Source organism: Thunnus maccoyii, chromosome 14, assembly GCF_910596095.1.
Source record: "Thunnus maccoyii chromosome 14, fThuMac1.1, whole genome shotgun sequence".
Taxonomy (NCBI): Eukaryota; Metazoa; Chordata; class Actinopteri; order Scombriformes; family Scombridae; genus Thunnus; species Thunnus maccoyii.
In genome coordinates this window covers 8,650,176-8,722,264 of record NC_056546.1, presented here as the reverse complement: position 1 = coordinate 8,722,264, position 72,089 = coordinate 8,650,176, and the positions used below count along the sequence as shown (strand labels likewise).

The 72,089-nt window shown below is 39.1% G+C and overlaps 1 long non-coding RNA gene across 1 annotated transcript; it reads right to left on the bottom strand.

Moving 5' to 3' along the window:
- Nucleotides 1-34,794: 34,794 nt before the first annotated feature.
- Nucleotides 34,795-47,627, bottom strand: LOC121911927. The gene is made up of 4 exons (XR_006099976.1): nt 47,545-47,627; nt 46,807-46,934; nt 37,526-37,669; nt 34,795-35,348 (listed from the first exon to the last, which is right to left on the bottom strand). It is a non-coding gene; the product is annotated as an uncharacterized LOC121911927 (long non-coding RNA).
- Between the last annotated feature and the right edge of the window lie 24,462 nt (nt 47,628-72,089).

The following is a 72,089-nucleotide window of genomic DNA, read 5'->3' as shown; positions in this document are numbered from 1 at the left end:
CACACACACACAAAGAAGACTCTCCACTCCATCCATAGAGTAATAAACCCACTCTGTGGTGGTATAGAGCTAATTATAGCAGGTTGATATGGCTTTCCGGCTTTAAAATTGAATTCTCTGGCAATCTCTCTCTGTTTCTGGCCATTCCTTCATGGCGACATCACTAAGCCAAAAGTTGGTTGTGTGTGTGTTTACTGATTGGGTGGTCTACACATGTAGAAAAGACGAGGGTGAGTGTGTATCAGGATGAGCTGAGGGGGTGAAGAGTCGATGTCTATGCGTGTGTGACAGAAAGGATGTGTGTGAGCCCTAATTATGTGTGTGTGTAATGAGCAGAAGCATGGTGATATGGTGATTCAGGGTTTTAATTTCAGCTTTAAGATTAACAGCCACAAGTCATGTACTTTTGTTTGTTCCACCTCATTCCATCTTTTCCTTCCTTACTTGTTCATCTTGATACCTGATTCTCATTTTCTTCACCCTATTTGCTTTAACCTCCCTCTCTGTCTCCTGCTACAACCTTTATTTTTCTTCTGCATGGTTGCCCCCCCCAAAAAAATAGATAGATAAGTAGATAGATACTTTATTATTCCCCTTAGGGAAATTCAAGTGTGCAGTAGCTCACACAATCCTTATTAGCATATATAAATATAGATTACAGATAATACACAATAGAAAAAGCACAGGGTTAAAAACCACAATTTCCACCACAGTCCCCAGTGAGTCTAACCTCCTGCCAAGCGCTGAGCCAACCTTATTCACCAGCTTGTCCAGATGTCTAGTATCCTTGTTTGCCATGCTGCCTGCCCAACAGACCGCAGTGTAAAAGGGGACACTTGTCACCGACTGATAAAACATGCCGCATTTTACTGCAGTTGCAAAGGACCTCCTTAGGAAAAAGAGCTGGATCTGACCCATCTGTGTTCAAGGACCAGTCCAGCCAGTTATGCAGATGCACACCTAAGTCTTTGTAAGTCTGCACCACCCCAATGTCCACCCCTTGTATGTTGACTGGCTGAACAGAGGGCTTTGACCTGCCAAAACCCACCACCATCTCCCTGGTCTTAGATGTGTTCAGTAGGAGGCAGTTCTTATCACCCCAGTCACTGAAGGTCTTCATCAGGCCCCTGTACTCCCCTTCCTGCCTATTCCTGGTACATGCCACAATAGCAGTATTGTCAGAGTATTTCTGGATGTGGCAGGACTCAGAGTTGTATATAAAGTCTACTGTTTACAATGTGAACAGGAAGGGAGCCAAAACAGTCCCCTGTGGAGCCCCAGTGCTGCTCACCGCTGTCCTGGAGACACGGTTCTCCAGTCTGATGAACTGTGGTCATCATGTCAGGTAATCTGTGATCCAGGAAACAAAGGAGGGATCCACCCCCATCTCATCAAGCTTGTCTCTAAGTGTGGTGGGTTGGATGGTGTTAAATGTGCTTGATAAATCAAAAAACATAATCGTCATATAACCACCTGGCTCATCCAAATGAAAGTAGGCCCAGTGGAGCACGTAGAGTCTACTCCGATGTGTTCCTGGTACACGAATTGCAGGGGGTCTAGTGCATGTTTGACATGGGGTCTCAGTAGGAGGAGAAGCAGCTCCTCCAGCATCTTCATGATGTGCAATTTGAGGGCCACCGGTCTGTCGTCATTTCGCTTGCCTGGGCGCCCTACTTTAGGTACTGGTACAAGACATGATGTTTTCCACAGAACCAGAACCCTGCCTGTTTGTAGTCTCAGGTTAAAGATCCTCTGGAGAGGCTCACCCAGTTGGGCCGTGCAACCCTTAAGCGGTCTCAGACACACACCATCTGGGCCAGCTGCCTTTCCAGGGCAGGCCTCCCAAGCTTCACCTTCACCTCATCTGCTGTGAAGGACAGGGGGAGGGGGCCCAGGTGTGTAGGGAGTTGAAGCTACAGTGATGGGGGTGCAAACATGTGAGGGAGATGGAGGAGGGGAAGCTGCAGCTGGAGTGCTGGAAAAGTGAACGGGTGAGGCTGTGCAGGCTTGAGCAGGGCAGACATTTTCCTCAATGTCAAACCTGAACTGGATGAGCTAATTGGCCTTGTCCACATCATCCACTGTTGCCTGGCTATTCTTTTTTTTGTAGCCATTGATGGTCTCTGCTGTTGTTGTGCTGCAGCTTTCTCTCTATTTACCTTCTGTAGTCCTCCTTCACCCTGAACTTCACCCTGTCTCCATCAGGCCTCCTTTTTCTGGTTGAGGAGTGTCTTGATGTCACTGGTGATCCAGGGTTTATTATTAGGGAAACAGCGTACAGTCCTTGCTGGTATAACAGTGTCCCTACTGACTGAAGTTAATGTAGTCAGTGGTGCAGTCAACCATTCTGTCAATGTCAGTGTCCATGCTGTTCCCCTGTGACTCCAGCAGTACATTCCAATCCAAGCACTCAAAACAGTCCCTTAGAGACTCGCTGGCCTCTGGTGACCACTTCCTGAATGAGCAGGTGGTTGCAGGCTGCCTCAGTACACAGAGTTTGTAACAAGGCTGGAGAAAGACCAGATTGTGATCTGATCTGCCAAGTGGTGGTGGAGCTGAAGCACTGTACGCCTCCTTGGCGTTGGCATACAACAGATCAAGTGTCTTATTTTCCCTCATAGGACAGTCAACAAACTGTGTAAAGCCAGTCAGGTGGGAGGTGAGGGTGACGTGATTAAAATCCCCAGATATTGCAATGAATGCATCAGGCTGTTGGGTCTGTACTCTCGCTACAGCCTCGTGGTTGACGTCATATGTCAGTGCAGCCCCTGCGGGTGATGGAATGTAAACAATAATGGCGACGATGTGAGAGAACTCCCTCGGTACATAATGAGGTCTAAGACCTACTGCCAAAACTTCAATATCCTGACAGCAGATCTTCTTCTTCACTGTAATATGACTAGGGTTACACCATCTGTTTTTTTACAAACAAAACAAGTCCCCTGCCTTTGTTCTTTCCACTCACTCTCACATCACTGTCCACCTGTACCATAGAGAAGCCGGGTAGCTCCACACAGGAGTCAGGGATGTTGTCATTTAACCAGGTCTCAGTAAAACACATCAGACTACACTCACGGTATGCTCTCTGGTTCTTTACAAGTACCTCAAGAGTTGACATTCCCCATGAGGACTGATGGTAGAAAAGACATATATCTCCATCTCCTTTAGCTTAGCACCGGTCTTACATCCACTGACTTCTTCAGCTCAGCCAGGATGAGGTGTTTAACTCCAAATATGTTCCATTTCAACATGCGGATGTCCTCCCTTGTATATACTCTTTTCCCTGCAATTGTACTCATCGATGAATACTGCTAATCACACTTAATACACAACAAACAAAGTGTATACAGAGCTACAAAGACATGCTGCCATTCTGTATGGTGCTCGTGTACAGGACGAGATCTACCTTGGATCAACCTTTCCTTTCTTTTAGCTGCTGATATACTGTATATATTTGTTCTCTTTTCTCTTCCCATCTCCCTCCTCATCTGTTTCTCTGTCTCTTGTCTTTTCTGGGGACAGCAGGATGAAACAGCAACATATGGGCTTCTGGTAAACAGATGTGAGTTCTTGAATCAAAGGGAGGAAAGCAGAGAGAAGATAAAGGATATGGCAACACCAAATCTTTCTTATGTAGCCATCATTTTTTATATAGACACTGAAATCTATTACATAATTTGATTTTCCACAATGTTGCATTTGTGAATTGGGTTTTAGGTGCCATATGTTGTTTTTTGATAGCATGCAACTCAAAATGGGATTGTGAGAATTGTGGGTTCAGAAATGATCACACAAGTGTGTGATCAAATCAAAATTTGAAGGCTATAACACATGATTCAAGATATATCAGGCTTTGGATACACACACAATACTTGCAAGTAGATCAATTCATTTTTTGGCTCTGCACATGAGATTTGTTGACAATAAAAAAAATATGGAAAACTGCCAGCCATACCCTTTAACTCAGGATCTACTTACTTATTTGTTCTGGAGCTTTTGTTCATAACAGCAGACTGTTTTTTCCGAGTTGTCATGAAGATACTGTAGTTGTGTTTCCACCACGAGGATGGACAAATATTCCTTTGCTCCTTCACACTGTACTATTTCCAACAAACATGTCCATAAAAATGTCTCATTTTATTGTTTATGTTGAACAGGCCCAGCACGGATCAAAGCTCCTCTCTCTACTAAATGGGGTAGATTCCCAGATAAATTAAAGTACTGTTGTTGGATCGATTGCCTCACACAATGGAAACCAACTGAATTTGCCCCAAAAATGCAAACCCTACCAATCTATCTCCCAGACTACACTGAAGTAAACTAACGGTAAAGGATTTTAATTAGAAAGCTCTTAGACTGCAATGGACAGGATCGGGATCAAATTGAGATTAATTTGTTTTTTTGTAAGGTTTTAAAAAATCGCCCTGTTATCAAGAAAATGGTTCTGTGCCTTTTATTTCTCTGCATTGGCAGTTTGTGGGCCAAAACCCTTACATTGAGATTCACCATAAGTTGGCCCCTGTGATGTTGTAATATTAAACAGCCAAGCTGTCAGAAAAAAAAGAGTGCTGTTCTGTCATTGCTCTACATTTTTGGCAGCATGTTTGCCTCCCTCCAGAACACAGAGATCTAAACCAATATGTACTCATCGTAGCAGTATGTGGTGATTCAGCAAACTGAATATTTATGATAAATCATTTTTAAACATATTTTTTTTTACTGTACAGTGTTTTAAAAATAAATCTGCCCACTTAAGTGGCTCTCGTGGGATCATTAACCCCAAATTCAAATTAAGACTGTATGATTTTTGTTATTCTGGTACTAAGAAAAAAACATACAAAATACTGGTTTTGTATACACTGACACTGCATACCATACAAGTGAATAATAGATAATATGCATGACGTTCACTGTCACTCTGTCAAATTAATTAGGATACATTGAATAAAGTGCTTAAAACTGCAACTGTAGGTACTGTGACAGATCCCTTGTCTCTGTTAAAGTGGCTCTGTTTACATTGCTCTCTCTATGTGCTGTAAGGCAATCCAACAGATTTCCAATTAAGAAGCAATGACCAATAATACAGTAGAGAGGTCTAAATGTTGATTTAAATTAGATTTTTTTTAGCATATTTTTTAAAAGTTGTATAAAAACTAAAACACTCCTGAACCCTCCAAGATGCATATGCATATAGTGTGTTTGACCCCAGAAAACAGCATTTTAAGGAGATCAAGGGAAAGTGTGTGTGTATGTTTGTGTGTGTGTGTGTGTGTGTGTTTGTGATCCTCAAGTAAATGGCTGACACTGCAGGATGGAACGCTGTTTGATGAGCAAGAGGGAGGCAGAGAGAGAACACGAACAAGAGAGTGAGAAGGACAGGGAGAGCAAAACAGAGGGAATGATGAACTGATGGGAAGTTGGGCAACATACAGAAGAAAGGATTGAGACTCAAAAGAAGACAGTGACAGAAGCACAGATGGAGGGACACACACAGATTTGAGTTAGTGTTCAAATGCGCTGAACAAAAGGTAAAATCTAATTTTGACAATAATTACACAGCTGATGTGACAAACTTCAACAGACTTGTGGCATTTTAAAATGTCATTGAAGATGTCAGCCGGATTGACAGTTGCCCTGACTTGGCATTTCACTTTACTACATTATTCAATATGAAAGTCACAAGCGCAGACCCTTTTTCATGTAACTCTAGAACAGAAGGAATTCATTATTGAACAGGAACTTCTGACTCTGCATTTTCACTGTGCAAGAGACTTTTCTAGTGTTACAGCACTGAATGAGTCACTACTTTTGTACAACAATTAAATTTGTTTCAACTAAAGAGGCTTTGCCAAATATATCCAAATATTGGAAAAATGTGTAATGTCATCCTGCAGGTGAAAGATCAGTAGCCCGATATGGTACAGTTATTTTTTGGAGCTTGTTTTTCCACTGCAGTTTAGACAAAATGATGAAAACATGCTGCTTTTCTCTGTCCACTTGTTAGAAAGACATTACACAGCAGATACCGCACAATCACTTCACTTAATGACCATCAAATGGAGTCTTAAACGATCCATGCTACAGTAGTGACAAAATAAGCTTAAACCTGCTGTCATGCTGTCATGATTTTATTTCCCTCATCCTTCCCTACCTGACTCCACTTCCTCTAAATAGTCTCTGTAATTTCTATTCTAACTAGCAATTAGTAGCCATAGAGGAACTTCTCATACTCAATTACCCGTTCCCAAACCAGTCCCAACTCACTACCCCTTCACTGCTTCATATGGTGCAGCACAAAAACAGTGCAGATCAATTTTCAAGCAAGGGTTGATGATACAATACAATTCAGCTGCAATTAGAATTTGATATTTTTACTTATATAATGAGACTGCAGATGCTCATCTGATCAGTGTGACAGTTTCAACAAGAAGGAAGGAGCCTCATAATGGTGAGCTTCTATTTCAACACATCACCCAGACAGATGTTCTCATCTGCTGCATTACAGAGGTTTATTTTATATGTTTGATCATTGAACCTTCACCATTTTGCTTGCGGCAATTTGTGTGTGTCTGTGAGTGTAGAGTATGTGTGTGTGTGTGTGTGCATGTCAGATGCCGCAGAGTAGTTGTATGAAGTTTGTCACTCAATTAATAACAGGACTTTCAATCTCTGAAGTTAAACTACAACAAAGCAGATGTTTGAAAAAAATATTTTAATTTATGTCCACTTTTTTTGGGCTTTCAACCACATTTCACAGTCTTCATGGAAAGAGCAAAGAGAGAAAGAGAGAGAGATGTTTGTGTTTTGCGGACTCAATTCTGGATCTGGACAGAATAACAATTTAAACCACACCAGGAACACAATTTCACTGCAGCCTGACCTGACCACTGTGGAGTGACATGTCGCTATCACGTCACCTCACCTGTCATCATTCAGCCACCTGCTAGTCACAGCATTTGGCAAGGTTGTTGAAAAAGTTAAATGGCTTGTACAAAACTAGCTGATAAAAAAAAAAAGGAAAAAATATTGACAGTGAAAACTGTGTGTTTAAGGATAAGTGGACTGACAAATATGAGATATTTTTGCCCAAGGGAAACACATGACCTGTGTGCTTGATTTGCAATGAAATTGTGGCCATAGTGGAGTGGTAACATAAAATATCGCTACGACACCAAACATGATCGTGTCCCCAGGGCATGGAGATAAGAACCAATAAACTGACCCCAGTGAAGTCAAGCCATCAGCGGAATGACTGTAAAATCAATGACATTTTCAATGATGAATACAGTGAAGAACTCACTACTGTGTGAAGTTTAAGAGCGAAGGTTACACGACATAGGTGTCACTTCTTCCATTAGTACAGAAATGCTGTTCATGTACAGAATTCTGGGGTTTTTGGAACCTTAATATCATCAATTAATCCACTCTTACTGGACCTGTGATGCGGTGGACATTTGGTAAGTAGATCTCTAAGACTTGTGAGTACCCCTGCCTTATACTGTATCAGCATTTTATCAGAGGCAAATCTTTTCATCATGTGCTCTGACAGTCACCTATTCTGACTGTTGCGTGCCTGGTAAACTCACGAGCTGCAAAGCAAGTTGCATTACCGTGACACCAGGCAACCGTGAGCTGTCATGTGCTGCCTTTGTGACAAATGCATCACCAACCTTTTCTTTTTACTCGACGAGCTTCCCCGAGAAGATGTAACTCCAACCCCATCCCCCTCGGAAAAAAAAAAAAAAAAAATGAATAAAAATCTGCCATACCTACACTTGAGAGAGCAGTGAGTGTGTGTGTGTGTGTGTGTGTGTGCATTGGTGTGTGTGGGCTCATTTAGCCAGTAATCTGTATTCTCCTCCTTCTCCCTCTTTATGCTTCAGATGAGAAAGCAGTGTCCAGCTCGCAGCACTTAGCGGAATTGGATGTTTTAGATCACACACACATGCACGCACACGCACGCACACGCACACACACACACACACCAGCCTCTGTTACTACCTACTTTATCCTTTCATCCATCTACACAACACTCCTTCTCTCTTGTCTAACTGCACCCTGTTTTTCGGAGCTCTTTCTCCTCATTCCTCTAAACATTCTCTTCTCCCTCATCCCCCTCTTCGCTTTTCCAACTATACAAACTGAAACAAATGATGAAATATATTCTAAACAATTTTAAACATTTTAAAACTGTGAATTTATTAGAAAAGGTGCATCCAGTCCCCTCTCTTATCTATTCTATGTGATGTTGGCTGCTGACTCATACCCTGGCTGTGCTCCAATGCCTCCAGTGTCAGTATGTGCACTGCTGTTACACATGTTAGTTGAATTGTGGGGAATTTGTGTAGTATGTCTGCACAGTTGTCACACTGTATGTGTGTGTGTGTGTGCATTTTATTTCACTTTAAGCCAGTGGCTAATTCATCTGTGCGGTTCAAGCATTTTCCACTTTACCCATCACTCATGAAAAAAGACAATACAGCCTTCATCTGGGGCAATGACTCACTGCCAAATGGCGCATAATTCAGGATGTCAAGCTGACGTTATAGTCAGTGATCAGTGGGTGGAATCAGCGTTAAGACAGTGAATAAGACTTAAGGCAACTTAGCCTCATTACCCCTTTTTCTGGCCATATTTAGCTGAAAGTATGCTACCATAAATATGCGTATAGGATATAAAATTTACTTCATGAAAGATCTAAAATTCACATATGCACAGATAGCTGCAATGTGCAGTGAACATTAAAATGCTAATTGCTTTCAGTGCAGGTGCATACAAAGAATATGGCCATTTTGGCTTATGGAAAGCCAAAATGGCCATATTCACCTGATTCATCTGCAGTTTTTTGGAACATGTTTTTTTCCCAGCTATCTTTTTGCTTTTAAAACCTCCTGTTTTTTTTTTTTTTTCCTTTCTAAGTGCTCTGTGACAGCAGACAATGGCATGCTGAAATTCATTCATACATCTTCACAAACTGGTTCTGAAATCCTGCTGTTGTGCAAGGGCAACTATTGGTTGTGGGTACTTTCTTTTGTGGCAAAATATGTATGAGGACGAAAAGCTCTACCGGTGTCGCTTCTCTTTCAGCACAGCAGGGTTAAATAAAATTCTATGATGCAAGGCTGCTAATATAATAGATTCATCCATTTTGGATTCTTCTGAATTTCATTTTGAAATTTCTCTGTTTCCGTAATGGTAAGTAGAATAAAGACTATTTCTAACTGGTTGCTGAATTCTTGCACAGAAGATTCACACAAACTTACTTTTGACTTCATCATTGAATCTGCTGGTGGCAGCGATTCTATTTAAATGAACAGATTTTTGCCAAAAATGCTTATAAATTTTAGTGTGACTGAGCTCTAACATCTGCAATTTGCAAATGCTCTAGCAGATTTCCATCTGCTTCTACCAACTGTCTAGCGTCATGTCATTGGGGATGGCGATATTGATCTGTCATTTGGTATGTCGATCAATCACTTTGATATTCATGGTTCCCAGGCAATGTATATTAATGACTCCTCCTTGGCCAACAGAGGGACATTTGTGGAAATGTCAACCTGCATTGAGTGAAATATTTCTTCAATTGTTTTATAGATTTCCATGAAATTTGGTACCAACATAGTGATAAGTTTTGTGATTCCTCATTGTTTCATCTGCCGTCATCATTGTTATTTGATTTATGATCAAATATTTGCAAAATTGAAAAATATAATTTCCGTCAGCCTCAGCCGTACTTTGTGTTTCATGCTAATTAGCAAATGTTGGCAAGCTAACATGCTAAACTAAGATGGTGAACATGGTTAACATTATACAGTACCAGTCAAAAGATTGGACACACCTGAATGGGAAGGTTTTGACTGGTACTCTACCTGCTAAGCTTCAGCATATGAGCAGTGTGGTTGTGAGCCCATTAGCATGCTGATGTTAGCATTTAGTTCAAAGCACTGCATAAGTACAACCTCACGGGGCTGATACCATGGCTGGAGGCACTTAGTCTTGTTTACAGACATCTAAGCAGATGAATGTGACATGTTTTGCTTTCCATATTTTATTCCCTCAATGATAAGCAGTATGATTGAGTTGTTAGTATTCCAACACTCATGCAGAGCCTCTCAACCTAAACAACTCCTTAAAAAGGAGTCCAGCCTCTATCAAGGGGACAAGACCTGGCTTTTTGTAAGTGTGCCTAACTACAATCCATCTACTCTGGCCCCATACTGCAACCCAATCGCCAGAAGAAAACGTTGGCATTAAATGTTTCTGCAAACCACAGAAACGTTGAATATATACGTTTCAAAACATGTAATACATATCATATCAACATTTCTACAAATGTAGCATATTAACATTTCTATCCATTGAATAATGATGTTTTATGGTGTGATAACACTGTGGTTAAGGTCTGGTTAGGTTTAGGCACAAACACCACTTGGTTAGGGTTAGGGAAAGATCATGGTTTGGGTTAAAATAAAAATAAAAAGTAAAATAAAAACAGCTGATGTCTCACTAAAAACACCCGGTTTCTCGCCAGAAAAATGGCTGCAAATGTCCTGACGTCTCGCTAAAAACACTTGCTTTTGTTGGTTGAAACGGTAAGCAGACATTGGTTGGTGGTCTCGAACCGTGTTCTCTGCTGATTTCCAACTTGCTGCCAAGAAACTTACTAACCATCCACCTACCCCTCCTCTTCCTAATAGGTAAGATCAGGTCATACAGATCGCATGTGAGCTACATCACTTTAGAAATGTTGAGATGATCATATGATACGTTTTGTTGAACTGTTGAGATGATACGTTTTGTTGACATTTTGATATGATACTTATTGTTGAAACGGTAAGATGCTACGTATTTCATGTGTTGAAATGTAGATATTCAATGTTTCTGTGGTTTGCAGAAACGTAATTTGCCAACCAGCCTGCATACTGGGTGAGGTCTTGTTGTCATGCCTTTCCATAGGAATAAATGAATTGTGCCATGGAAAATCCCACTGAGAGCTAATGCTCCAGCAGATAATAGAGCTGCCAGCATCACAGGTACACAAACCTCTTCAATAGGATAACAGTGATTCCAAGAAAGTTGTTAAGAACTGTCACCTCTTAAATCTGCTCCTCCCTCCTCCCAGTCCTCTGTGTCCTGTTTTCAATCACCCCAATCACTTTGCAGATCACGTCCCCTGAGGCAATAGCAGGCCGATAGGAGAGAGACAGGAGAAGGTAAGATAAAGTATAAATCATTTGGACAGCAGCCAGCCATATACAAAACATGGATGCAAGTGCAAAGTACATAGCAACATGGTCATGTGGAAAAAAGAGGGCCCTAAAAGACAAAGACACTGAGGCATTGTGGAAGGAAAAGTCTGTAACACTCAGAGAGACGATTAGAGAGAATGGCTGACAGAAAGTAAAATGGAAAGAGATGGTGTCATGTAACAACCACATTCAGGATAATTTTGCTCTGCTACTTACATTTGATGCTATATTATGATGATATAAGATAACAGATCAGTCTCAAGGCCAAAATGTCCCAGTTTAGAAATGACTCTGTGATGGAAAATAAGTGGGGTAAAAAGATGCCCTTCATCTTTAGGAGTCATATTTTTCACCCTTTTTTTTACATCCAGCATCTTCACATTCATCTGTAAGGGTTGTCAAAGCTGTGGTTAAGAATTATTGGATATGTCGACCAATATGACTGATTAAAAAACGATTCAAATTCAAATTAAGTGTTACTTTGATAATATGGAATGCACGTTTATTATTTTCTGATTAAAATAATTCTCCACAAAAAGTTTTTGTTAAAATAAAAGTGGCTAAAATTTCCCCTGAGGAATATTAAAAGTTGAAAATTAATTTCTTACCCTGCCGGACATAATAAACCAATTGAGGCAATACAATTGATTTAGGTCCATATTAAACTGACATAACACATCCACATATTTATATGTTTACACTCTCTATAAGACATTTAATGAGCTTCAGTTGGTGATTTGCCCGTGGCATAATGAGACCGTAAAAAACCCATCATGCAGTTACACCTGGTTAAGGCTTGAGGCAATGTCTCCATCATGCATTACAGGCAGCAGGTCCAAAGCATTTGCAGCACTGACCCCTTCGGAAAAACTATTAATTGTCCTAGATGTCGTTATTTCCATGGTCTCCTCTGCAGAATCATTTCGAACTAGCCAGTAGACAATTTGTACTAAAAGATTCTTAACTATTTAGGATACGTGATTAAATTCCAGTTATATTTTCTGTTTCTTAATTAGCTTTTCCCCATCAATTAAATTAAAAACATCAAAGTGGTGTGATGATGGATTTTTACCACTCAACATGCCTGGATGTCATGAAAGGAGTCATTATATTTAAAACCAGCACATGTGATGCTTTTAGATTGGCTGATGTATTTGAGACTTAGGCTCTTTGAAACGAATTGAATCACTTTATCTCTTTATCTTGAGCGAACACATGCTAATTTCCTTTAGGGCATTTAACCATTTCTCATTTGTGATTGCACTCTCTCAACAACAGGCAGCCCCCCCCCCCTCCCCACACACACACACGTAATTTCTTTTAAAGGTTAAAGCACCTTTCGCCTTATCAAACTGGAAACAATCAAACCTGCCCTTAACAGCAGTGATTATAATATACATAGAAAATGGTTATCTGAGAAGCATGTGGTATTTATGACCTCCGATTTGACACATTTGCCCTGCCGGTGTTTGTTGATGTCGATTGGTCTGACGCATAACAATTTAGTCTAATCTAAAAAACCATCAGCTGTAATGACTCATTAATATTGTAAGCCCTTTGGAAAGTCCAGATGTTGTGTGTGTGTGTGTGGTACTGTACGTGTTTCTTTATTTACAAGGATATGACCCCCTCACAATTAGAAAGATAAGGAACACTTTTCACCAGCATAATGTGGGGGCTGAGTGAGATTAAAGGAATAGTTTCACATTTTGGGAAATTGCAGTGTCAGATGCTTGATATCTTTCATATGTGTTAGTTAAACATAAACCTACAGCCAGCAGCTGGTTACAATAGCTTAACTCAAAGACTGGAAACAGGGGAAACAGCCAGACTCTGTCCAACAGCTACAAAATTGCTCTACCAGCACCTCTAAAGCTCATTGATCAACACATTATATCTCATAAAAATTATGTTCACCATTTTACAGTGGGTTTATGTGCCGTAATATTTCTTGGCCAAGTGTAGTAACTTCCTGAAGAAATAGCCAAATTAATCAAGTTGCATTAGCACATTAGCTTAAATTTATACGTTTATTATATAAAATCTACTTTCACAGATGCTGAGAATTTAAAATGCATTTAACCTACCTGGTCCTGCAAATAAAGAGCTGTGTTCTCCACTGTGAACACTGCAGGGAGAAACAGAGTAAGGAAAGTAAAAAAGACAGCGTGAACAGGAAGAAGGAAGGGGAAAAGGATTAAGAAATGTAACAGGGCATGAGAAAGGAAGAAGCTGAGTAGATGATTCAATAGACTCCATTTTTTTAGGGGGGGCCAGGTTTATGTACTGGCTGGACTGCCCTCACACAACATGGATCAATACGAAATGGAACATTTATAAAATCAGGTTGTATGCTTCTTTAAGCCTGATGAACTCAGGTCTTAAAGACACACAATGGTTGACACATTAGCTGCATGTTGCTGGCTCAGTATCTTCCATGTAATCCATTAATCATCATGATCATTATCAACATTGCTTGACTGGAATCAATACACTGATGCCCAAGGGTCTAATGGTAATAGGAGGATAAATTATAAAAGACACAGTTTCTTTTCATGGCATTGCACTGTTCCCAAAGCAGAAAGAGTCTATTTCCAGAAAGCCACATACCCAGAGATAACTCCCTATTAATCCTGTTTAACCTCTGCTCATTCAGGCAAGGCTGACTCAGCAACATACCTTAGGAAAGTTTTAACTGTACATTCTCACAAGTAAATGTGGGTATCTTGTTTACATTTAAGAATAAGATGCAAGATTTTACTTTCTACATTTTATCAACTAATTTGGTCCAGACTGAAATATCTCTACGCCTATTGGGGTGGATTTCCGTCAAGTGTTGTGCAGACATTCATGGATAAATCTTAATGACTTTAGTGATCTCCTGACATTTCATCTAATGCCATTTTTAAGTTGACATTTTTGGGTTTAATCTCAGCATCAGTTTAATGGATTGACAATTTTTAATTTGTCAAATACTTTGGATTATGACCAAAAACCATCAAAACCGATGATATCCCCATCATCCTTAGCTGTATGTTGTGTTTAGTGCTAATTAACAAATGTTGGCATCATCTCACACTACTGAGCATGGTAAATATTTGCACTTTAAAGTTATCATGGTTAGCATGTTAGCATGCTGATGTTCGCATTTACAGTAGCCTAAAGCACTGCTGAGCCTAAGGGCCCTATTTTGACGATCTAAAGCGCACAGTCTGAAGCGCATTGCGTAAGTGCATTTAGGGTGTGTCCAAATCCACTTTTGCTATTTTAACGGCGGAAAAATGATCACTCTGCCAGTCCATAGTCTCCTAATTAATCATGGATGTGTTTTGGGTGTAACATGCAATGATGTATAGAGAAGGAACTGCACCGGTAGTTTGCTGCGACTAACCAAAGAATGAGAATAAAATGAACAAACTGAGGGAAATAAGTCCTGTGATGAACTGGCCCTCCTGGTTGAACTTTTTAGCTATAGCTACAGTATATTGACACTGAGCTATTTTTTTAGATTTAATGGCTCATGGGCAGTAAGAATGTATGTTGTCCAACATGGACAATGCTTGTGAACATTTTAGACTGTACATGCTATCATCTACTTAATGACGACAAAAAGTCCTGCAGGATACTTAGGAAAATTATGGGCAATACTCATTAAGGAGTGACAGAACCATCACTCCGTCGAGGCTGCGTTTTAGTTTTGTGGCGTCAACTCTTGCTGGATTTAAAATACAAACTTATAAGTTTATGTATGTAAACATTTTTTGGATAATGAATTACAAATATGCATAATGGAGAATTCCAACCAACATGTTTGGGCATGTAGTGGTTAATGTTGACATAAGCTCACAGGACCAGAAGTTGAGGGAGGACAATATCTTTACAAGCATTGCCAAGTAGCGCTTATGAGAGTGAGTGTATATGTATGTGGGTGAATAGTTTTTGCTTACATACAGTAATAACTTTAGTAAAGGAGAGGAATTCATTTTCTCAGAATAAATAGCCTGCTTTTGTTGGGATCTGCATTGCCTAAAGCCTTGAAAAAACATTACAGTGTAGTGTAACTGCCTTTTCCTGTTCATAAATAAAATACAAAAACATATTTTGAATTAGTAAATTGAATTTCACCTGAGGCCATGACATAGACTATCTTAAAGCATTGTGGGGTTTTCCGAAAAACATTATTTATAACCCTTACTGAGATTTTTTTCTTTTCAATTATTACTGGCTGGATGTTATCTTTGTTGTTTTTCATCCATTTCTCAAACTGCCTCCCTGCTGAGCACATTTCCCAGCTCCCATTATCTAATAATGCTGCCCACGATTAATGCATGAAAGCATCTACAGAAAACCTTTAAACGTCAGTAAAAGAAAAACATTAAGGTACTGCAGCTGCAAGAGTCAGCTATAATGAGTTACACTGAGTTCACATAAGGATCAATAATTTAACACAGATGGTTTGTCAAGGATAACTGAATTATCTAACTGTTATGGCTGCACAGTTTACTAATAACTGATGTCATTATCTTAATTTCCCATAGATAAGCACAATATATGGGCATGTTGTTCATTCTGATGTCCACCATGGAGAGTTAATACACTGAATAGATGATAATTTAATTGGAATTTATTGCATGATTCTCATTTTATGAAATAGTCTAATTATTGGAGAGTTTTAGTGGGTTGACCTCGGTTTCTGAGGCGTTTTTTGTCCACTGAACATTTCTGTGCAGTGCTGGTACACAACTTTATCATTGTGGCATATAAAAGACAAAATCTAACCACATAGTGAAATAATAATGGTAGAGTCACTGGTATTGGTCAACAAACCCACAGATACATCATGGTTATTCTGTATAGAACTTTTAGTCCATTTAATTTAAAGGGAAACTTTGGTATTTTTTAACCTGGACCCTATTTTCCCATTTTTTGTGTGACTAATGGGGACAACAATTTTTGAAATTGGTCCAGTATTGAATGAGAGCCGGCTGCAATGGAATCCAATGTGTCAGTGTACGTCCACTAAAGTGCTTGTGTTTGCCACTGATGGGCTCAGATTGCTATTATAAGTGTCTGACAACATTTTTGAAAGAACCTTACAGAGAAATAAAATATTTTTCTTTACTTTTCATTTGAAATGGTGTGTTTGTTATTGTGTCTAACCAAGTCTCGCTTGAGGAGAAGTCTCTATCCAGCTCTGTCATGGCTGAATATTCTGATTTTGAAAACCACTCATCTCTCACAAGATTTCAGAAGGAGACTTCTCCTTGAGCAAGACTTGGTTTGACACAACAACAAACTTACCAGATCAAGCGAAAGGTTAAGACCTTTTATTACTCTGTATGGTCCTTCCCACAATGTTGTCAGACACTTATAATAGCAATCTGAGCCTGTCAGTGGTAAAAACAAACACTGTTAGTGGACTTATAGGGTGTTATTGCCCCATCAGATTACATTGCAGCTTGTTTTGCGGCTGCCAGATGAAGCACTCTCACTCAATACTGGACCAGTTTCCAAAATTGTTGTCCCCATTAGTCACTTAGACACAAATAGATGGGAAAATTGGGTCCAGATTGAAAAATACTAAAGTTTCTCTTTAAGCTGTAGTACTTTTGGTCAGAGGGCTGTGTGGGCTGGTGTGTGGGGGCTCCTCATTGAGAGAATTGACATCATCTGTGCCAAGTCTTAAAAGCCTGGTTTCTCCTGAGCCTCAGGTTCATTGTCTTAAGAGTGTTCAAGGTTCAACACTCAATTTCACTTTGTTAAGTTTGTGTGGTTTAAGAAAGCTTTTTGCTGGTGGCTCCCTTTCTTTGTTTGATCTCTATATTGCTTCTTACGTTCAGTTTAGTTGCTTTTGTGGTTGTTTGTGTTCACAGCCGTGGTAGTTAAATAAAGTGAGGTGAAAATTCACTTTTCTTTACAAGTTTCCTTTATTTACCTGAACTGACCAACATTTGTAAGTCATGCAAGCATGTTTTATGGCGGAGACTGAAAGCTGCAAAGACAAAATGCCATGTCACCCCATCCATATCTGTATGGATTCCCAAGATACACAGTGCATGTTAACTAGGACATATAAAATTGTTAACTACTTAGCCATAATTGGTTGGCAATATTACGCACAACTTTCAAAACCTCCAAGCCTTCAGTTTGAAAAGTTTTGAGAGTTAAAAGCTGGGATTATGGCAGTTATGTGTGTGTGTGTGTGTGTGTGAAACACATGCCTCAGGATAACAAGGTGCAGTTAATCAGAACAAATGTCACTCTTGGGATCAGGGAGGGAATTAAACAGCAAAATCTGAGGAAAAAAACATCATTGAACAACTGTGCTGACAACTCAAATCAGGTTTTTGATATAGACGTTAAAATGCATCCTGGAAGACTGCTGCGCAAGCTGTAAAATACATTCAATCAAATATACAAAAGGAAAATAAAGCAACTTTTCCATATAGCTGCATTCCAGCAAGTAAACTTTAACAACAAAGAGAGTAGTTGTTTGTATAGGGGTTTTATGTTTTTATGTAAGAGCCTCTTCAGCAGAAATCCAGTTCATGCACACACAGTGTTCTTCCTCTCCCCACAGCACCACAGGCAAATCCTCCAAATAGTTTGTCCTCTTGAACTTTTAAACAGAAAATCTGACTTAAACAGAGCTCACTAACTAACCAGTTTGATTATTTAATCAAAGCTTAGCATTTTACAAAATGACACTGAAGCACAGCTGTGTGCCACAGCCGATGACCTCATTACCCCTGGAGCACACAGCCGAGGCTCAGGGAGTAGGTGAAAAGACAGAATTATACAGAGAAGAAAATGGACAGATGGAGGAAATAGATCAGATAGGAAGAGGCATATAATTACAGGGTGAGAATAAAATGAGTTTAAATGAGGGTGAAGGGAATGGGCTGAAAGTGAAGACAGAAAGGAGCATGCACTGATTCAGTACTTCAGCATAGAGGTAAACAATGTTTTTTTTGTTTTTTTTTACAGTGTCTCTCCTGCAGAGTAACTTAATTAATTCTGACAATGAATCAAGTCAATTAAAATGAAAAATTGATGAGGTAAAACAATGTAGCTTTATATAGAGACAACAACAGCAAGACTCAATACATTTATCACAACTAATTCACTGAACAACTTCAAGCAGCAAAACCAGGATTTCACCACTTGTCTGGAATGCAGGTTTTAAAATATGAGCTACAGGTCGATCAGGCTCTTCTCACAAATTCATCCAGGTGTGTACCGACAGGTGCATGCACTGAATCATGAATGTCGCTGGTCTGACTCCAGCCGTGATGTTTCAAGTGACTGCTTCGCCTACCACCAAATTTATGCACAATACAACCACCTCCACCACTGCAGGATATGAAATTTTTAGCTTGCTGCATTCATCATTTTTCCAGGAACAAGAATGTAAACAAACAATGGCGTCCGAAGCAGTTTGTATGATACTGGTTGTCTGGTTTCCATATCTCCACGAACCTTTCCTCTGTTTCACAGTTCTACCCAGCAGCATGAGCAGTACCAACAACATCACTCCTCTTTCGCTTTGGTGTGTGCTAGTGATACATATACATAGCATTTGTGCAAATATCAGTCAACGTCATGGAACACACTGCGGAAGTTGTCATTCTGGTTCGGTTGTCGTCCATTCTGTTAACACTACACAGGAATAAGACTATCATGAACCATTTTCAGTCCTGATGCCCATCTATTGGGGTGAGCTATTATCCAGCTGATATTGTGAAGTCTGAAGCTGGCACTAATTGTGTCCAAATTGAAATTTAATTGAATGCATGCATGCATGCCAAAAAAAAAAAAGGATTTTCTTGCCTTTTTAGACTTTAAGCTTTTAGAAAATATCCCACTGAGAATAAGTTCTGTGAAGTAATGGGTAAATGCTCCTCATGGCCATAAAAATACTCTCTGTATTCTTTAGCATATGTAAAGTTGATCATCTGGAATGATGGAATACTATTAACTATAATGTGTTTGTGCATGAATGCGTCAAACAATGACGCTCAGCAACTTCCCTGTAACAATGAAAAATGGATAATACCATTATGTTCTGTGTATGTTCTTTCACTTTCTGAAATGAAATGAAATTTTCTCAGCCAGACCATACAATAGCAGGATGTGATGATCCAGCAAATTCTAAATTTGAAAGGGACATAAAGCAGCGAAAAGGTTGACAAGACATATAAATAAGATTCCACCTAGTCTGTGCTGTTGTGGACAGTATATATCTAATACAAATATTCTCCATGTCATGTTCCTGGCCAATTATGTTTCTCACTTAGAATCTATAATGTTACACATGAATGTCAGTGATGGAACCAATGAATCAAATGACAATAGCAAACAAAATTACCACATTAACACGTCCTTCCAGTGATTCCACATATAGTGGCCTCACCAGTTGAGGGGTATGTGGGTCTGTAAACAGCAACAACAAGTGAGCATTGACCAAACATGACCAACACCCTGAGCAAATCGTCTGGGGCAATTTAGACAAATGAGATTCCTTACACCTTAACAGAGAAGCATAAATCTGCCTGGAAGGACAGCCTAGACACCAGCTGATTTAGGTACAGGACATTTCTCAGAATTTAACAAGGTTTAAGGTAAATTTGGTCTTAGAGGATAGGTTCACAACTACAAAAGTACAACATTCCCTCTTTTTGTTATGATTCCTCCACTTCAGTTCTACAAAGAAACATTTTCCAGGGGAGCAAAAGGAGGGTTAAAAAGAGTTTAACTGTGGAAGATTTATTCACTTTATTTGACTAACTCTGACTGCTGAAGCATCTTATAAGATTCAGATAAACTTTTAATACATTTTTGCACAAAACAAGGTCAGTGGATTTTGTCCCCCATCACTAAGATGAATATGTTGCTCAGATTGAAAGAGCATTAGGAAGGGATCTTCTAGTGGCTAGTATGAACAGGAGGAATGACTACAGCAAGAAAAACTTACATATAGATGCCTGAACATTCCTTTTAATATCATTTAATTCTAGGAGTTCCTAAACTAATGCACACTTGTTAAGTTACTATACTAAGGTTTACAAATGCAGCACCTTATTAAGTTATTGTTTGCAAGATTTAAAGATCTTTTTACTGCTGTGGAAACTGTTGCAACACAGATGTTATCCATTTTGAAGCTGAGGAGACATTAACTGTCTGTGTTTGAGAGCAGAGTTTTATTCACTTCTACTTGCACCAAGATGCTATCACTGCAGAATCTTCTTAGTAATCCTACAACACCGTGGGAAAATCACTACTTTGTGGATTTGTGTGTTGTGCATGCTTGTTTATGTATTTGCCTTTCCTTTGTAAATGCATCCTATATGCCCATGCAGGACTGTGTGTGTGTGTGTGTGTGTGTGTGTGTGTGTGTGTGTGTGCGTGTGTGTGTGTATTTACACCCAAAACAGTATACTCTTACTATCACTGTGTCTGCAGTTCTCACACCAGTCCTTCTGGATAAACTCTATTCTACCACCTTCCCAGGAAATGAGGCTTTCTGTTATTAGCCTATTTACTTGGATTTTATTTAATGTTATTTGCAATACTCACACACACACACTAATAAAGGCCATACAATATAGAGAGGCCAGTGTGGGTGTCAGTTCATTGAGGTGGCTCTGTGTATTGTGGCTACAGGGCAGCAATTCTGAGCCTACCCATAATCATCTTCTTGGCAGTTCCTATAATGAGCTGTAGCAATGTCCTCTCTCTTAAGTCTTTTCTCCTCCCTCCCGCTGGTATACTAATATACTATACTCTATTTTGTTTTCTTACTATGTTTTATATTGCATTTTATATCCATTTTTCTGTTTTTTTTTTCTGTGCAGTGGCATTTAAGGTGCAGGGGAGAAAATGAAAATGGGGCACCTCTTCTGTGTGCAGGTTTAGGTCTGTTAACATGCTATCACAGCGTTGTCCCTGCATCATTCACTACTGATCAGAACTAATCTTTAATCTCCTTACCTTAACATTTAAGGATAAATAATAAGCCTGACTGGAGGAGTAATGTTGCAGAGTAATGGAAAACAGGTAAGCATTTACTTTAAGGCCTTCCTAAAAAAGTCTTTCTTTTAAGGTACCTTAGTCTCAAGACTGCCGAGGTTCTGGTGTGTCTGATAGTACCTCTTGAGAACAGGAAAGTTGTGAGAATAAAAATACAGGCTGTGATGTTACCATCAGCTTGAGAGTCAGCTTGAATACACAATACAGTGTTCACAGTTCAATACATTCAACATATTTTTGCAAATTTTGAAAAACTGTAACAATCCTACCCAGCAGGGTAAGCAGAGTTACCCAGCAGGACAGCAAATCGCTCAATTGTACTACCTGCCTGAATACCCTTGCAGTGTAAAAACGGCATTGAAAAATCCTACACGTTGTGCAGCCATCATTACAATTAATTTCAGCCTGTCAGGATAATTGTGCTAAGCTTTGTCATCCAGTTTCTTGACCCACTTTTGCTGACTGCTGGTCCATGTGGCATTTGTGGTGAGAAAAATTTCAGACTGTTTAGACCAGTTCTGTGTCCAGTCTGCCCACAATGATAATATATGCTCTTGTTTCAGTCTAATAAATTGTAAACCCCTTTCATCTATGTAATGTTTCTTAATGGTGCATGTAATGTAATAAACAATGTTTTGTTTATGGAATGTGCATTGACTGGACAAAGGATAATCTCAATCTCTGTAGCCATACTATTAGTGTCTTAACCCTTACATAATGTTCATATTAACATCCGAGAGCAGTGAAAACACCCTAAACACCATATTTTTAGACTGAAAGTGACCAAAAATATGCAAAAATGTAAATAATTCAACTTTTTTTTGTGAAACTGATGCACATTTTTGTACATAGAGGGTGTTAAATGGTGTTAAATTTGACCCGTATTTATTCAGATATTACCGTTCAAAAATGTTGTTGCATTTATCACATTCAATAACATTAACTGAAATCATGATGGCTGTTATGTTCCCCTGATTTAGGCAACATGAGACCATAATAATATTTTTACTCCATAAAAAATCTTGTAAAACCTAAAGAATCCTCTCTCTGCTCTCTGAAAGCTTAATTAAGGATTACTCATAAATCAGTTAATGACTGATAATGTATTTGTGAATGAAAAATAGATTTGTAGTCAAGAGCTTTGGTATAGAGATCTCAAATTACATATATTTTACAATATGCAAATATTTTACAGTTAAAATGAAGAGCACCTGTCTGAACTTGGTTAAACTTCTGTCAGCGAGTACCTGAGTTAGCTGTGACACAATACAACATTTAAACATTGCCACAGAAACTAAAGAAACTCAGCATAGTGACATGTTCAGCAGCATTCGACACCTGTGACAGTTCAGTGTCTGCTGCTGTGGAAAAGCGAACTCACTGGGGATTGAGGTAGAAGGGACTGCAAGGTATGCTTGGGGCAAGCATGGGATAAATGTGAACATTGTCTTCCTAAGTGGACAGCTAGTGAGAGGGAGAGGTGTTTCTTTTCTGTACGTGTCAATCTTTTGCTCTATCGTTCTGTTGGACTGTGGTGGCTCAGCGGCACGGAGAGTCCCTGAGATCCTCCAGTGCTGACTTCATTGCAGGAAGGTCAGTACAGTCCAGCTTCCATTATACTACCCAGGTCAGGTCAAGTATCCCTGGTTCTTATATGAGACTGTCACTTGCTACACTCTCTTCTGTTTCCACTGCACTAACATGTGAGCACAGAGGAAAAAAGAAAAATACATATAAAAAAATAAGCAGCATGCAGAACCACTTCCACCATCATCAGTGATCATGGCTCTGCTGTTGTGATGTTACGTCTCCAGAGGTGTGTGTGGCCATGATGTCTGAATGTGTGGGCTGTTGCCTGGAAACAGCAAGCCTTTGCATGCCCTTGGTTATTGTTTGTAGCAGCTCTCCAACAACTGGACTGTGGTTCCTGTGGCTCAGATAAACTTGCTATTCAGCTGTCATGGTCCTTCTCCTTAAATCCTTAAATTATCAATATCAAGGTGAAATAAGTTTTGTTTGCAAACTAAATGTGTAATCTGATTCATTTATGGTCAGGACTTTTGTATTATGTGACTTTTTGTGTATGTGTGTGTACCTATTTACATACATCTACATCCATTCATGGTGGTATGTGTTTGTGATTTTGCAGTAGTAGTCAAGGTTGCGATTGAATATAGTTTTATGCCTGGGCATTCATCATGCCTGCTGTATCTCTTCTCCCACACCTTCACACACACAAACTGTCCCACTTCCCACGTGCTGTGTGGCCTTGGCCTTGGACACAAAAAGCGTACCTTTTATAAAATGCAGAGCTTTATTGAATAATTAGCTTCTGCAGCATCTTTGCTTTCTTCTTTATACTGCATACATGGTCAAAACATTTCATGCTGCCTCTAATGATGATAACACTGTTTCCAAAGCACCATAATAGTGATAAGGGTGAAGTGACAATATCAGCGGAGAAGATCAGAGATGAGCTAAGATGAGAGGAAAGGACGGGCACAAAGGACACAAGAAGAGATGAAGACGATAAGCAGGAGAGGAGAAAATGTAGATGAATAGATCAACAGAACAACTTGTACTTTGCACTGCGCACTAATGTGTCACTTCTTTCTCAAATGAAAGGGCAGATGATCACTGAGACCTTTTAACTTGCACCGTATTATCTGTCTTTGTGTGTGTGCTCTTGTACCTCTATTTCAGAACCAATTTCACTCTAGTCATCGAGTGTGAGGGCATTTTTGGAAAGTGATGACATGTTGGCAGGTCATCACTATTTCAATACATTGTGTCGATGAGGGTACTCACAAGTATAAATCTCTCAGTGCAACCGTGCTTCTCACAGATTTAAGTTTTGCACATGAAGTTGAGTTAACTGGCCAGAACACCAATTTTCCACAGAGCAAATAAGTGAGACTGGAGCCTTTCAGTGGGAAATTTGTATGTTCTGTTTGTGTCTGCAAGGGTTTCCTCCTGTTTCCTCCAACTGTCCAAAGACATGCAGGGTGGATGAATGGGTTTTAAATTGCCCTTTGATAGACTGGCGACTTGTACTTGTACTTCACCTCTCCTCTAGTGTGAGCTGGGACAGGTTCCAGTCCCCTGCAAAGGATAGTGGGTATGGATAACGGATGGGCCAGCCTATTCCGTAAGCATTATGTCACTTAAGACAACTCCAAGTATCTTATGTGACATCAGGAATGTCAGGAAACAATTCTGAAATAAATTTGTATAGAATCAACTATATGTGACGTTATTAAAAGAAAATATGTAACTTGTTTCTTTTCTCTCTTACCCATGTGGGCGGTGTGGCTCTATGGATGGCCATGTCAGTTGACTTTTGACTTTTTCTTTTTTTACAGATATTAATGGTGCTAAATCCTGTGACTGATGATTCTCTGACCTTTCCTGTAGCGCCACCATAAGGATGAAAATTGTGGTTCAAAGTGAAATATCTTAACAATTTCGGATGAAGTGCCATGAAATTTGTTGCAGACATCCATTGACTTCATGAATTTGGGTAACCCCCTGATTTTTCAAGTCAATATCCCTCCAATATTTCGGTTTATCTATCCAACAGTGTGTTTTCTCTGTAATGAGGATTACAGCCTCACAGGGCTGCAATCATGGCTGTAGAATCTTCTTAGTATAGTCCTGTTAAATAAATAGTATAAAAGCACAAATACTATACGTTGCACGCTGAGCTTCAATATCACTAATTTGAACAGAGTATATCACTAGTGTGAACTTAGCTATAAGTTAGATGGACTAACTGCCAAATCTAGATACTGTTTGGAGTTATAAACTTATACTGTTTGGAGTTCCAAGAACAGGTAGACCTAAGGTCCCTTTCTGCTCTTAAACACTGAGCTGTTGTCAAATTTACAACCTCAGACACAAAAAGAGACTGAACTTCACCAGTGAGATTCTCATATCCACGCACGTGTGCTTGCATGTTTGTTGATTATGCATGTATTTGTATGTTTGAGTGTTTTCCGCTCTTTGTGTCTTTCTTAAGCTCTGTGAATGTCTGTGTTACTGCTTCATTGTCACAGCCTTCATGTCCTGATGCTGCTACATCCACAATCATTCTCAACAACCTTCTGTGTCTGACAGCTTAAACATAAGCCTCTCCTTTCACACCTCAATACCCAATCTTTCCACATGGTAATGTGGTAAATACAAAATGTCTGTAAACTACAGCAAATGATCATTACAGGGCTACACTCATCGTTGTATGTGAATAAGTCTGCCCCATTTTCTCATCTAGCAGGGCTCAAAAACTAATTTTTGGTTGCCACATGAGGAAAGCCACAATAATATGACTGCATGATTATATCATTGTACTCCAGTTTTCAGTTCATCAAATCACAACTCCTGTCTTTCTAAAGCTGCCACTTTGTTCATTCTTGCTGGGTGAGTGAATCTTTCAAGAAGATATTGAGCGTCCTCAAGTGAGCAGTGGTTGTGACAAATAATTACAAGGGTTTAAATGATTTTGAAGTACTAAATAAAAGCCAGATGGAGTTGCTGTTGATTCTTAAAGACAATTTAATTTTCTACTTGTACAAGAGGATTCATCAGTTGAATTGACCGGTGGGGAGTCACAGGCATAGTGGCCTCTGATGAAATCGTCTCCATTAAATCGTAAAATACAAGACAGCCTGTTTCCTTTGACTCTGTACTTCTAGATATCTTAGGAGTTGTGTGTCTAAGAATGTTAATCATAATATTAAAAGGGGACATAATATGCTGTTTGTGAATTTCTGTTATATGCACACATACTGTTATGATGTTGGATGTCTATGTTAAACTGCTCTGAACAGTTTGGTTGCAAAGTTACTTCTACTTTCCCATCAAACCGATGTTAAATTGTTTGTGCATGCCCACAAATGGCCATCTGTTCCGTAGTCTTTGTTGCTAAGGTTGTTCTATGCGTTGTTTGCATTGTCCACTCACATATTTTGGATTTCAGCTCAAACATGTACAGATGTATTTGAGAAATAGACATTTTGAATAAAGAACGATAAAAAGTGAAATCCAATCACTACTGTTTGTTTAGCTTCTGGAGCTGGTGGAAGTCTGGCGAGGGGCAGCTTTCAGAAGATGTCCAATCAGAACAAAGTGGGAGGAGACAGGCCTTAAAGGGACAGGAGCTAAAACGGCCTGTTTCTAACAGGGTTGTAGTGAGGGGCTGCATAAAGAGCCAGTATAAGATAAATTTTAAGTTTTTTGAACTGTAAATTATGCAAAGATATTCCGGTGGAGCCTCAGAATAAAAATATAGACCTAGAAAGAGCATGATACATCCCCTTTAAATAACTTTAAAAGTGGCAACCAATCCCTGCAGTCAAACTCTAAAGTCTTAAATTTGACCTAGCTCTAACAACAGTGTTTACCAAAAAGTATTGTAGGCTGGAATAAAAGAAAAGGCTATTGTAATGGGAAAGGGAGTAGGGGGTGTTCCTTTTTGTTTTCTTGCCCTTTCAATATGTCAATCAGGACCCAACATGCAATTACAGCTGAAAATGTCTTGACTGGAAAATTAGACATTCCCCAACCCCCTACTGTACGCAGACACAGCTTGTTTTGCTTTCACAGTTTCTCTCTCAGACACACAGTCTCACTAATCTCATCAGAAGCAGAAAAGTTCGAAAATTCTTAGACTGGGATTATGTGACCGTTTCTAACTCTGTCTGACTGCCCTCAAGACTACTTTCCTAACCTTACTTCTATCCCAGGATTTAGGAAGTAAGATGATGAAGGCAGAAGAAAACGGTTTGATGCCCCCCATCTGACTCGCCTAGCCTAAACCTCCACCAGCCTTACCCTCAGAAGCTATTAAATGTAACTAATGTCACATAAACAGAGCTGGATTTTGAAGTTCACAATGCAGATGGAGAAAGCAAGTCTCAAGCCAGTCCGATGCAAGTTTTGTGTCTGATTATTTAATGTTTTCTAAGCATGCCCTACTTAGCCTCTTTCTATTGACTCAGCATGATCTGTGCTTTTATGATAAACACGTTTATCATATGAGCCCCTACTGACAGTTCTTTATATGGAAATGTCCCCACACAAACAAAATAAAATGACATACACACAGTCAGCTTACATCAAAATATGCCGTGATATGTGATGTCAAGAAATGTTACACTCACAGTATGCAATGCACGTCACAGCAGCCAATTGTTTGATGTATAATGCTTCCCACATTACGCAATGTATGCATTTCATAGAGTACACATACACACTCACATGAAGACAAACATAGATCATATCTGCCAATTTTGTTGCTCACTTTATGCATGACAGAAAGGCTGAAAGCACAAACACAAATACATTCATTCTGACATCTGACAGAATCAGTCTCCCTCTCATACATCACACACAAATACTCAGCCTGTCTGCGTCTTTGATAAATACGCACACCTGAGACCTGCATCAGAAACACACAACACATTTATTGTAGATTTCTTCCACCTACCAAAATGCCACACATTACACACACATGTTAAGCACATATGTACTTTTGACAGCTGTTGTGTGCTCTGTTAGCTTTGACGCTAGTCCCTATGGATTAAGATGTAATTCACATTACCCTCGGTAAAGCATTGAGCTATACATCACAGAGGAGAGAGAAGACACCTATTTCTTTTTTGTTTGTCTCACACGTCTTTTCTTCTCCTTTATGTTTACACATGCAATCGCAGATAATGACACGCTGTATGTACAGACCAAATTTGTAAGACAACCAGGAACCGTGGGGCTCCAGGAAAAGATATTACTGTTGTGTGGATTAGTTCAGTAATTTTGTAAGCGTGGTGGACTGATATATAGCTCATGCTAACACACCAGTTCATCCTCCTCTTATTATACACAAACCAGAAATATAAAACGCATCACTTCCTGACTAACTGGCTGGCTGAGGGATTATCACTTGAAGGCAGCTTTATTCTGAAAAGCTCATGGCTTCTGGCAGACTGGGTTCACAGTCTGTCAGAATAAAGTTGACTAACCCTGACTTTAGCCTGAGGGTAGTTTTACTCTCCTCGTGAGCAGAATTAGCTTCCACTTTACAGGGTTAATGTCACAGTTGTATCAGTTAACCCTGATCTAACTGATTCACCGTGAGCATGAGTCAGGTAACAGTGCGCTTTTCAAGCCTACTATACATACAGACAAAAAAAAAAAAGTGAGGAGGAAGGGTGAATGACAGAGGTGAATGCACCAGTTTATACATTTTTCACACAATCTTATTAGGGTTACGGTTAACCCTAACCTTAACCCTAACCCTTATTAATACTATACTCTATACTCATTTATAGTTCATGATCTAATTTTTACATTTTTATTTATGTAAGAATAAAAAGGATATAACGTTTTAATTCATGAGCTATAGACATGGGTGTTGTATGATCTTGTCATCTAACTCATGGCAAGAAAGCAAGTGTGCAATTTCTCAGTGTTGAACTATTCCTATGTAAAATAATGTGAATTCAACCGTTAAATCTATCTACTTATTATATCTTATATTTTACTGTTTACTAATTTATTATATCTTGTTTTTGTACCAATGCTTCTTGTTATTGCACTATCCCCTCTGATGTTATCTTATGTTATCTATTCCTTTTACAATTTGCTATATGTAAATGTAGACTAATATTTGGTGGAGAGAGTGGCCACAATGCACATTTGCCTATGTGTAGCATGGATAAATATATATCTAGCTTAAGTAGACTTAAGTAGCGGCAACTAAAGTTCTTCGGTTAAAGAGACCAATGGGATGATTGCTAGTCTGGCCCTGTGCTGTGTAATGTGGTGCATAGCAGCATAGCAACAAAGCACTACTGACCTCATCAGCACAAACCCCTTTGCAACTGAAGTAGTCAGATTTGACATTGTCTGAGAAATCTTTGTCCATGGCCTTTACTCCCTCTTATATTTGTTTCTTAATATTAAATTCCTTCTGGGTAGGGGTTTCATTAACTGGCAGTCATTTTCAGTGTTTGGAAGAAGTGGTTGAGCTAGAGTTATTTTGCTCTTGTTTCACTGCCTACCTCTATTAAAGCTGAAATCCCTTAAGTTTTGTTTTGACAGATCCTTCAGTAGTCTCTTATGCACTGTGGAAATAATCGTTCTCTAAATAATCCACAATCTCAGCAGATATTGTCTTATTTATTCTCAAAAGTAACACCATCATTCTAAACAAATCTCTCTTGAGTTTGTCTGTGATAATTATAGATACTATTATAGCTTGATGATGTTTAATTCAGACATTTGATTGTATAGACCTAATGCACTCCTCACTCCCTTTAACTGTGCGTAAACACAAAGCTATCAGATATGCATGGACCCCAGAGGAGGAAGCCTAATGACTTTTCTTCCAGTGCCACCAGCAGGTCAAAGTTTTCACTTATCCAGTAAAATATATCTTAACATTTACAAGATAGTTTTCAACATTCAAGCTTCAGCTTTATTGTCATTGTACAATACAGAATTGTACAAAGAAATGCAGATGTAATGTGATTTGGTGATCCTCTGACAGCACCATCATGAGGCTAACATTTTTGTTCTTGAGTAGAAATATCTCAACAGGATAACAATGAGATTTAGCACAACATTCGTGTTCCTCTCAGCGTGAACTGCAATAACTTTGGTGATGACCTGACTTTTCGTCTAGATAATTTGGTTTATGATCAAATACCTGCAAAACTAATGAAATCAGCCACAGATGGAGCAAAGCATTAGTTCAGGCAGTTCAGGCACCCAAATCGTTGTTACAGCTGATTGGCCGCAGCTGTTTTTTCAATATGCTTCACAATCACTGACTCATACACAGCTGTGTGGCTGGTAACATCCAATCACATTCATACAGGTGTACACCGCGGACATTTTAACCTGACAATGTCACAGTTCATTCAGCCAACTGTGCTCTTGCCAGTGCAGGTTGTTGCTACAGCTCCCTCCACCGCCCCCACCTCCTCTTTATGGGGGTTTTCATATGCTGTTGATTTTAACTAAGATTTAATGTTCATTTATGTTTATTAGGGGGATTAGCTCTCTAAGCAATATCATCATCACTGACTCTTTGAGAGCTCCCTCAAACATCAGAGCCTTTTCTGCCAAATTTAACTATATAACTATTCCATATAAATGGTCATTCCTTGACATAAATGTCTCTTACCAAACAATACTACTTTCAATGTGGTTCAGACTAAAGAAAACAAGCTTTAGCAGCAGTAACACTCATGATCTGAGGATAAAGATGACCAAGCAAATGACAAGTGAAGGAAATTCCACCTTTTGATAAATGAGGGAAGAATAATCAGAGTGAAAAACATTCATTAACCCCCATAATATCTGAACCATACCTTCATCATTTTGTTGGTGATGTCTCCACCGTCATGAATACGTTATGAATCATGCTACACTGCCTTGAATGAATGATAAATGTCTTCCTCACAACATGCTGTGAGAAAATACCGGCTGCCTACACATCTACATCTACATTAAAACCTCTGGAGCATCAGCTATCATGTCAGTATTACAGGCTTTGCACACAAATATCAGTGGGAAAATGTATGTCTTTGAATGATGAGTTGTATACTGTACATGTGGGAGTTGTATGAATATTTGTCACAGTACGTCTGTGTGTGTGTGTGTGTGTGTGTGTGTGTGTGTGTGGCTACCCACTCTAACCTAATCATCATCATTGTCTCTTGTCATGGTGTTTTGCCCTCTGCATGGTGACATGCTATGAGAAAACACGAAAGCTTCACACTGCACACACATAGTTTGACACAATGTTAACACCACTGTCATGCAAGCTGTAGTCTGTGCGTGTGTGTGTGTGTGGCAGAGAGAGAGAGAGATAGAGATAGAGAGAGAGCAGGTCTTCTGCTGAGGCTGAAGCAACTGTGATGAGCCAAAGTTAGTCAGCTCAAAAACTCTAGCCTGTGGCTGTGTGTGCATGTGTATGTGTGTACACCCATACTGATAGAGAGTACGCGTTTTTCCCACTGATAGCATTGTGCTATCAGTATGGTTGCACACACTCATACACACATACCTCCATATACCAAAACTGCAGACGGAGTTTAGTAAATAAGGGTTGTGGCCTGTGGCTAAAATGTACACAGTAGAGTGTGTGTATGCATGTGTGTGCAGTGGAGGTAGTGACTCAGAGAATGGGTGTATGTCTTCCCACAGTAAGTCCTTTGTCTGTCTTTCCGACAGATGCAGATTTTAATCTCCTCCCCTCATCCCTTCTTCCTCGTCATCCTCTTCTCCACTTCCTGTTTCTCCGTTTTCACACTTCCATTCAATATCAGATGCTTTTCCAGGAAATGAAAACACAAAAGCACTTTAACGTGAAAACAATAAAAATCATGGACAATGATTAAGTGACAATAGCAACAATCAAGCTTTCCTGTCAGTATGCTACCCTATGTTTCCTCATATACATTGTAATTTCTCATTAAAGTGACAGGTTGTCATTACTGCATGCAATTTCAAAAATTTCAAATTTGCTTTCTTTGTTTTTCTTTTTTGACTGACTGCTTCTCCATGTTAACTTACCCTATCACTACTTTTTCTTTTTGTCTCTCTTTGTCTTCAGTATCCCATCATCGCCCTCTCTTTCATCTCTTATCATCACTCCCACTACATGAAGCAGCCAGGTCAAATATGTACCGCTGAGCTGTGACACACACACTCGCACACTCATTAACAACAAGCTGAGGTATAGAGAAGAAGTGGGATGAATACTGAGGATAATAGAAATATCACATAAGTAACTATAGGTTGTGTTTGCCGGCCAGAATTTTAGACCTATGCTGTCATTTTTCTTGGGAGGATGGGCTGAAAGAGGAAGACTGATGGACGGAAAGAATAAGAAAAACTAAAGCAAATTGAGGTTGGGAGATCAAGCTAGAAAAAAAGAGTAAGTGACAAGAGAAGGAGAGAGGTCAGGCTATTAAAATACCACCACCTGTTACCATCATGAGAAATGTCTGCACTAAATCTCAATCAAATATTGTATATATTCACTGCAACCCCACTTAATTTGTCCTAAAAGATATATGAATCACTTTCAGTTATGTTAGTTGATTAAATGTCAGCTCATCAGGTTGAGGTGGGGTGGAGCTGAATTTATATGAAGTCACTAACCTACTGTAGTGAAAAAGATCACCAATAGAGTTGGTAATGGAAATGAGGAAATGACTAAATCTGTTCTCATTTCCTGGGGAAAAAATATCTGTGGGATCCTGGGATTTGTAGCCTGTGTGTGTTTAGGTCTTAAACTTGTATCCTCCTGTACTGAAGAATATCATATTGACTCCTTTAAACATCATTAACACTAACATGCAATTGCCATAGAAATAGTCCGACCTTAAATTGCCTTTATTGCTTCAAATTGGATCAATTTTTCAGCTGAAATGGTTTGCACTGGACTAAAACAACCATTTACAGTTCAGCTAAGTGTCCAAATACTTTAGATTGTATGAACGAAGTGAAGTACAAAGTTTATAAATGTAAACTGAGAATCAGAGCAGGAGGGCTAGTCGCAAAGTGACTAGTCATACTCTCCCATATAAGTGTTAAGAGGATATTCAGAAAAACAGTCGATCAGATGAGTCTGTATGGTTGCCATTTAAGAATTTTTGGTCTTTTAAAAAATACTGGTGGGACAGATAGAGGAGAGTGTATTTGACAGGACTGAGATGCCACAGTTACATGGCCTAAATCAACTAAGCCTCTAAGGAAACTGCTTTTAGCCACGGCTTCCAGACAATAATGTAATTCCAGCCAGTAAGCAGACATGGCAGACATTCTCTTCTGGCAGATACAAAATAGCCCCAGAGAGTAAAATCTGAATCACAGAAGGCTTTGCAGGGCAAGTATTCCTGAAATTGCCATTTCATTCTCTATTACCTGCAGAGACCTTTAATTTCAAGAACAGTATGTAGCATCAGTGCTGCTGTCAAATCCTTTGTTGCCGTGTCAAGAAAACGTCTCTCGACTAACTTGTGCACAAACTCCAACCTGTAATTTCTGGTAACTGAGAAGAGAATGAAATGTGATTGAGACACATTTCTCCTACAACACGAATTCAGATGTTTTTTATATATAATAAAAAAAATGTTATGTCTTCAGCAGTTGTCAGGGCTGCTTGAATTGTAGTGTAAGAACAGTATACAATATCAATTCTTTGTCTGCTTGCTCCAACATGAACTCTTAATACTTTGTGCATTCTTTCAGGGTCCATTGCACGATCCATTTAAACCACAATGTCAATTCACACCATTCACTTCATGGTCAGGCAATATAAAGTAGGCATTTATTCAGGCAAAACCTTTTACAGAAGCTGAACAATAGAAGATTCACAGCTTGTTCCATCAACACAAACCATTTCTAAACCTGACTGGATGAATGTAACACTCAGCTGTCATTGGTCTTTACCTTTGAATTTCAAAGATGGAAATACTCTTCACCAAAACCAGTTTCTTATTGAGTTTAAAATGTAGTTATAGAGCCATTTTTCATTTTGTATCTACAACTCGAAGTTAAAGTCATTGTTCCAAAGATTTGGGAGACTGAAGGGTTCGTAATGTAATCATTCAAATAGAGTTTCAAATCCGAAGTGGCCGCTGGAGGAGATTTTCCCCATTCTGTATTCCCATTTCAACATTTTCTTTAAACGATATCTTCAATATTACTTAACATAGAAACTCAGGACACTCCCAGATAATGTAACAATCCTGTAGATTTATATTATGACCACCAGTTTCAATTATTTCAACTTTGTTTCTGAGAACTCATGTTCTGTCTGTGATTTTGGCATGGTGGGTGGCTAAGAACACTACAATACCAATAAAAAAGCCAGTCAGAGGTGCAAGTCAGAGCGGTAATGAATTCAATATGCTTCACTGTTGAAGTTGTAAACCAAACCCGATGCCGTAGTTGCTGATTTCTGTCAGAAGTGACCCAGAAATTAAAACCAAACTGTCTCACGCTGCAGATTGTAAAATCAGTTTACAGAATTTTAAACTTGGCGATTGGCTTGTTCTCCTGAGAGGCACCTTGGAAGTCTTAACAACTTTTTCTGTAAGCCTCTGTAAGTCAGTACAGGTACTGACAATTTCAAGCAGCCTCTGCCTCTCGAGTTGAGTCAAGGTGGTAATGAGACAATAATGATGAGCCATTTTACCACATCTCATTAATCTGCTGGTGACTGGAAGCACAAACAGATGGTTTTTATGAGGCTGGTTATTTCCCAGAGGTCTTGGTCATATTGACTTGAGCAGGATATGACATTCCTTTTATCACAGTTTTAATGTGTATATGTGGGTGTGACATCTCCAGTGAAGAATAACACTAATATTTCCAGCTACCCCAGAGCAGTCAATCGCTAATAGATGCAACAGGCATGTAGGTCTTTGAAAATACCTGAAACATTTTCAATCAACAACTTTAGTTGAGGTTTGACTTTGCTGTTTGGTTTCAAGAGTGCCAGAATACATTACGAAACTTTTAAATCAAGAGTAAAATCTGAGACCATGTAATCATAATGCTGAGATTGATGCAACAGGTTTGAGCTGTAGGACAATAACACCAGCTGTACTGAGAACACCTTCAAGAGCATTTGTACAATAGCTACCAACTTGAGTTCTGAGTCAACGCTTTCTGTCAATCAAGAGGAGGAGACGTCACTCACAAGCTTCATTTCTCCTGCGGGAACAGCCAATAAAGCACAGCTGTCTTATGTATTGTTTGAACATATATTGCATATATTTAACCATTCAGATTGCATTAGCGGATTTATGTGCCTCCAGCCTTCTACCAGGACACCCTACGAACTGGGATTTGCCCGATTCAATGCTCTATTGTTTCTTGTTTCGACAGCTCTGGCTGTTCTCAAAGCGTCCTCGTCTCTTTGGTTTTCCTCCTGCAAGACAGCTCTGATGTCGCTCCAGCGGAGGATCTTCCAGAGAGGCCAGATTGTCCCAGAGGCTGCCCCAGGCACAGTGACGACAACTGGGCAACTCTGCCAGCCAACAGACCCACCTCCTGGGAATCAAGATGCACACACACACACACACACACACGTGCACACAAACGCACGCACACACACACACACACACACACACAGAAGACACAGAGAAATATGACACTGCAGGGCTCGATAACATGCAGCTCACATAGAGAGCCCAGGCTAACATTCCCCTCACGGCAGTGTGACATGTTGAAATGCCTCTTTCTGTGTTCAGGATAAGCCATGAAGCACAGCAAGATAATTAAATCACACTCATTTACTGCTACAGTGGACCACTAAAAAAAGCCTCTCATTGAAAGACGATATTACATAATGTACTAAGTGTACATTTTTAGTCATTCTAGAGGTTGATCGGGGGGTCGGTTTGCACAGATATTAATGGTGCCCAGAGGATGAAGCCTTCTCACTTTGATTATATTTTGACTATACTTTTCCTCTGGTGCCTGAGTGAAGTTGACATTTGTGGTACAAGGTGAAATATCTTGACTACTATTAGATTGATTGCCACGACATTTACTACAGATATTCAAGGTCGTTTAAGGAATAAATTCTAATGACTTTGGCTGTCTGATTTTTTTTTTTCTATAGCGCCATCATCAGGTCAAGGTTTTCACCTATTCAGTGAAATATTTCAACATCTACTAGATACAGATATTCATTTCCAGGAAATATATTCTAATGACTGTGGTTATCCTTGACTTTTATTGTAGCACCACCATGAAGTTGACTCTTTTGCTTTTTAATGAAGTATCTTGACAACTACATAGATTGCCATACAATTTGGTGCAGACATTCCCCAGAGGATGAATTGTAATCACTTCGATCCCCCGACCTTTCATCTAGCACCATTATCAGGTCAAAAGTTAAGTTCGTCCATTACTTCGCTTTATAACTAAATATCTGCAAAACTAATGACACTCCCATCAGCCTCAGCTGTACTTTGTATTTAGTGCTAATTATCAAATGTTGGCATGCTAACATGATAAACTAAGATGGTGAACATGGTCAACATTATACCTTCTTAACATCAGCACTTATTGAGACTAATTTGCACAGAAAAGGTTATTATGGGAGTTTAAAATCTCAGACAAGGTGGCAAGATTTATAGTTCCAGCCATTCTCACAGAAATACAACCTTTACTAATGGAATTTTAACTTTTGGTTTAAAAAAAGAAAAAAAAAAAGTCTGTTTGGGAGTACTATTCAAGAGAGAATGAAGGTTGTGATGGTGTTTTAGAGGATAAATGAATTCACCATGAAAAACACAACACCTGCAAGGCCCCGCGAGAACTCTCCCTGGCAGGTCGGTTTTCATGTTTGTCACATGGTAAACTGTTCACGCCACAGCTTTCAAGAATGTCACACACATCTGAGATTCCTGTTTAGTGTGAAAGAGGTGTGGATAACGTGTGTTTGTGTGTACTTTTAAGCGTTCGAAGCGTGTGCACGCTTACAATCTGAAGGGTAGCAGACCCTTGTCGTAGCACTCAGCGTGTGTGTGAATGGTTTTAAGCTTATGTTTCACATCAGGACAGCAGCAGCAGCAGCAACAAAAATGAGCCTCTGTTCCCAGATCTTCAAAATTATAAGCAATTTAGAGCAAGGTCAACAGAGGCCATAGCTCTGTCAGAAAACTAACTGATCTACAGGAAGATTGGTTAGAGTTATGAGAGCAATTTGTCTCTCTCACTTAAATGACTTTAAGGTCTCACCTCCAGTGTGGCTGTTGGCTTTGTTATCAGCTGGAAGCAAACTGCACTAAAAACGTCCAGATGATATGAGAAAACTGAAATAGGAAACTTCATAATATCTCACAGCGGGATGCAGCTTTTTCAAATCTGGCAAAACATGAAGACAACATCTTGGCATACACAGTGATTAATTACCCCGTCTTTAACACACAGTTTAAATCGTTCCCAGTAGCTTTGGTTTGACAGAAGCTGTAATAATTTTGTTAAAACCTGCAGGTGCTTATTGTCCAAGTTCAGCCAAGACAAACTTCTACCTTTTTTTCCCCAATTTTTTTGTTCTGTGAACTGACTTTATAGTGTTGGAAATGTTTCAAAGTCCTGAAGTGACAGTAACGACATTGACACAGCACTGAAAATCTCACCACGTCTGATATCAACCTGATGTAATTTTCTGTAATAAAAATGTCTATCCCACTTTTAACTCAGCTCTAATTACTCACCTTTTTTTGGCACTTTTCTTTTTGGCACTTTTCAGGGCACCGTAGCTCTGACCCTTCACCTCTTTACGTCTGACTGCTCGTAACGGCAGTGGGAGGAACTCACATTTGTTCTGCTTTTCCTCTCACTTTAAATGTACAGAAGAACTGAAATACCAAAACATGAAATGGTCTTTGAATGCTTAAGAACAACTTCCTGTAATTTTAAAACAAAATTTACAAATGTATACAAGAAAATAGTAAATAAAGTGTATTTTAGTGAAGTAGCCTACAGCACAGATATGTTGAAATATATCATGAGCAGCATAACACTTAATAGCTTTAGATAAAAAATAGAGGAGATTTGAAAGGGTAATTTTAAATCTTTCCTAGAATCCACTTGAGTGCTTTTATCCTGCGTGGTAAGCATTTCTCAGTATTCTTGTGTGTGTGTGTGTGTGTGTGTGTGTGTGTGTGTGCATGCACATGAAGGTCCTGATGAAATTTTCCAGCCGATTCAGACACAGGGGTGGATAGACATACAGGAAAGAGAATGTTGGAAGCGTTAGTGAAAGAAAACAGACAAAGTCAAGATCAAAGAGAGAAAAAAAGAAAACAGAATATGAAATTTTAAGGATTAGGAAATCTATGTTATCCCTCAGTTTGTTCAAAATGCTTGGAGTCTAACAGCTGAAATGGCAACCCTGCAATTCTGGTTTAAAAAAAAAAAAAGAAGGAGGGATGGAAAAAAAGGAGCAATAAGGGGGTAGACAGTATCTACTCTAGTGTGTCTGACGCTGACTCATCAAACAGATAAAGGGAGAGAGACTGGGACAATGCTGAAGAATGGAAACATGCACACACACACACACACATGGCTATACCTGTACACACAGACACGTACACAACCTGTCTACTAACCTTATATTTAGAGCCAAGGACAACAACACGATGGACCTATCTGTTATTATGAGCATGCTGTAGATTTATACTTTCATAACCTGACATTCAGTCACCTCACCACATGGATTATTTTCTCAGCCCATGGAAATAGTATAATGTCTCCTGTGGTTCTAGAGACAGTTTTCACAAAGTTTGATGATATCAGGTTTATCGCGGCTTTGGATATTTAAACAGAAAGTTACAAACTGGAGGTGTGAGGTTTGAAATGTAGGATCCAGTATTGTTGGAGCTTGAACAATACTAGAGATTAAAAGTTAGGTTATCTGCTTTTGTTGCGTCAATTTTGAACCCCAAGTGCAAAAAAACAAGGAAATATTTCCAAAAATCAGCAGAAATTCGAAATACTTTCCATTTGACACAGCAGTCTTTAATTGTTGCTCTTTTCCAGATTGGCTTTTAATAAGGGTAATTTTAACAACAAAGAGGGGATATAGTTTATAGAGGGACATATTTTTATTCTTCTTATGCACATTACATACCATCACCTTTGCCCTATCCTCATTCCCACTACTACCTCAAGGTTTTTTTTGCATTATAACTTTCATATTACATTTATTTTGCACATATTATAACAATGTGTGGGTATATATTTATACTATTTATATGTACGTACTGTATGTAACTGTATATTCCTTGTGTACATATATATAATATATTTTCCCATTTAATTTCTTCTTTAGTGGTATGTTTATATACTTTGTTTAAATATATTTTAATTTCAAATATTTTAATATTGGTAAATACAGTGTCTATGTGTGAGGGTGGAGGGGGCTATAACTGAATTTCATAGTGCAATTCTGCATTGTAAAATGACAATTAAAATGAACTTTGAACCTTACTTTCTTTTCAGTTAACAAGTGTAAATGATGACTAAATTATGAAAAAAATGAGGGACTTTCAAGTTATCTTTTTGTGCTCAAGGACATCAGTAGGATACAACATCCCTGAAGATGCACACCGCTGTCTCTTGAAGGTATCGAACCTGAGGCTCTATGTGTCTTTAACATGGTGTCACACTATGAACATTGTTCATCGGCGTGATCCACTTGAAATTTGTAAGTAAAACTTTACTAACACGGTAGCTTTTAATTTCACTGAGCAGTCCTGATGAAGGTCACTGAAAGTTCAGAATCATCACGTTAATGCCACAGCGAAAGGCCAGACTGGGTTCATTTTATCATTGTGAGAGATGTGTACAGCTGCTCCCGACGTTTCTATTCTCTACTTTGTGTTGTCATTAATGGTGTAAGGTCAGTAATTTTTTTTTTTTTTTAAATTTTGTAATTTTTTTTTTTTCAACAGGACTGTTTAAAACTCAGCTATATAATTAAAAAATTAAATAGCTGTAATTTAAAACAATTTTTTAAGACCATATAGAGCGGGTGAGAACTAAATAAACAATCTCAACCTCAGTCTTCCTGTATTTGAAAATAGCCGTACCATGTGACACAGCTAACTTAGCTGTATTGATTATGTCCATGCGCTGAGGGGAAGAAGGAGTGAGATAAAGCTTAGCTTCACTTAAGGGATCAATACAATTTCATTTATCACATGTCCTTCCAAACTCAAGTTAAATGTCATTTACTTACACAGCCCTTGGTCACAGGTAAGCAATATGTTGAAAGGTTTTTCTTGTTTAACCCAGTGAACTAAGGTGTCTACATCATTATGTATACTAACAACAGGTTGCTGCTTTGAAACATGAGATCAACTTGGTAATAGATGGAGAAAGTTTTGTCCCATGAACACCTTTGCCCCTGTAAAGCTGCTTAGGATGGAAGACTGGTCATACTGGGCAGCTACCGAAGGATAAATATGAGAATTTTGTCTATTTTAAGCACTTTGTTGCTGAAAAGAGCACAGTACTCATTCTAATCTGCCTGGATAAACCAAAAAGGTTAAAGAAAAAAATGATTTTGATATTCAAGAGGTAACTGCTGACAGTTCTGAGAGAGAACAGGGGGGGGGAAGTGGGCATATTTGCATAGTATCCCTGTGCAATGTGAGAACTTTGTGATTCTGGGGCCCATTTCATTAAATTTGCAACCGACAAACTGTGACTTGCAACATGAGATTATTTCCTCTCGCATTAATTTTGACACTTTTAGCTAACCAAATGCTTGTGACACCTGCATGAGCATGCGAGAAGACTGTAGGGCTCTCAAATTTATCTGCAATTTGTGGGTGAAAATCATTTTTAAATGGGGCACTGGGGTTGGGACAGCATCCTCCCAGCTTGAGACAGAGAAGAGAGAAGTTGGCAGATAGGAACTTTAAACATTTTTTTAAAAAATTATCACTTTATAATATCTGGGCATTATAACTATGATATGGCTGCAGTTACGGATCATGGTCATAAGATCATTGTTATGGAAAATAAACTATGGTTAAGGTTTGGCAACTTAAGCACTTTATTTTATGCCATATACTGGGCACACAAGGGCTTCTTGCATTAGCACTAAATGTTGGCACTGCACATAAATTGTAGAGTACGGCATTGCCCGATATAGATGTAAATCCAGGGGATACTCTGGGTATGACAAACATACACTGAGACAGGTTAAGACAGAGCTATACATAAAAAATAAAAGTGATGTGAGATAACTGGAGAAATGGAGAAGACAGACAGATGCCTTTGTTAATATAAGAGATGAAAGCAATAAAAAGAAAGCAGGAGGAAGAAAAGTAAAGAAATTGATCCTTTTTTCATAAAGGCAGAACTGCTTCGGGCCACACACAGTTCCTCTGTTCAGCTGCTTTCTCTTCTGTCTTCATAATCTTTTTTCTTCTGAGTCTATGTGCCTTAATACACCTGACAAAAACACACTCCTCATTTCTCTCCTCCTCTCGCCTGATATATGTGTCTGTCCTACAACTATCTTCTTCTACCAATTCTGAACCAGCTCACACAACCTTTTCTCACTTGAATTGTTGAAGATTTTTTTTTAGCATGTTGAGGGAGGAGGACCACACACACAGACTTGTTCATTTCATCACCTTCTTCTTTATTTAAACTACACTGTGCTGAATCAAAGCCCAACGTTTTGACTTACACCTTCATCAAGGCAAGGCAAATTTATACAGTAACCTTATACTGCATGAGGTGACCCAAAGTGCTCCACGGAAATCAGAAAAACAAGTAAGAACAAGCAGATAAATGTAAGTAGCATGTAAGCAGCAAATAAATAAATTAGTTAAAAGCAACTGTAAAAAGATAAGTCTTGAGTTTAGATTTAAAAATGCTCAGCTCTGTTTCTAGTCTCTAGTCTTCTGGCATTTTGATCCAAAGTTTGGCAGCATAATAACTAAAAGCAGCATAGCCAGTTTTAAGTTTAATCCTGGAAACCACAAGTAATCCCGAGTGGTCTGGAGGGTCGGTAGTGGTTCAGACGTTCGGGTAAGTATTTTGAACCTAAGCTGTTCAGTGATTTATGGACAAGTAGTATTATTTTGAAGTTAATATTTTCAGAAACTGGTCTGAGAACTGGATTTATGTGCTGAGCTTTTTTTTGGTTCTTGTTACAACCCTAGCAGCCAACAATAGGGGCCAAAGATGTTTTAACACCTATCAAAGCATCAGACCTTTAGCTGAACCTTCTTTCCTAAAGCTGAAGAGGGAAGCAAATTTGAAATTTCCAAATGATTCATCTTATAATCTGTCTTTATTATTACTCCACAAGTCTTTCTCTGCACCTTTTGCACAACAAACATGTAATATGACTGGGCTTTGTTGCTTTGTTTCTTTATAAAGTCTAGTCTAATTTCTTGAACTCTGGTATAACAGACTTGTCTAAACTTTCATTACAGTCAGCCAACTGTATATGAATGGATTTAATATGTTCAAATGGATTTATGATGGATGTATGTGTATATTTGACAACTAGAATATGACCTTGCAAGCACAAACCTTGCAAGCTGAGCTCAAGAGGAGAAATGGGGCTTGACAATAATAAACAGGCACTGACTCAGAGTAGTGATGGTGAACATATTACTATCAACAATTTGAAAATGTCTGGAGCAGCAGAATAGCACAGCAAACGATAAAGCATTGAGAGCGTTTGTTTGATGCCGCAGTGCAACATGTCTGCTTGAAATTGGCTTTCAAGTTCTCACACCGGTGGATGTTGATCATTCTTAGACTGAGTTCACTGGTAATCGAAAAGTCACTTTATTCACTTGTAATACTCACTGATATGCTTCCTATTCTTGCTGTTGCTATGACCACCTGTTGCAATGAAGTGGAAGAAAAGCTCCGGTCTGTGCTCGGAGGGCAATCAGTCTCTTAAATGAGGGCTATTCACAAACATTTTTCCACCTCTGGTTTATTGATACAAACACAGATGGTGGAGATCTTTATTGAATTTTGCAGGGAGAAAAAAAAAGAACGAACAAGAGCAGGAAAAACATGGATGGATCGGAGAAACACATGTAGTATATTTGTTCATTCATACTATATGTCTGATTTAATTAAATTCTGAACTTTTAATGTGTCTGCCAGTCTGCAAATCAGTAAAATTAGTATACAAATAATACCAAGCTTTACATCTCATATGAAGTTGGTGGGAGACTCACAGAATCACATTAGTGGATGAAAACTCTCCTGTATGCAGTTACTCACCTGAAATACTTCTATAATTAAACCTGACTATCTCAGCTTAATGCACAGATGTTTTCAGTTTTCTATACAGTGTATGCTAATGTTTTAGTATGCACCACCAGACTAATTATTTTATACTTCATTTAGTGCTTTTCTACATTTTTTTTCTTACAAACTGAGGTGAATTTTGGGCAAAAGCACACACACTGACCCTTAAAGACACAAACACACACACTACAGTACTGTGGAAAGCGTTCACTGATGTTTGCTGAGCCGAGCAGATCTGACTCCACTCTACAGATCGATAGCTTTCTGTGCTGTACACCTCTCCTGTTTTAATCTATTACTGACACCGCTGACTGACATCAAACACTTTAAACTAATGTCTATTGATAACGCAGAGAAGCAGAGAGGGAGGAAAAGGCACAGAGCGAGGAGAGAAAAAAATAAATACTGTAAGAAAGAGAGTCAGCTAGAGGTTCTCGAGGGAAGGAAAGGGAATGGAGATGGAGAACAATGAAATGTGAACAGTGAGACAGAAAAACCAACCAACAAACAAACAAAAACAAAAGAATTTGGATACTAAGTTGAAGGAAAAAATGAAGTTGAGTTGAAGTTTTGTGTGTGTGCATGGAGGGGAGAGAGGAGAAATAGTATGAGAGCAAGGGAAATGGAGGATGAAAGTTGGAAAAAATAGACTGAACTGGAGGAGCTACTGAGAAGCAACTGCCATGAACATTAATGTAGGCTATAATGTCACCTTTGTGTTTTTGCTTTTGACTTTTGTGTCAGCTCCTACCGTCTGCATGTCACTGGAGTCTGATCTGGTCATTATAACCTGATATTTCGAGATGTCTCTGGGTGTCCATGGATGACCTGAAAATGTCATTTATTCTCCCAGAGCTGGATTCATCTAAATCTGTGCCCTTATTACTTTCCTCCCGTTCCTTCCCCTTTGTCTCTTCTTCATAGATAACGTGCATTGTGACTGGCCAACACATCCTCATAATTAAACGACAGTATAGGTCTAAGATTCAGCCAGCAAAAAACAACCTATACGTTACGTTTACACCATCAAGTAGTAGTTATGCACTGCTGAAGGACCCCAGGACCATAATATGCTGCTTTCCAAAACTGTTATAAATCACTGTTAAGAAATAATGATGTGACAACACTGTGATTAAGGTCTGGTTAGGTTTAGGCAGAAGAACCACCTGGGTAGGGTTAAGGAAAGATCATAGTTTTGGTTAAAATGATCATTTGAAACGTGGCTTATACTTCCCTAAAGTTACCTTCATCGTCATGGCAACAGCAAAAATCACAATGTTACGTTTTTTTAAAAAATGTCCCAACTAGTGGTTGGAAACAGGAAGCGAACAGTGTTCTCCTGCAGCAAAATCCACTTTTTGCCATCTAACTATCTAACTATCTAACCATTTACCCAACCTGCCTCCTCCTAATAAGGCAAAATCATCTTATCAAATCACCTTATATTGACGTCATCTGAACTGCATCACTTCCACAGGTCATAATTACTACGACTGCTAGATGGCGTAAACATATCTATAGGTTGTTTTTGCCTGCCTGAATTTTAGACCTATACTGTCATTTTTCTTGTGAGAATAGAATGGACTGGCTGGCATCCAGGTGAAGTAGAATGTGAGAGTTTTAATCTAAAACGTCATATATTACAGCTGTAAGGAATGTACCAAATGCAAAGTTGCTCATTAAAGGCAATGGTAAAAGAATAACTGGAAGCCATAGAGTTCTATTTTTAGGTTTTTAATTAGCCTGTTTTTTTTTTTTTTATTGATTGCTGATCTTCATGTTTTGGTATTTAATGCTGAAGTGATATGGTTCTGTCCCAGTCTGGCACTATGTCCCTCCACCAGATGCCCTCAGACTTTCTCCCTGTTTGTTAAGACCGGACTGAGAGGGAGAAGGACGGATTGATTGACAGAGAGGTTGCAAGTTATATTTAAGGAGCACTTGAGATAATGTTTCTTGCTTCATTGACTCTCGAATCAACTAAGTGCAAAAGTGAACTGAAACTCAGAGTAACTGTTGTCTTTCTTTATGCTACATGCAGCCTTAATATGCAGGCCACTCCGCTTGACAGATTTATTGATTTATTCATGTCAACAGCAATGTATCTTGAAGTTTATTTTGCTGTGTGTGCACATTATGACGTGCACTTTAAGTTGTGTTCATGTGAGTTCTGGTACAGTTTGTGCATGGTTATATTCTGTTTTCTCTGTGATTCCCTTCTGTGTTCCTGTGCTCCACACCGGCCCTGCATCAAACCTCGTTAGTCCTACCCTGCTCCCTGTCTTCCTCAGCCTATCAGCTTCTTTCCTGTTCCACCTGCACTTCATTCCCTCATTAGTAGTTCGTCCTGGTTTTCAGTTCAGTTTTGTTGGATCCTTTGTTCAGTCTACTCTGCTTTGTTCTGTATTGTTTAGTTTAGTTCTATTCAGTTTGTTTTGCTGTGCCTGCACTTGAGCCTAATAAAGAGTTATTCTTGCTCTGCCTGCCGTCTCCTGTGTTTGGGTCCACCTGCTCTGCTCCACCTAACGCTGAAGTATTGGTCTAAAGGTGCAAAGCAGAACAATATTTCATAAGGCAAATGAACCCAAAAGAAAACATTAATGAGAAACTAGTACCACCTGGAGGATAATAAAAACCCATTTAAGAACACACACACACATATATATATAAATAAAAGAACATTTTCAAATTCTATACACAGCCTGCACATAGAGTGCAGTAAAAGGTCTCAGTGCCCCTGTGAATTTAGTTGCTATCCCCAAATGTGCTGCATGATATATGAAAATGCATATGAAATATAAAATTTGACCAGAGGCAATAACAAGGGGCGGCTGAGCTGCTAATAGCTTTGCAGTCACATCAGATCTCGCTGAACGTACTGACACATCTCAAATGTTCCCTCATGAAGTGCAGTGATGAGGTGAATCCAGGAGGAACTTCGTACTTTCCTGATTTCTCTTATTCAATCCGTACAGATCTCAAAATATAAGAAGAGGAGGAGAGATGTGGGTTTTGTAATAGGGTTGTCAACTCAAAGTCAGAAAGGTGTATTAAATATCTCTTCACGATTTGCAACATCACATATCTGCAAGTCAACAAACACTCTCAAAGTGGTTGTCAAATACTGTCTACTTTGTACAGCTCTGTCTCTGTTGTCATGCCAACTTCTCACAGGTATCTCAACAACCAGTTTCTGCATTAACCTCGATTCACCTGTGTGCATCCTTTATAACCTCTGCGGTCTCTACAGACTGTTTAGAAAATTTAAAATACACTGCTTGAGAGAGGACGTCAAAGAATCTAAAAGAAAGTTTTATAGCAGTACTTCAGCTTTTGTCTGTAGTTACCTTACTCGTTCTGTGTCTCTGCACTTCCTCCTCATCAACAGTTACACCAGCAGTTTAGTCCAGATTCAGGGGCGATTTCCCAAAAAATTCCCTAATAAGATAACTTTTTCTGAACTTGGATGAAAAAAAAAGAAATCCTACTGGTGTCCACCTGAATGCTTTTAGTAGTAAAAGAGGAGCAGACCTGTTAACTCTCCCGTTTTTCCCGAGTTTCTCCTGTTTTTCCCCCCTTCTCCCGCCGTGCTCCCGTCTTAGTGATATTTCCCCGTAAATCTCTATTTCCTTTTATTTTTACAGTTATACACAGGGCTGTAGTGAAGACTAAACACATGCAAAGGCCATTTACCCACCTCTCAAAGTCCAACCTGACCGTTTACACAGATTGTCCATCACTTTACAGCCTTAGCTCAGACTGGCTTCCAGTTTCCATTGTAGCTTCTAGGAGCGCTCGTTTTGTTTTCCATTTGAACACGGTATCCTCGTATGAGACACAGAAACAGCTGTTACTGTCAATACAGAGCAACCAGTGTTTAAAACAAACAAACCCTGCATGCTGAAGCTAGGAGACAGACTGGAGCCACTTTCACGAGACAGACAAATTAATCAGTTCAGAGCTGATATGACATTAACTGACATGTGCAGCACCAGATTTTTAAATTGACATTAGTGTTGGTTTAACCATCCAGTTTATCTGGTGCTGCTGCTTTACATTACAGTAATGTACATGTAGTTTGATAGTTTGGATAGCTTGACTGCTAATGTATTCCCACCGTGTGTCGTTCATCCACAATTACTGTAATTAACACCTTACAAGTTAAAGTTCTGCTTCGTGCTCTGTCAGACTCTTAAAAGGAAGGCTTTTAAAATATCCAGACAGTGAGTGAACGAACCAGGAGAGAAGTGAGGAAGAATTGCAGGATGTAATGGTGTTTAAAGAAAAACAAGATGAAAGTAAATAAGATGCAACTGATTCAAAACTGATAGAAAAAGTTTAAGGAGGAAAGAGAAACGCAGCCATAAGCAGCCCAGGTGTTCATTCAAAGCAGGAAAACTGGTAAGGAATTTACACCTTAATCTAGAAGACTTACTGTTTTGGGAAATATTTTTGAAGGAACAATTTGTTTGCAAAATGTCCAAATGCAAATCCAAATGTACACTAAAGGGCATCCCCTGTAACAGAAGTCAAAGTAGAAGACTGAAAAACTGCTCTAAAAGGATTTACAGATCTTTTAATACAACACTACACAACAACTTGATTCACATGATGTTTTCTTAAGCCGTTAAAATGTTGTTGACTTCAGAAACTGTATCTTAACGAAACAGGTGAGACACCAGCAAAAAAAGAAAAAAATCTCTGTGTAAATAATTAAATACTGGGGAGAATATTCTCCCATTCCTGACAAAAGACATGTTAGAAAACAACCATTCATTTTGTGTTTTAGTGTTGGTTTTTGTTACAGGTTCCTGTGACATCTCTTTATATTGTTACCTTTTACTGTGGTGCAGTCTTTATTCGGTAAATTAGGGTGTCATCTGCTCCTCCGAAGGGATTCCCCCCTGGGCAATGCCTCCGAACCGCCCACCTGTGTTGGTGCCCCAGTCTTCCCCGTCCTTGGCTGGTCCTTCCTCTTTTTGTCGATCCATCACGCAAGATGATAAAAGACGCCTCAGGCAAATAGCAGGGGTGGCTGTAATTTAACCTGAGCAGTCCATTTCTGTGGCTCCCTCTTGTAATGTTAACTTGTGTGATAGCTAGCTCTGAGGTTAGCTTAGGTCTTTTGGTGTTTGAAATAATAACTTGATTGAGACACTAGTTTTGTGGTTTCTGGATCTTTTTTTATTATTATTATTTCATAAATCCCTTATTTCGGCACCACATGCAGGTAATTTGACTGTCTAGTGAAACATGAGGCCTTATGGGTGGCTGCCAACGTGTTTTATTTTGACAGGTAAGATCAACGCAGCCAGTTAGAGTTTATTTCATTTCTGTCAGCTGCTTCCAGCTGTAGTAAGCCAGTGGGGATCTGTTGGATTAGGAGGCATGTTTTGTTTTGTTTGTTTTTATGATTTGGCGCCACCCGCAGCCCTTTCCCTTTGTTCCTCGCCTCACTTGACTCCATTTTCTGTCGGTTATTCTCATTTAACTATCGAGCAGAAAGCTTGTGCTTTTGTAACTTTTGTTATTGTCAGCCTGCCAAACAATAAATGGCAAAACTTGCATCAGCAGTGTGTTGCTTCCCTTATTCCTCGACATCAGCAGGGTTGTAACAGTCATGGTCGGAAAAATGATGTTAACCAGCATGCTAGGTCTGTTAAACATAGCCGCCAAAGAAGCCACAGAGAACACATTAACCATCCATTCAATTACATCAGGGCAGGCAGAGTAAAGGCACCTGGTGATTAGATCTCTGGAGCCAAGAGAGGAAACTCTTTTCATAATGTAAAAATAATGGTCAGGTGGGGTACCGGAAAATCTCTCTTATTTTCAAAGCCCAATGTTAAGTGGTAGGAAGAGGAGTGCTCATTTTTGTACTTCTTTATAGCCCCCGGACATTTTTTCAGTCATACTCATGTAGCTCCTCCTGCACTTTCATTGTTCTTGTATTTTCCTTGTGTACATCAACATATGCGACATCATCTCCTGGCATGGATGGTAAAAATCTGCACTTTTCTGAGTAAAAGAACAAAAGCTGACCACTGGCTCAGGACAGTAAACAAGTCTGAAGGCAGACCAGAGGGTTTGGATGGAGGAAGGAATTAAACTCTGGTTTGGACCTGGTGTGAAAATGTCCAAAATGGAATAATGCCGTTTTTACATTTCTGCTGAATTTTAAAACACAGATTCTACCAAAAAGTGTAATGAGCAATAAATGAGCAGTTACCCTAAACTATCAAGCGGCTAATAAAAATAATGAATAGCTGCTAAAATGAGGCTACCTTATGTGACTGTGGCATTGGGAACCATCCCATGAGAAAGAAAGGATGTGAGACATATACCCTCCCTCTTCCCAGTTATGCCTGGAATAGTTTCCAAAGTACCTTGATATGCCCGCCATATCCTCCCCTCGACACACACACACACACACACACACACACATACACAAGACTTTTTCCCAAACTGACACTTTAATTGGTCCTGAGCCTCAGTGAGACGGAGGGCTGACATGACACTTTGGCTAATGACACAGTCTGTCCCGTTGAGTAGGGATGGACACACACACACTCAACCACACACACTAATGAGGAACATGGTTCCTGTCTAAACTCAGACACTCAAAACGGATCAAAGCACTAAATTTTCACCAAAATGGGACTTGTTTTATTCACACTAATAAAGTTCCATTTGACAGATGTGTGTATGTGTGTGTGTGTACCAGTACACACACACACACACACACACGCACAAACACACACACACAGACACACACAGACCAACCACACACAACAGCACTGCAGCAGATTTACTTATTCATTTCAATGGGATCACTGTGCTGGGTTGGCAATGTTTAGGTGATTCTGACGCAAGTTTAACACACTGAGTTGGCCATATTATGAGTAAACTCACAAAACACGAGGAATATCATGTATCTTGTTGACTGGAGCACTGTACTATTTCTTTAACTAACCAGATTCCAGTTGGAGGAAAAAACATAAAGATGCTGTGAACTTTCCAGAATTTGCAGTCCTGCCTCAGAGGATTATAAACCAGTGTGCCTGTGCCAACGCAGCCTTTTGCATTTCACTGTAGTGTGCTGTTGTCACCAGTTGCTGTTCATTAATGACCTGCTGTCAACCCCCTCTCCCCGCTTCAATTTTTTATGCTAATCTAAAGGCCAAGGGTTTGTTTGTTTCAAGATTCAAGATTCAAGATTTTTATTTGTCAATTCTCTACATGTACCAAACATACAGAAGAATCGACAAAACGTTTCTCAGTATCCCGCGGTGGCAACATTAAAGTAAGACAATAAAGTGCACAAAAAATAGACATATACTAAAATATATATATAAAATTTAAAAAATAAAATATATATTGTCCTGTATAGTGCAAATAGTGCAGCAGCATGATATTATGCAGTAGTAGTGCAAAAGACAGTCTGTTTCTGAAGGTCAGGGCTCAGAGTCCAGGGTGTCCAGGAGGGAGTGGGAGGGTGGGGAGAGAGTTCAGCTTCCTGACAGCCTGCTGTTAGTGAGTCTGGTGGAGCGGGCACGGAGGCTTTGGTACCTTCTTAGACTGTGTGCGGGGTGGCTGGCATCGTGCACAATCGTGGTCGCTTTGCGGGTGAGGTGGGTGTTATAAATGTCTTGCAGGAAGGGGAGTGAGGCACCAATGATCCTTCCAGCTGTGTTCACGATGTGCTGCAGGGTTTTCCAGTTCTGGTCGGTGCAGCTCCCGCCCCACACAGCAATACAGCTGGACAGGATGCTCTCAATGGTGCCCCGGTAGAAAGTGCGCATGATGGGTGGGGGAGCTCTCGCTCGCTTAAGTTTGCGGAAATAGAGGCGCCGCTGTGCTGTCTTCGCCAGTGTTGCAGTGTTGGCGGTCCAGGATAGGTCCTCACTGATGTGCACCCCCAGGAATTCGGTGCTGCTGTTTGGTCTGAATCAGTTGATGAGTGGCTAAACTAGGTGCGTTTTCCCCTTAAGTTTCTTTTTACACAGAGAAAAATCCAACGGAACCAAAAGGCATCACTACAAGCTGCGTGACTATGTTCACTCCACTTATTGTTCAGATGTGGTGGAAGCAAGAGCATAAACACAGGAGGACGGTCCTGAAGAAGGTCATCTGGCAAAATGCCACATACTTTGTTGTGCTAGTCCAGATCAGATCTCAATTAATTCTCCAGCTAGCTGCTAGCAACTGTTAAATTCGCTCATCCCAGTATGGAAAGGCTAGGTTCAAGATCCATTTAGTTCAAACGTGCAGGTTATGCCTAGTGGTCGGGTATAGTTGTTTTGGTCCGCGCCAGAGTGTGATGTGTTCAGACAGTCAATCGCACCAAGGGGGAAAACGAACCAGAGTCCTGTTCAACTGAGCTTAAAAGAGCAGGTATGAAAACACCCTAAAATAATCCTCTCCTGGCTTAAGCTTCATACATACTGGACAGGCACGAGTTCTCATCTAACACCAGTCTTAACCAAAATACTTTAATAACCTCAACCAAAGGGAAATAAGAAAAACAAAGCAAAATTGGACAAAACATTAACCGACACATGGTCCACACTGGGTGCAAACTGTGATTTATTCTCTCAGTAAATTAGTCCCTCCAGGATTTCAGAGTTTTTTTGTGATTATTGCGGCCAAAAATACTTTTGATTTTGCAGCGGCTCTTCTCAAATTGCAATACAATTTGCTATGTTTTATGAGCTCTTTTTGCAGTAAAATTGCAGGAATTGGGAAAAATTGCAAGCAAAGGAAAATTATATGATTTTTTTTTAAAAAAAACACTACCAATGAAGATTCATATGTAATCACTTACTTTGATAAAATGTTTCAGTGCTAATTTTAAAATGCATTTTCTGAACATGAGAATCATGGGCTCAAAGTTATATAAAATACTGTACTTGAATTCCATTTCTAAACTTTTATTAAATAAACTTTCACCTCAACATGAGCACCAAATAAAATCGGTCACTAATGCCATTAAAATAGCATAAACATATAGTTTCATTTCAAAAGTGCCCATTTTTACGTTTGAGGTAGATTATGTCCGTCTTTGGTGTCTGAACAACACATCAACTTTTTTTCTTCTGACTAACTGAATGAAAACCTCATTTGGGAACATTTAGGAATTGTTTTGTACAGTCTATGTCAGTAGTTTTTGTTGGCAGATGAGATTTGTCCATCTTCCACCTGAATGCATTCCTGAATCCTTTGGCGTAAGTTATCACCTCTCGAAATGTGACAATTGGTCCAAATCACAAGCGGTATTTTGATTTGGCCATTTCATGTGGAAAAGTAGCGCTAATTTAGCCAAGAGATTCTTGAATTTGCGTCTGCGTGACATACTGAGCTTGTGTCTTGCTGCTGACTGCAAAGTCATGGACAGTGTGGGGAGATTAATTAAATAGCAGCAACAAACAAAACAAATTTAACACTGAGATTAATGTGTTAGTGGTATTGTGTGTTATACAGCCTACACTGCAAATCTGTTTCATTCAGGACTATATTTTTCATTCTGTTCCATCTTCTCTGGTCTTTCCCTTATCTGTCCTGAGGGGTTTCTGCCACATTGGAGTCATGGTGAGAGGCTGATGAATGGACACACCCCACTGTGTCTCCTCCAGTCCATTCAGCTTCACCGAGAGCCAGAAACACAAGAGAGACTGTAATCAATCATCTGATATTACTCCCTTTCGTGTGCATACAGTCATTCATTTCCTTTTCTCAATTGACTTTTTGTGGCTTCACTAGTTTCTGAACTGCTCATTTCTTCCCCTGTAGAGTATCATATTCCTCTCTTTTCCCTTTGTTCTTTCTCTTTTCTTTCTTTCTCAACCTCTCTGAATTCATTCATTTCTTTCATGACTCACACCCTGCCATCCGCATTTTGCTTTGCTCAGCAAAGTGTGTGTGCGTGTGTGTGTGTGTGTGTATGTGTGCATTCATTCACAAATCCTATGCTTCTCCAGTACGTGACTTTAATTCTGATTTGTTGCCCTTGACAGCAGCCGCATCTCAATCTGCTCTGATAATAAGCAGTGGAATTACTCTACCTGCTAACTGTCTTTCTATCTTTCTCCTTCTCACTCTCTTAAACACGCACTACACTCACTAAATTATTAACTCTGGCCACGCATTTACATTTTCACTTATTCATCTCTTCAATTTTTCATTTCTCTCGCTCGCATTTATTTCATTCAGCTCGGTTGCAGTAGCTTCTCACTAGCATCTCTGTCTCAGTAAGATCGACGCTGCATGTGGAGACACAACATGCCTCTCATTTTATTAGACTTTACAATAACACATTTTGTGTATTTCAATGTGACAAGTCATCACTTAACTTACTATTACAGTAACACATCATAGGCTCGCACCCATCTTTTGTCTCATTTTAATAATCCCACTAACAGTCCTCCTCCCTCCCTCTCTGTAGGAGTCAAACATTCACCATAAAGTGTGCGTCACGTACAGGGGAGTTAATTGCTTAAAACAGGAGCTGAGCTAAATCACCCCATTATTTATTTTAACGGTGGAGGTCCCTCAAGGACACAATGGCCGCTATGAGCTAATGACAGTAGTTTCTCTCTCTTTAAAATGCACTCACATCACAGATATCGGATACAGAACTTAAAGACCTCCAGACATGTTTTAAAGGTTTTCTGTTATTTTTATACTGTTATGACATCAAGTGTCTAACTTGTGGTGAATGTATGTGAAAATACTCCCTGCAAGTCAAAACCTCAGGCTTCAATCTGCTCTGACTGCTGTGACACATCATCATTCTGCACAGTGAAGCTAAAACAAGCAACAGGCAGAACAAGAATAAAAATGCATTTTTGAGGGGGGCTTTAATATAACAAATGCAGTCTATTAACACAAGTGATTTAGATTCAGTTCTTGAAAGCTTCTTTTGTCAGTAAAGTGAAAGATTTTTTTTTTTTACCTGTTAAGACTGTTGTTGTGAGGTTTGCATGTCCTGTTGTTTCCTCTGTGTGCTCCTTTTTTCTCTTATAGCCCATACACATACTGTAGCAGTATGGTGAACTGTGGAGTCCATCTGTGTTGTAGTGTGTGGTGAAACATTAAAAAGTCATCGCATGCAGCTGCCCTACATGGAAATATCTCAGTTTGAGCAATGAAATAATGTTTATTCCGGGAGCTGTATGACTCTACTTCATGAATGTACAAAGATAAAAGGAACAAAGGAGAGCGAACTCTGGACTGGAGTTTTTGTGAGGTTTAAAAATGAGTCAGAGGCAGAGCTTTCACACAATATAAAGAGGCACTCTCCACAAACACACACATAGTCAGTGCAAAAAACACTCCAACACTTCACAATATGTACAGATAAAGCAAGGTCAAAATGTGCATTAAACAAGATGAGCAAGAAATGAAGGGACAGCATCATACAATATTTCATTTTTCTTGTCCAAGTCCTCCCCTTCTTCTTCCCAGGAAAGAGCAAACAATAGGCGTGCGTATGTGTGTGTAAGTGTGTGTCACAAAGCTGCACAGGGTTGCCAATTCCTGTCCTGACACTTGGGTTTATTCTTAGATTTTGGGCTGCTGGAAGGTACAACAACTTGCAGGGCGAAGGGACAAACACAGACACACACACACACACATAAAAGAAGTACACACTCACTGAAAAAAAAAAAAAACATGCACATACACTCAAACGCACTTACACAAGAATTCAGTGATGTCTATCAGATCTCTGTCTCTCGTTGCGACACGGCAGCCTCAGTCGACCCCGGCGCTCTTAACCCAAGGTCACCTCTGACTAACACACATACACACACATACACACACACATACAGCTTACATTGAGGCCCAGACATCAGCTTCAGTAATCCAGTGATCATTATGTTTCTCCTTATCTCTCTCTCTTTTGTCGGTGTCATTAAATTGTATTTATTATTATTCCGTCTTATTTCTTCTCTATAGAAGTATCTATTTTCTCTGACAAGCATCTGCATGTCCTGATGTGGACAAGACATGCATTACTGTACCACAAGGCCAAATTTGGCACAAAGGGATTGTACTTTAAGGTTCAAAACGGGACCCGTTTTAATTTAGCATGTAATACTCAACTTTCTTTGTGTTGGGTCAAGACATATATAGACAATTATTATCTCATATCCTTCTATTTATCCACAAAACAACTGGACAACAATTCCAAGGGGAACATTCAGCAATATACTTTTCAGGAAGCAACAGGGTTTATAGGAATGAATTTTGAGAAACAAAAACTGCTGCACATGTAACCATACATGATCGTTAAATATTTTAAAATCAAAATCATGGGCTTCGATATGGTTTTATAACAGTCTCCACTCTTCTAGGAAAGCTTCTTACAAGATTTTACGAACTTGTCTGTAGGGATTTGCTCCCGTTCAGCCTTGGGTGCATTAGTGATTTTGAGCACTGATGTTGAGTGATGAGGCCTGTCATCCCATGGAGAGGTTGAGATCATGGAGGGGTTGAGGTCACGGAGGGGTTGAGGTCATGGAGGGGTTGAGGTCAGGACTCTGTGCAAGCTAGTAAAGTTCTTCCAAACCAAACTCAGAAAAGCGTTTCTTTATGCACCTAGCTTTATGTGTGTATGATATGTTGAAACAGGAAGGGGACTTTCCCAAACTGTTCCCTTAAAGTTGAAAGCAAATCATTGGCTAAAATATCATTAAGGGGCCTGAATCATGAAAAACAGCCCTCAACCAAATCCACCGTAGCACCTTTTACTGTTCTAACCCCTGTTTTGTGTAGGAAGCCTATGTTTGATGATTATTTCTTGCTAAGTTTGGTTGCACTCAACTCTTTCCTTCTCTCTCTCTCTCCACTTCTTTTTCTCTCCTTTTGCTCTGGTATGATCACTCATAAGTAGGGAGCAAGATAGGGACAGCGAGAGGGGGGATGAATATGACAGAAAGATGGAGAGGGACAGAATGATAGAGACTGACTGAGAAAAAGGAAGTCGGAGAATGAGTGAAACCCATTACAGTAGCTCTGAGCCGAGATTTATGTCAGCCAGAACTTATTACAGACGAACAGCAGATGAACAAAACGCTGGCGAGAGAAAGAGCTGGAAGAAAGCCATACATTATTCATCAGATTCCTCACAGCTTTCATACTCTTTTCCTCTGGTTTTCCTTGATGTGTCCTCCCTTTTCCTGAGTTATTTTCCCTTTCTTTTACCCCTCCTGCTTTTCTACCCATTCTTTATTCTCCTTTCGTATCACCCTTTATCTTCATTTTCCTTGATAGGCGTTTTTCAAGTTTCTGCAACCTTGTCCGGACACACACACACACACAGGTATGCCTGTGTCAGACGGTCCCTTGGGATACTTAGTATGCAGCCATGATACAGATGTCTCACAGCCACCCAAACAGCAAATGTCACAGAGCAGACACACACAGTGGAACATCCTGGACGTGTGAGGACGTTCCATTAATTTCATGTTGGCTTAACAAAAACATCACCCTCATATCCTGAAGTAAATCTCATTCTAAATCTATCCTTACTCAGAAAATAAATTTCCCACAGATGTCTCAAAAGGAGCGCTCTGTGCCGCTACGTCCCCAGGCTCTCTGTTCCTTTGGGGATATAAAATCTGCAGAAAATAATTAAAAACATGCATCACACACGCAACCTATGTCTAGGCCAACTGGAGGCTGCGTCTGAGTACTCTGACCACAGAGTATGCAGTGACAGGGTTTGTTTCACGGCTGCCGACAGCGAGAGCATCGCAGGGTAGATGAGATCATCACCCAGTCATAAGGGTGAGACGGGGTGTGAGCCTTAAGGCTGGAATTGCATAAGACACTTTTTATGAAACTGCACTTCTTTTACTTACTTGAATTTGGATGGATATAAAGCTGTCACCCAAACATTCGTGTCATGCTCTTTAACATTTATTTTTAAAGTGTTGGGAGTTTTCTGTCACACAGTCTTGGATATGTTTCAATGTCATGGTCATGTGAGGTGAAGGAGGGCTCTTTCTCTCTGAGTAATTAAAGCTGCATTAACACAGTTATGTCCATAGGCGGTGGGTGAAGCTGAGATGGTGCTGGTGCCTGGGGGTTGGTGCTTGGCAGGGAGCATATACAGTAGAGTGAGTTTATGAGACCACATAGTGGGTTTATCAGTTTATCAGAGCTAAAAGAAAAAAGGAGAAACAGCATTGATGAGAGCAACAAGACTGAACTATAAAGTAAATACGTGGGGAGTAATATTTCTGGGAGCTTCATCACTTCTTCATGGACTCTTTACTATGATACGTTTTCTGACCACTTGATAGCAGAACTCCACAACAAGCTTTACATTTCACACACATTTGACATATTATGGCCTTACAAAGTTTATATGGCTCACATGTTAGCCAACAATGGTTTACTAACACACCGAGGGGAAGAGCAGGAATGTAAGTCCAATATTCACTCTCCCCTTAGCTCTGTTTTAGTCTCCAGTAGCTACCGATATTTATCTTTTTAGCTGCAAATGCTCCACTTTGTTCACCAGCTGGTTGCTAACATTGTCTGCTGTTTGGTGCAGCACGGATATCATTCAGTGGGTTTATCACAGCTTTTTTTTCTGATAACAGCTGCCTGTTGTGATTTGATTCGTTATTCTATTTATTTCAAGATGAGTTAACAGCAAACAATCTTCAGTCTTCAGAAAAAAATATTTCTGGAAAACCACAGAAGAAGAGATTCATTATTTTCATTTGTTTTATGCATTTTTCCAGAGAGTTTCATGCTGTCTAAGAGAAACAGAAGTACAATAGCAATTATGTTTCTGAGCTGAGTAGCTGAATTAAGAAGAAAATGAATAGTTTAGCACCTGTTCACAGAAGGAAGCTGTGTATCTAAGCTATGTGTTTGCAGTATTCTTCATTCACTGTCCTGTCAGTCAAGGAGATTGAATTGCACTGAATAAATGAGTGACAGACAGAGAGGTGAACAGAGACAAGTACAGAACATGAGAGATACAAAAAAAAACAAAGAACAGTATCACTGAGCAGTACACTATGTATGTATTTATAGTACTTCATGGAAATGGAGATAGATGGAAAAACAGCGAAAGGAAGTGAAGCGAAGTAGAGGGGAAAAGAACTTACACGTGCTTAGAAAATCTGTCGGGTAGCATGTTTTTGTTTGGTTTGCCAGCATAAAGATGGCTGTGAAAGATTAATAAAGTGATTACGATGATGGAAACCTGCAGGTTTTGTGTTGACGATGGTGTACGCGATCGGTGTAATCACAAAAACCAGATCAGTGTTGGATGTCAGGGAATGCGTGACACAATGAACTTTCTGTTAGGGCCAAAGTCAAGAAGTGTTTACGAGTGGAAAATTGCCTGGTTAAAAATAAGAATGTGTTTCACTTAACCAGAGTAAATAAAAAGAAGTGTTGTCGAAGTAAATATAAATGTTGTGACAGTTTTTTTCCCAAGAATATTCTTTGGAAGTGGTCATTTATCACCTGTTCACCCCACTATGGCCAAGTAATATTTCTTTTCTCAGTTGAATTCCTTTTGTTCGTTGACCTGCCTCATGAAATAATGGATTTTTAAAAAAAGAGATATTCTTGTGCAGTTTCAGCCCTCCCTGTTCTTTCAGTTGCTCTGCCGTTGATCCGTCTTGGCATTTCTCTGCAGGCGCTCATAAGGCCAGCTGTCACTGACAAACCAGGACCCTTCAGCTACAATAATCAGGAGACAAGGGACCAAAAAAAGGCTGTTTCCACTCTTTCTTTCTCTCAATGTGTCCAGGCATTCTTTCTGCATGTCTCCTTTCAAGGTCACTGGGTGTTCGCATCTTGTAGTTCTCCTGTTTTCTCGAGTAAAAACATATTGTACATATTATTCTAAAATACAGTATTAATGGCAATCCCCAAAAGGAAAAACAATCTATGTACAAAGGTTTTTTATTCCGTTTTCTCCAGTTCAAATTAACATCTGAAAAAAGCATTTCAGTCCTTGACTTCAAATTGACCATGTATTTATACTGCAGGCAACATCATATATGTGATGCTGATTGTATCTTTCTTACATAGATAATTAATTCCACTGGACATTCAAACAACTTTTCATTCAGCAGCTACATAGTCAGTCTTCAAATAATCTTCCTTAAACCTTTTTCCCTGTATGTTTTTTTTTAGGTTACTGCAGTGATGATTAACAATGTGAGGTCAAAAGTTCACCAGGGATAGTACCACTGAATCAGCTTCTGGGACTAACTGATCTGATTTGGCACAACAAAGCTGATTAACTCACTTAAAAAATTGCAAAAGCAGCCCATTCTGTACCCCAGACAGACTACTGCAGTGATGAAAGTATTGCTTTAAATGGGACAAGTCTGACTACTATACTTATTTTTGTCATAAGTAATTACTACTGATAGAAATGATCGGGCTGGAACAAACACATTTTCTTTTAATCTTCTAATATAACCAACTTGCACAACAATAAAATTTTACAGCTCACCATTTACCTAAAATTGAATTCTTGGCATAACGGACAAACCCCATCCAATATTTAGACCATGTGATGCTAAAATGCTCCACTGAAACAAAATATGAAATGAATGTGATTATAATAAAATGTGTTCATGTTCAATCTCAAGTTTAATGTTTAATAAATCCACAAGTTAAATCATACTTTGCCTAAATATCATCCTCCATATGTAAATTCACCCACTTGGCCCATTTAACCCAAATAAGGAATTATGTTTGCTTTGTAATAATTTGTTAACACTTATGTGAATAGTATCAATATGTCACAAATACACCTTCATCTTCCTCATGGATGGTCTCCTGCCACTCATACTGCGGTCATCCAATATTTTTTTAGAAGGCGCCTTAGGTCATAATGGGTTAAGAAGAGGCTGCAAGTAAGGAACAAAGAGATAAATACACTAGAGATAGAAGAGTTAGCTGCCACGAGTTTCACTGTTCCGGTTTGTTTACCTCAAATGCTCACTCTCTCTTTTTCCATCTTTACGTCTTCTCTCTTAATCCATCACTCCATCGTTCCCCTCCTCTATCTCTTCCCTCCCTCCAGCTTCCTCTCTGTATCTCTTTCCACAGACCGCTGCAGCACACAGCATTTATCTGCTATATGAGGCACTTTGCCACTGTGCTCCAATCTGTGTGTGTGTCTGTGTATGAAATGATTGCGTAATAGCTCTACAGAAGCAGTGGGGGGGGTTTTGGAAAGGGCTTGAGGATTAAGCGGGTTTCTCGTCAGACATGCTGGGAGGTTGTCTTTTCAAAAGTGGCTTGGTTACAGGGTGTGTGTGTGTGTGTGTGTGTGTGTGTGTGTGTGTGTGTGTGTGTGTGTGTGTGTGTGGAGGCTTTGTTTAACTTCATTGCTACCATCAGTCAATTCATGTTACTGTACCATCACGCCTTCCTGCTTCCACTCACCCATCCCTCCGTACATGGTATTTCTATTCATTTGTCAGGTCATCGCTTTACATGCATGGGTTTATTATTCATCTATCCCATTCATCAGTTTGTCCACTCATCCATTTATCTCCTCATCCATCCATTAGTTGAGCAAGTATCCATTTAAGCCTCCTCTGTCCTCGCTTTTTTTGCCACTTTTTTGTCTCTCCATGCTTCTGGTATTCTGAGAAAGAGAACTGACAGGGGACTCTAAATCTCTCTGGTTGTTTCTGTACACACCTGTGTTTGATGGTGAAAGATTTCATTTCATCTCAGATAGTATCCATGCTGTTTTGCTCTAAACCTACTGCGTAGGCGGTAGTGTTCTTGAGAGACTCATTCACAGACTCCAAGTTCTCAGGTTTCTTCCTTCCTACCCTTTCCCATCTCATTTTCTCTTTCGCCCCACTTCTCCCCTTTCCTTCAACTTTATTCCCTCTCAGTGCAACATTTTAAATAACAGTAGGCAAAAAGCTCTGACATTTCCTTTGCCTTAAACCTCCTTATGAGACAGATATGTGGAGTGTTTAGCCATGACCCAAATGGATACACAGTGAATAGAGGATTACAGCTGTGAGAGAAAAGGAAGTGGAGAGGAGTGGAGAACCCTGGCTTGCATTTTTCATTTTGTGTCTTCAATAGAGAGCTACTGTCCTGATTGCCAAAAGCCTTTTTATATAAACATGTTCATAACCAACCACATAGGGTTATCTGCTGTTCCATTTCTTATCTGCATGGTTATATGCTTCTTGCTTTAGCAAAACAATTTCACGCCTCTGTCCAAACCAAATATAGGGTAATCTATTTTCTATAGATGGGCATTTACCATTCTATGCATTTAATTGAATACCATGTATGACTGTATAACTGCCTGACCAAGCATGCCCCTAAAATTGCCCAATTACATGGTACATAGTTGTTTGTAATTTGGGTCATTTAGGGCATTCTCAATCCTATAGTTTGTTTGCTCTGAATCAGTGAATGAGTTGGTAAACTTGATGTATTTTCCCATTGGTTTGCTTTCTTTTTTACACTCTTTTCACCAAATTGTGTCACTACTAGCTACGTGAGAATGTTCACTGATTGGTTAGCTATGTCTAGGGCAGGAGCAAGAACATAAACACAGGAAGAAGGTCTTTTGGCCAAATGCAACGTTCTTTATTGCACTAGTCCAGGTTGGACCTTGATTCATTCTCCCGCTAGTTGCTAGCAACTATTTCAGTCATTTGCATCCCAGAATGCAAAGCACACTTTACTACGGGAACCATTTTTACATATGCCGAGATATCAAAATGCTAACTTTGCAGCAGGGCCGGATTAAGGACTGTCCTTTATTAAACCACCCCACCTCCCTCCCCTAGTTAGTTAAAACAACAATTAAATATAAGTTTGGGGGAAAAACAACTATTTTAGTCTAAACTGGACTTATCTGCTTCTACTTTTTATTCCTACTCAAGCATATTTTTAGACTGTACTACACCTCTCTCCCACCATTTAGTGCAAATTTTATTGTGTTTGTGTCATTCTTAGAAACAGCGGGAGACGCAGATGAGGCAAAATATCCCTGATCTCACTATTGTTTTGTTTTGCTATCCACTGCAAAACTTTACTACCATATTTTTCTTTTCTTGTAGTCAGAATTTTCCTCACTTGCAGGCTCTATGGTGCCAATTCCTGCGTAAAGAAGCATTAACATGTTTTCTGATAAAACTCTGCATCTGAATAAAGCTGTCATAGGCTCAAGTCATTAATGGCAGCTCACATGGGTCAACAGTTGGCCCAAACTGTTTATTATTGTTTATTTAATGGGCATTTTTTTAACTTTGAAGGTAATTTTAGGTCAAACTCCTTTTTTTCTAACTGGAACAATTGGTAGATTTCTGTATAAATCTATTATTTAAAAGAGAAATAATTGCTATCTACTTATCTGAAATGTATTAGAACTAGGACAGCTAGGTTCTGCAACAGCACCTATAATGCCTCAGGGTTGCTACTGTGATGAGTTATGTTGTTTCTTTTCCTCTTTCTTCTTTTTTTTGTTAATGTGAGCTCACCAAACCACATTCCTACCAACGATGTTGAAACGGCAACAAGCTATTCAAAGAAGTAATTCTATTGAGAAAAGGAGGGAAGTTTAATAATAATACAGGATGTCAAGAATGTGTAATGCACACCACAGCTGTTACAAATGCCACACGTATTTACTGTAAACCTGTGCAGGTTGTTGCATCAAGGATTCTGTTTGAAGCTTTGCTGGAGTCCCAGACCAGATCTTGTATGCTCATTTGAATACATGAACATTCAACACTGGAATCTGTACCTCAGTGATGTAAACATACTCTCTGATATGGTTATTTTGTTTTGATGTGATTATGCTATGGATCTGTAGAAACGGACACACACACACACACACACGCTAACACAATGTTTAAGGTAGCTTTGAATTCCATTAAAACGTAGGCTTTTACAGCCATTTGCGCTCTAATGTCGTGGACGGACATATATTCATGCGCGTGCACACATGCATATTCATCATTCTAAATGCTTTGGACACACACCTACACACACACTTAGGCTATATAGAGTCTCAGCACTGCAACATGCTGGATATTGATGCAGACATATACTGCACTGTGGTGCTTTTATGAACAAGTACTCATACATTCATTCAGTGAATACATAATCAGTACAATATATAATCCTACTGGTGTTTTTGACTCAAACATATGGACAGTGGCAGTGATAAATATGCAGCATTTTACTTTAAGAGGAATTTCTGTGATAAAAAGATTTTTGGCACAGCACATTAAGTGCTTCAACCCAGTGAGTTAACTTCAGATTTCAAGTGATTTACAGTTTTCGTGACTGATTCTCCTACAGGCTGAAAACCAACAATTTGCCTTTAGTGGAGGGCAAGAACATAAAAGCAGTGAAATATTATTGAATATGATTTGACTGCGTAGCTGCTCCGTCATTATGATTTATCATCTTAAAAGTTAAAGCTGAGACATATCTTCATGAAATGGTGAAAAGTGCTGTATTTACCGTTTACTACACTATTACACTGTGTCCTAACTGAATGCGACGCGAGTGAGCGTCAGCAACAAAATCAGTTTGATTGCTTTATTTTGTATTGGAGTGTCCTAACTGGCCGCAAGTGACACAGCGCACTGTACAGCACAATGCGGTGCGTTGTTTAGAGCTGAACTTTTGACTGACGCCCTGCTTCCTGTTGCTCGCTTTGAAAGCACATTGGGATGAGGAGCAGCTGATTCATTTAGTTGAAATGAGCAGTTATCTCCATGATACCTCCTTATTTCACGGCAAAAACTTAAATAAGGTAGCAGCTGGCTGGAGGGAGATCACCAGGGAGCTGGAAGCTTCTGGTTAAGTTGCTCTTGGCTATATTATATGTAATTTCCAGTAAAGAACACAATATAAAACGTGTGTTTTCTGTTTAAAAAGTACAAACGTAGGATAGCACGTACTCACCCATCTTTGTTTGTTTACATGACGTAACAGAAGTGCATATTTAATGGATTCAGTGGGGACAGAGAGCGCCCGATGTAAAGCGATGCAACACGATAGTCGAACGCTCGCTTGCTGTTAGGACACAGTGTTACTAAGAAATCTGATCAGAATAGTCAGGTTGCATTTGTCATCATCAACATTTGTATATAACTTAAAGTCCACCGCCACTTCTTGTTCCCACAGTTGAATGTTTGAGCTTCACTGTGCAGAATGATATATATGCAGAGTTTGACACTAGAAAGCTGTTTTCACATTCATTTGCTGAAAGTGCAAGTTTCTGGAAAGCTGAGCATGATTTGTGACATCACAACTAGTGTGGAAGCTAATCCTGGTCCAGTACACAGCATACACAAGTGTGATGTAGAAACTTGAAGCCTCCAGTGCACATATGCTGAGAATGGACTTTTCAGTAAAGTAGGAGACATCTTGTGTGTGTTCAACTATTGAAATGAACAATATTTGCATATTCATAGATGATTCTGATTTTTTTAATGAAGGAGAAGGAGCAGATGGTAATTTAAGGATCTTAACGTGGTAATTATACTGTTTTGGTGGAAAAACCATTAGACACACATTATTTTTCCATTCATGAAACTTTCATACACACATATTTGAACTTGTGTATGTATGAACAAAAGAACGTTTTGTAAATCAGATAAGGTTTTCTGATATTTCTGATTATCAATTTTTACAAATTCAAGAGTAAAAAGATGACAACATTCATGTTGTTTATACGTTTATGGTTGAGTTACACTAGGTGCTCCATCATCTTTGCTTTCCTTTAAATATGCAGAAAGGGTTTTTTTTTCACGTGGTGCCTCTAGTATTTGTCATTCCTGTCTTTAGTATTTGAAATACTGCAACATTTCATACAGTAATCGTTCTCTCAACATGGATATATTGGATTGAATAGTTTGGAGAGAATGATGCATACCCAGGTCACATTTGGTCAATCCAGGTCTATCCATGATGTAACATTTTAACACTCTGGTATCTTTCAGACTTCTCTATGTACTAAATTTAGGACAGCTCACCTTTATCATATGCTTGTGTACTGTAATTCGTTTAGATGTCTTAAATATACACATGACCACACACAGTCACCATGTTGTCATGTTCTTTTGATTTGAACCTGTGATTTTCGTGCAAAAAGATCCAAAGAAAACATCTTTGTTGGTGCTGTTCAAAAGGAAAAAGATAAACTTGTACATGTACTTATTTTACCATGGCTGTGCATGCATTGAGTTCTTTCTTCCGACTTAAAACACCAGCTATGAAAACTCATGTGATGTGTTGAGAGATGTGCTGGCTGCGGTGCTAAAATCCTCTCAGATTAATTTAGAAACAAAAGAAAACCTTCTTTCGTCTGCTCCCTCCCTCTGTGTCGGTATCTGATGGGAGTAGTGACCTTGAATTGCTCTTGATGTTCCTCACTAATCTTCTGTCGTCACCTCTTGTTGCCTCTGAGCATCCCGCTGTTAAGCCTTTGTGTGTGTGTGTGTGTGTGTGTGTGTGTGTGTGTGTGTGTCATGGATAAATAGAGAGAAAGCCAGCAAGAGTGTGTTTCTGTGTGTTTAATTTAGTGACATTTAGAGAAAGAGAAAGAATACAGAAAGACAGAGAGAGAACAAGAGGTGATAAGGTGATCCTGCCCAGTAAGCACCATGGTAACGGTTACCGTGACAGCGGGAGCAATGGGAATGATAGGATGGAAGCTGGGATATTCCTGAAAGGATTGGAGAAACCCTCACTCTCCTCCTGTCTTCCTGTCTCTCCCTCCAGGGGAGTAACCCCGCAGGAGAGTTCTCCCCCCTGAGAGCTCCCCCATAATGGGTAGTTGCCAAGGTCACCAGTCCTCTCATCCAATCAGGATACTTCTGTGTATCCTTGTCTTCCTGGTTCTTAGTAATTTGACCTCCACGTTGTTCAGGGCAGCCAGCTCACAGCGGCTGTTGTGTGCTCTCCAGTGACATGAAAGTCAGGTCACGAATTGAAATTGGCTGTTAGTGATAGCTGAAGTCATGTAGGTGATCCCTGGGTGCTGCTGGCATCTATCCACACACAACAAACGCAGACAATTAGAGGCTGAAACGACACACACACACACACATACACACACACACACACACACACACACACACACACACATAGTCTCATATGGAAAGGCAGTGGGACACCATGAAATCACACGATGCTTGTAGATTTCCTTGCACACTTATTAGATGTGATGATATGTGATTATTACTGCATATCTTCACTAGACAAGCAGATCTGGTCATCTACTTTGCATTTTTACCACAACGTTAGCTATGTCGACATCAACATGTCAGATAACATTCAATTAACAAAGGTCGCTATCGGACTTAACAGACTCATGACTTCATTGATGCAAACCAAATGTCAGACCAAGCCGATGCATACAAATAACTTTAGACAACAAACTTGTCACCATGTGGTGTCGAAGGTAAATGAGCCAAATCTGTGACCAAATTATTATTTTATTGTATATATCAAACATCATGTAAAATAATTCAACAATATGAGAATTGGAGGATCAAGTTTGGAATATTTGTCTTTATTTTATTTTATTTTCCGTAGTTGATTTAGTCAGGTATGCTACGATGGTTTAAATATTTAAAATCACAAGACAAAAAATGCAAATGGTTTAGTCAGTCTTGGCTGGTTTGTTAACATTTGTTCTTTTACAAAACACTATTAATATAAAATCTATTATTTATAGTACAGTAGTCACACAGTTGTACAGTATTCAACTATGCTATTTTCCTTCATGAAGTCATCAGTACAAACTTAACTGAATTAATTAAAACCAAATATTATAACTCAAATTCTCACCAACAATAATACTGGTTTATTTAAATGAAGAAAAGTTAACTAAATGGACTGACTTTCCTCTGATTATATATTCCAATTAAACATGAAAAGTAAATAAAGGGATAAATAACCCTTAAACCTCTTTTGGAAGTTTCTTGGAAAAATGTATGTACATTTTTATTTTCTTTATTATACAAAAAATAGAACCAGTGTATTTCAATTTATTGCTAGCATAACCTAAAGAGTCTGATAAAAATAGTTATCAATTAATTTTCTGTTGATTGACTAACTGTTTCAGCTTTAGAGTGAACTTTAGTCAGCAGGTCAGATATGAAAATTTAAAATTTGTCTACAAGCAAGTATACAATTCAACATATATTAAGAATAAAGTTTACAGTTCTAAATGGATAAAGAATAAATATTTACTCGGCATTAAACACATTTTTATAAGGAAAACTTATTTCCAGGAAACTTCTTGGAAATTATTAAGTAATTATTCAAAAATTACAGACTTGTTACTAATTACTGCAATATAATGAGTAGTTTGTTTATACACAATAAAATATATGTAGACTATATGTGTTTAACGTGTAATATAATACATATGTAAATGTGATCATAACACTGGATAATTCAGCTGCACTCAACAAAACTGTATTATTGTAACTGCATATTGCAGGTCTTTTCAACTAAATAAACCACAAGATTCAAAGCTCTCATCAATTGAGGAGCTGTTCCTGGACTTGTCAAGAATTTACATTTCTGCTAATATTTGATTATGCACTTTCATATTTTGCTGGGCTGCTACTCAGATATTTACAGTAATGTCAAATTCAACTCCAAGTATTGCCAGCTACTGACGCCCACAACTGCCATCAGGGATTTGAGTGTTCAACCTTGTGATGTATCTTTACTGGGTAAGAACAGGTATTATATTGGCTTTTTGGATTCCAGGGGTCAAAGACTATCTAACGACCTGTTGTCTTCAATATGACTGGTCGATATCATAGGATTCCTAAAGGCCAACTGCTGTCCAACAGCACGCTCAAGGTGAACTTCGAATGAGTTTTGATTTTTTTTCGACGTTTTCAGCATGCTTTTACAAGCCCCAACTGGAGGGATACTGAAGCATTGAAAGAAGGAAAATTAGTAAGAGAGGAAGGGTGGAAAATGACCGAAAACTCTGAAAACCTGAAGAAAAACAAATAAAAATGGTTGTAAAGTTATATTTTTAAAGAAGTCTTCCATCATTGACAGTATAAGTGTGTCTTACCTGTACTTACATGCTAAAGATGTACTGCAAGTATGCCAGTCTGGATCAATATGTCAGCCAACTGTCATTGGCAGCAACAAAGGAGAGAAAAGTGATCTGTCCATATGGATAAAACAAGCAAAGTCAAACCCTACATCTGCTGCGCCAGAGGTTTATATCTCTCTCATAACTTCTCTTTGTCTCTCATTTCCTGCCCTGCTCTGCTGTGTAGCAGCCAATTAAACAAAATCATCATAAAAAAAAATCCAAATAAAGAGTACAGAATAGAGACCATTAATTTGCTCTCTGTAATGTCTCTGTTGATTACACTCCTGTTGCTCCTCCAACCAAACCAAGTGGATAATCTTTTACACATGAGCGCTTTAATTTAATTGCATTATTTCAGCATCTTCCTATTACGCCGTTGTATTAGCGGTGTATGATTGTACTCATTCATCTTCCTGGTCCTGTTCCCAAGTGGGAAAACAAAAGCTTGACCTTGGGAAGGTGCGCTTTGGTTCAGTGGATTTGTACTGCGTGGAGATGTGGGGACGAGTCTGTGTTATATTTTGAACCTCTCTCTTTATTCTACAGTGTTCTACTTTGGGAGTATTTTTCTCTCAGCCTGACATTTCAACACATTGCCAGCACAAGATGTTGCTGTTGTGGGTTTGGGGCCATCTCTTATGCAGCATGCTGTTTTCCCCTCCCTCTCTCTCTCTCTCTCTCTCTCTCTCTCTCTCTCTCTTTTTCTACTTAACCTTTGATCCACTCATTATCATTATGTTAAATTATTAATCCTGTTAGTGAAGATATCAGACCTTGAATGTAACTCTTTTGGAACTTTTAAAAGGGCTATTAGATCCTTATCTTTTCCTATTATCATCAGACTTTAAATTAAACAAAGCGATATGCATAAAACTGTTATTTAGCGCAGCTTATACTGTGTAGAAACCCAAACATTGTCTTTATTAACATACTACTCGCTCTACTTTATCATCACTGAAGAATACATCTTGTCAGTGTTATCAGACTCTTACCACTGAAGCAGAGGAATCATCATTTGTAGAAAGTCAGTGTTTTTAACGCCATCTTATTTACTGTATTTACATCTCACACGTTGGTATGCAGTGGCTGGAGTAACAAATGAAGCCTATTTATTGATTAATTGTCAGCTGTTTAATTAGAGCAGGGGGCACACTTTCAACATTTTCAAATTCATTGTAAAGTAGAATAAAATGCTGCAAAAGATTAACTGCTGTAAAGGCTCAGGTACACATCCATTAGCTCACACACATATACACATGTACTGTGTTGAGTTGCCCTCCCTTTGAAACCATTACATAATAAATCTGCAGGATCAAAAACCAGAAAAATACCAGGAGACACACACACACACACACTTTGCAGATGAGTTTACTGTAGCACTCCAGAACAGCAGACCTGCAAAAGTAGGTGGGGAAACAATTTAGCAGAAAAGAAACACTCATAGAAAACATGTAGATTATTTTAGATTTAATGCAAAAGTAAAGGGAGTTTATCTGTAAGACTGGATGGGGTAACCTCAGAATTGATCTGTTATATTAGCGACATCAGGTTATACTAATAAAACTGATTTGACAATAACAGAATATATATGTGTATAAAGTGTCCAAAGTTTCACCAGTTTAATGTAAAGATTAGCAAATAAACGTTTTCAGTGATGCTCTTAAAGTTTGAAAAACACTTTAGTAAATAGCAGGTGAAGCCAGATAAATGGCTTACTGTGAGATGGAAGTGTTTTACGTGAGTGGAGCAACAAATCTGGCTTGAGAAGTGTGCTTTTGACAGAAGTGTTGCTCTTTTAATCTAAGCGGTAACTACTACGGTTTGGGGTTGAAGCCAATGCAGAAGTGGCTTAAAGTGTTGGCTCCAAAAAAACGCCTGGCTCCAATTGACTCCCATTCACAAGAGTCAACTTCTCTCTAGACATGCTTAGTATTTTTCTTCAACAAGTTATTATGGTCTCACTAAATTTGGGATTTCTAATAAGTGTGCTTGAAATTGATTGCTTTAATAAGATTTGAAGACGTGTAGTAGGCTTTGATGTCTGTCATGTAGGCGTTGATTGACATTTAACTCACCCGTTGCTCTCCTTGGCTCCGGGACTCGCACTGAGTCAGACTGTTGTTGCAGTATTTCAGTAAGTTTATGTTACTTGATAATGATACCTGCCCTGTTAGCACAATTTAGCTAAAATAGCAGAACGTGAAAGGCAACACCCTGCACTCCTTATTTGAAAGGTCATGGCGCCAAACAGAAAAGATGACACCCCACTACATCCATCTTAATATACAGTCTATGTTTTAATCCCAACACCAACAACAAACATACTATAAAGTCAATAAGAAACATGCTTCTGTCTGTGAATATGCTGCCCTTAAACAAGGCACCGAACCCGCAGCTGCTGCAGTTGTTGACAGTTATTGATTTCTAATGACATTGCTTATTTTCCACTTTTTTTTGTCTTTCTTCATCTTTCAGATCTCTCTCTCTCTCCGTCTCCCCTTTCAGCAAAACATCTGTCTAAGTGCAGTAATTGATTGTTGCAGTGATTCAGCTGCCGATATGAACAGAATACGTATCACAAATACACCTTGATAACTGGATTTGACAGATTTAATTTCTCAGCAGAAGACGGCGGATCGTTACAGTGTGCAAATTGAGGCGGCTCAAGTTCATTAGACATGTGGGAAACAGATGAGAAGGCGGTGTAAAGAGGATTTTAATCAGCTCAGTGATGAATTTTCATGAGCATTTATGACATATACTTCATCATTTCTTGCTTTTTCACGTGCTGAATGAACAATATTTACATTTCTGCAAGTGTTCAAGTAGATTTGTTCACTTTGTCTCTCCTGCTCGGACTGTTAATTGACAAAGGGCATTCTTGTTTATGTTTTAGCAGTTCCTGCAGATTGAAAAGCATTCACATTTCCTTTTTTTTTTTTTTTTTTGACTCATACCAATTAGTCTTTGAAGCTCTTAGCACAGCTTGTGTCACAACACCGTTTTGATTAACAGGTGTTTTGATGAACAATGCAATTATCAATATTCACACAATACAAACAGAGTTATGCTTTTGAGTGTTTTAATTGATGTGTTGTTTGTGAAGATGGATTTCCATTTTATAATATGACATAAATGGCTCTGCACGACCTCACATTTGAAGGTAATGTGAGGTCCCAATACAATGTGCTAATCATTGAGTTCTCTTTAGAAACTTTCACTCCCACACTTTTGATTGCTAGACTGTCCAATCAAGCTGAAGACTGAACGACAATCAAAAATAATAAGTTATTTTAGTTTATGGCCAGAGTTCATATTTATGTAATCATTATAAGACTGTAGTTTGAGAGGAGAGATTCTAGGACCCGTTGCCTATTTAAGGCAAAAGGATTTTAGTTCATACTATTGGCTGTTTTCTTTATATTAACAAGAAACTGGAGGACATAAACCAATAAACTTGGTTCTCTACCTCCCTTTATCCTGGAAACGTCTGTGCTACCATCTTTCCAGTCACCCCAGTACAGTAGTAAACACATTAAACAGCTCTGAGCTCTTCATCATAGAAAGATTTGTACAAGAAATCACAATAGTATATGATCAGCAAGTATTTTTTTGGTGCTATGTCCATTGATGTCTGAAGCACAAAAAGACCTGCTCCGGTTACACATCAGCAACGACAGCCGTGATTGATGAATGGTGGTAACTTCCAAATTTCCACTGTTCTAAAAATGACAAGAAAATTACATACAAGAAAAAACTGGACAAAATGTGGCCAATTTTACCGTTGTCAGATTTGAAATAGCTGCAAGATGGAGCAATGATCCAAAAGTGACATGAAGGGTCAAAATATGAATCAGTGTTGC